Source organism: Oryza glaberrima, chromosome 7, assembly GCF_000147395.1.
Source record: "Oryza glaberrima chromosome 7, OglaRS2, whole genome shotgun sequence".
NCBI lineage: Eukaryota > Viridiplantae > Streptophyta > Magnoliopsida > Poales > Poaceae > Oryza > Oryza glaberrima.
The window spans coordinates 10795452-10867540 of record NC_068332.1 but is presented as its reverse complement, the minus strand read 5'-3'; the positions used below and the strand labels follow the sequence as shown (position 1 = coordinate 10867540).

The window sequence follows — 72089 nt, the reverse complement described above, 5'->3', positions numbered from 1 at the left end:
AAATATACACTTTGGAATACATTTTGTTTGGTTGGTTGTATGGTCCACGGCTATGGATACCTTTTTGTCGACGTTTGATGTCGCAATTCTAGTATTTGCATAGTATGGGGTTCGTCGGTGCTAGGATATACGCGAGACTGAGGTAAAAGAGATGGGGACGAGGATTTTTATACAGGTTCGGGCCCCTGAGCAATCAGGTAATAGCCCTACATCCTGTTGGCCGGAGCCGATGTTGCTTTTTATTCACCATAATCACACCAGTACAATATGTGGGATAGCCTATCTAACTGTTGTCGATATGGCGATCTGAAGGTCTGACTCGTAGTCGACAACAGGGTAGCCTTCCTCCTCGAGCTCGCGCCCGATGAAATCAGAGACAGTGCTAGATCCCTACGGCCGGCCTTTGAAGGTACCGGATTGGGTCGATCCAGGCGTATCTCTGATGTCGATATCCGGCGGCTTGTCTTGGCGTATGTAGGTTTCTATGTCGATTGAGTTGGGTGTTGATCCTTCATGGTGGGTGTGTCCCCCTGTCCTCCTAGGGGGCTTGTATTTATACCCATAGGTGTCCCATTGTCCAAGTAGAACTAGGGAAACCAATATGGATACAATCCGAGTAGTCCTTGTCGTTTCCATGTAGAACTCTGGTTGTCTTTCCTTATCCAGAACTCCCTCGAGGTCAGTTTCCGTATAAGATATGGTATGTGGTGAATCATGCCGAGATTTAGTCAACTACTATTAGGTATGTGGTATCCATAACCCTGACAGTAGCCCCCGACTTCGATGCAAATGAACGAGTTCATATTCTCAACCGCAGACTTCGGAGGAACTGTTATCAAGCTCACGTGACCGTTCTCGGTGAGTTTAGAGATAACGTTAGACTTCCTTTATCAGTCTCGTGCGGGCACCGAAAGGGTTTGTCTAAGTCAATCTCTGATGTCGACCGAGAAAGTATAGAGCGTACGACTAAGTCTCCTGTCTTGCTGTAATCGAGAATTTGGATTGAAGTCAAGAAATTTTATCTCAGCGAGTACACCATCTCTTCATTCTGTATTCCTTGTCGAGATCCAGCAACCATTCTCGAGCGATTGAGAAGGCGTAGAGTCTGCGACGGAGCCTTGTCAACATTTGTCGTACTCTCCTTAGTCGATCTTGGTGTAAAACCATAAAGACGTGAGGTCTTCGACAATGTCGAATAGAATTTTCCTGAAATCAATACTCAGAAAATAATATTAGATAGAAATAGCCCCCGAGCGAACTTTCAAAGGGTAACATGTTATAATATGTATGGAAAACTAAAAATGAATTAATTTTACCGACCAATGTTTTGTGTATGAGCGTCTTCTCTCTTACCGACTTCGATCAGTCAGTTTCTAGAGTCATATACTCTCCCTAGCCCCCAACCTTGTCGTCGGAGAATCGTTCTCGGAGGATAAGGCTCTTGGACCCTTGACCTACCTTGGTTGAATAAGCACTGATCCTAGCCCCCAGCCATGAAGTTGGAAAAGTCAATTTCCGATTACACAGCTTGGTTAATACGCACGGCGAGAACTCTTACACGACCAGATCTTACATGGTCTTTCGTCTCTGAAGGATCCGACAAGGCCTTATCGGCTCTGGGCGTCCCCAGCCGAAGTTCCCTTAGGTTCCTCGGAGACCTTGTCAAGACGGCATAAAGGACAGTAGGATAGGTTTCAACGCTAGGTGTCGTCGTGGTAAGGGATCTCTAGGTAAAACACTTGGCGATCTTGTGTACCTGATATCAACTTTGTTGAAGTAGAGGTAATGGGAGAATCGCTACACCTCTGGTCGGGGACCAGGTAGTAGTCATAACTCGACCATTTGAAGTGGAAATAGTGGGAGAATCGTTACACCGCTGGTCGAGGACCAGGCAGTAGTCGTAACTCGACCACTTAAAGTGGAAGTAGCCGGAGAAACGCTACATCGCTGGTCGAGGACCAGGCAGTAGTCGTAACTCGACCACTTAAAGTGGAAGTAGCCGGAGAAACGCTAGATCGCTGGTCGAGGACCAGGCAGTAGTCGTAACTCGACCACTTAAAGTGGAAGTAGCCGGAGAAACGCTACATCGCTGGTCGAGGACCAGGCATAACTCGACCACTTAAAGTGGAAGTAGCGGGAGAAACGCTACATCGCTGGTCGAGGACCAGGCAGTATTCATAACTCGACCACTTAAAGTAGAAGTAGCGGGAGAAACGCTACATCGCTGGTCGAGGACCAGGCAGTAGTCGTAACTCGACCACTTAAAGTGGAAATAGTGGGAGAAACGCTACATCGCTGGTCGAGGACCAGGCAGTAGTCGTAACTCGACCACTAGAAGCAAATGTACGAGAGATCACTACGATCAACTGGTTGAGAACCAGTGAGTAGGTGTTTCTCAATCATTTGGAGTTGTGGCACGAGGACCGCTACGCTGCCGGTCGAAGACCAGTCATAGCTGTTCCTCAACCATCTGAAGTTAAGGCACGAGAGATTGCTACGTACAGGTTCGAGAACCAGCGAGCGAGTAGAATTATCTCTCGAACACCAATGGAAGTTGCGGTGCAAGAGATTGCTATGTCCTGGTGCGAGAACCAGCGAGCGAGTAGAATTATCTCTCAAGCACCAATGGAAGTTGTGGTGTGAGAGATTGCTACGTCCTGGTGTGAGAACTAGCGAGCGAGTAGAATTATCTCTCGAGCACCAATGGAAGTTGCGGTGCGAGAGATTGCTACGTCCTAGTGCGAGAACCAGCGAGCGAGTAGAATTATCTCTCGAGCACCAATGGAAGTTGTGGTGTGAGAGATTGCTACGTCCTGGTGCGAGAACTAGCGAGCGAGTAGAATTATCTCTCGAGCACCAATGGAAGTTGCGGTGCAAGAGATTGCTACGTCCTAGTGCGAGAACCAGCGAGTGAGTAGAATTATCTCTCGAGCACCAATGGAAGTTGCGGTGCAAGAGATTGCTACGTCCTAGTGCGAGAACCAGCGAGCGAGTAGAATTATCTCTCGAGCACCAATGGAAGTTGTGGTGTGAGAGATTGCTACGTCCTGGTGCGAGAACCAGCGAGCGAGTAGAATTATCTCTCGAGCACCAATAGAAGTGCTAGAATTGGTTTATTACATGTGTGTCTCATGTGGCCAGCATGACTCACACACCCAACTCGTGGCATATCCAGATGTCCGTTCGCAATCATGTCGGGTGATCAAGCCGACGGCGTTCGCGAGGAATTATCCGTTAACAACCTTTTCTCGAGTAGTCCAGCGATGGCCAGTGCTATGAGATAGGTTGTCGGTCTTCGTTGGCAGGTCGGGTGCGATAACTCCGCATTTGTCGAGAATGTTCTCGATAATGGAGTGTACTCGACCACAACCTACTCGAGTGCTCAGTTGTTCCTGAAAATTGTTTTCTAGAAGGCAAGACATATAGCAGATAATATCGAGTATGTACTCAAAAACTGCGTGGATCTTCTAGTATTATCAGGATATAACGAGCAGATTAAATATCATGGATTATGTAAACCGTAAACAAGCATGATTTATACAGAAGAGAGCAGAGCGAGCCCCCAGCGTTAGACCGTAGTTGGCCTGACATCAGAAGCACTCGCACAATAGATATTGTATAAGAAGCATGCCCTAGGTAAACATAATAAATTGTTGATCTGACAATGCTGTATAAATTGGAAAAATAGGTAAGATAAATTGTGTATAAAATATTGCGTACCTTTGTAGATACATGCCGGATGTATCTACGGAATTAGTAGATTAATTTTAAAAATCAATCTACTAAATACCTCTGTTGATTTGTATTTAGAGTAGACTATATATTGCACAGCCGTGTGTACGCAGCACTGGTGTGCACGTATGTGTTGTACTGCTGTGCATGCAGGGCTGGTATTTCCTCCTGAGTCTTGTCCGAGTCCAAACAAGAGATATTGATGATGTCACCCCGCGATCTGCGTTGCTGCACCAGTCGACCAGATGTCAATCGGACTCGATCAAAGACAGGGGCTTTGTAGATTGAATTGTTGATGATGATTCCGATCTCGTTGGAAGACATATTCCAGTCGGGTTAGATCTCCATAGCCGAAGTCGTCGAGTAGCTTGTTGTTGGAGAATCCATCTTTTGAACCCATCTCGTCGAAATCCTAGAGCATCAAAATCCCCCTACCTGGCGCGACACTGTCGACGTTTGATGTCGTAATTCTGGTATTTGCATAGTATGGGGATCATCGGTGCTAGGATATACGCGAGACTGAGGTAAAAGAGATGGGGACGAGGATTTTTATACAGGTTCGGGCCCCTGAGCAATCAGGTAATAGCCCTACATCCTGTTGGCCGGAGCCGATGTTGCTTTTTATTCACCATAATCACACCAGTACAATATGTAGGGTAGCCTATCTAACTGTTGTCGACATGGCGGTCTGAAGGTCTGACTCGTAGTCGACAACAGGGTAGCCTTCCTCCTCGAGCTCGCGCCCGACGAAATCAGAGACAGTGCTAGATCCCTACGGCCGGCCTCTGAAGGTACCGGATAGGGTCGATCCAGGCGTATCTCTGATGTCGATATCCGGCGGCTTGTCTTGGCGTATGTAGGCTTCTATGTCGATTGAGTTGGGTGTTGATCCTTCATGGTGGGTGTGTCCCCCTGTCCTTCTAGGGGGGCTTGTATTTATACCCATAGGTGTCCCCTTATCCAAGTAGAACTAGGGAAACCAATATGGATACAATCCGAGTAGTCCTTGTCGTTTCCATGTAGAACTCTGGTTGTCTTTCCTTATCCAGAACTCCCTCGAGGTCAGTTTCCGTATAAGATCATGCCGAGATTTAGTCAACTACTATTAGGTATGTGGTATCCATAACCCTGACACTTTTCTTTTTATATACCACTTAGAAATATTCCGATGAAAATTCTTGCAATTTGGACAAGATGATTATTTTTCTATATCAATATTTTCAATGTTAAATTCATCATATGAGAAATTTTTAAAATCAATCCATTAATTAGTATATTTGATAACGAAGTTCCCAGCAACAATTAAACAAAAATTGTCAAATGATCTTGCACACGATGTTCTCGGAGGAAAAAACGAAACGAAAAGGAAAAAAACAAAAGAAAAAAAAGAGAGAAAGAGAGGTCGCGGAAGAGCTTGTCACCGCCGGTAGCTTGCTGGTCGTGCTGCACGGCCGTGAGCATGTTCGATGGCGTAGATGCGGTCGGGTCCGGTGGCCAGAAGCTCATGGCCGCTCGGTGTGGCAGCCCTGAGTTCCTAGTCGCCGGATTCGGCCAAAGAAACTCGAGGGAGAGATAGAGCCATAGAGGGATTCAAGGTACGCAGCGCAGCTAGCGGCCGACAACAGTGATGGTGTCGGCGACGCAAGCGACGAGGAAGAGTGAAGGCCCAGGTGGCGATGGCGACGGTCCTCCCTCGACGGCGTTCAGATCTGGCGGATTCGACTGAGCTCGAGCATGTCGCCTCCGCCGCGTCTGGATCTGGCGAATCCGACCGAGCTCGAGCACGCCGCCCTCGCCGGAGAGGATGGTGGTGCCATCTTAGGTCATCGTAGGTTTTGATTTTTGGGGCAAATGAGGAGGGGGCAGATTGACCCCAGCTTGCCCCTTGCACGCACGGTGCAACGCCTTGCACCCGTGGGTGCAACCCGCTGCATCCACCGGGCCTGGCCGAGATGGGAAGCTCGAATCGAGCGTTTCTCCTCAGCCTGGCTGGGGAGCCCTTTTTGCATCAGCGGGGCCAAGCTGAAAAGGCTGCACAGGCAACCAAACAACATGAAGTTGCATCTACTGATGCGGGCCAAGCCTAATGCAGGCAACCAAACACGTCCTATTTAATTTGAAGGCCATGGCCCAAGGAGGCACCGCGCCAGCCCGAGCCAGCACGGTTGCTGTTACAGCACTTGGGGTCAGTGGCCGGCGCATCAGTACACGTGTCCTATAGAAGTTGAAATTTGAGGTGGCAAAAAAAAAAAGCTGGGTATGCCATCCCCAGTGGCAACCACTGCCTAAGTAGCCCCCTTGAATTTTAGTATGCATCCGATTATTGCTATAGATTATTTATTTGATTTTATAGATAAACTAAATATTTTTAATATAAACATAACACATATTCCATTCGTTTTATAGGACGTGATCAAATCTGACATGGTATCCAAAACTAATCTTTTATTTTTAATTTCTCGTATACTACAATATTTGTGACAATAAAATTATAACATCAAATGTTAGTATTTCTATCAAATAAAATTAAATTTAGGTTAGACTTGAAACTTAAAGTAGTTGTGCTGCGAAGGGAGTAGCTTAGAATAATTGGTCTAAACAACACAGTAGATTGTTTTTTAAAAAAACATATTTTTAGTTCACGGTAATAATTCGGTAAAGTTAAAAAGTAAAAAGTAGGGTATACATGTAAACAGCTCGCCCCGTCATGCCAACTCTATCAATTGTTTCGGGCACCGGCTTACCCTTGTCTACCAAGGAGACTCCGGACTATAGCTCTATGATATACCTGAACGTGGAGGATTACGAAGGACGGACAAGGCTGCCACCACCTGCCACCTACCTCTACAACATGTGGAGCACACAACAAACAAATTAAGATAACCTCTAGCCTAGACACTATGTCTATGCTTGTTCATATTTCTTAAATACCGTTGTAACACTTTCCCTTAGTGTATTCCGAGAGTATCAAACACAAGGAACGAGCGTGTATAATCGACGATCAAGATTCGATCCAAGAACAACAACTTAGGCTAAATTGGCAAAAGAGGATTCTTATGTCTTTTAGTTAATTAATTAATTAAGTTATAGGTAAAACTCTATCAAATGCTTCGAGCACTGGCCCTCCCATGGTATGCCAGGCTGAGTCCGGCTTTAAGCTCTATGATGTACTCGAACATGGAGCGATACGAAGGACAGACATGGTTGTTACCATCTGCCGCCTACCTCACTTTTCGTGGAGCACACAACAAACAAAGGTAATTTCTAACCTAGACATCACACCTAAGTTATTACTTACTACTCTAGCCTTGCGCAGAAACTTACTTCTTTATCCAAAGTTCTAGTACTAGAGCGCCCAGTTGCACACTAAGCAACGAATCCACACCGATGAGAATATATCTCACTTCAATGAACCAATTAAAGAACATAAAGAAACTCGAACACTTACTTGAATAAAGGAAGCATCAGCCAATGTACAACCGAGAGAAGAAGGCCGACAATCTCGGCTTTCTCCGGAACTCCGTTGGAAGAATGCCAACACTTCGACACTCCTTCGTGAAATTCTCGGAGGAACTCCGATATTTCGTGGCACTCCTTCCGGAGCTTCCCTTCACTCTCTACCAAACTAACATATTAAATACTCCCCTCATCCCAATTTGATTATCATATAAGATTTTTGAGGTTTTCCCAAAATGATCATCACCTAACAAATTATTTCTTTGTTTACTTGTGTAAAGATTCGATAAGAATTAATTTCATAACGATAAGGTTTGGTATCCTTGGTCTTGGTGCTCTTTACTTAGGGATGATCAAAATGGGATGTAGGGAGTATGAAACTACAAGTGAGTTTACTCTATTTGAGCTCAAAGTTGTATGTGTTGAAGCGTGTGAAGCCTCCTCCTTATAGGAAACATTTTAATATTGCGGGTGTGTTTGGTTGCAAGCCACACTTTGCTAAGCCTAAGGTTAGGCAAATTTGATAGATGTTTGATTGTTGCTATGTACAGTTGTAGCAAGATTTTCTTTCAATAAATTGGGTCCCACATGTCAATGACTAAAAAAAGTGTGGCTAAGAATTTGATCACCTCGCCTTTGGCAAGGTGTGGCAACTTTTATTGACTAGTAACATGCCCGTGCTAAACGCTATGGTGCAATTTTATCTGTCTTTAATAATTTTTATAATTTCATGTTAGAAAAAATATTTTTATATGATCTATGCATTTGAACTTTAATTCAATCCATATCGTATATAAAATATATTTCATGTAAAGTGCAGTACTATAATATTGCGTGAGCACCATAAAACTTTACAAGATAAGGCCCACATGTAAGTGATAGGAGAAAAACTAAAAAGCGTAGGGCCCACTTGTCAGCCCTATTCTCCCTCTCTGTCTTTTCCCCCAAAAAAACAGCAAAGCAAGCGAAGGCGGCGGCGATGGTGATGGTGATGGCAGTGGTGCGGGCTATATGCGGTGGATGGCGATGGTGATGGCGGTGGTGCGGGCTGTCTGCGGTGCATTATCCATTTAAGTTGTATGGATGAACCATGATCAAAAAAATAATCCAGAACAATTTTGTAAGCATATGTATCCCTTAATATAATACGGACCATAATTACAATCTCAAATGACAGCCTGGTGCAAACTGACGCATCTAATGTGAGATAGTATGTAGAAGATAATCACATGGCATTCCATATAAAAGGTGATGGCGTGCTGTACAAAACAAGAGGACGATGGTGAGTAACATTCGATGAGCAATTTACTATATTCATTTTTTTTGAATTAATTTAGATCATGTGAACCTACCTTTGCTCACTAGTCAAGAACGTCTTTATACACGATATTTCTAGTGCTCTTCCCTGTTGAATCAACTTCTTTATTTGGCTTTGCCAAAATCCTTGTTGTTAGCTTTGACACACCCCTTGACAATGTGACATATAGCTGACCATGTGAAAACACATGCTCTGGAAGATAGATCCCAACATTTGGGATGGTTTGTCCTTGTGATTTGTTAATGGTCATTGCGAAACTGAGACGTATTGGGAATTGCTTCCTCTTGAATTTGAAAGGTAGAGATATATCGTCGGAGGGAGAAAGGGATCCGTGGGATGAACACCCTTTTGCTGGCATGTTGTCCACCAATAATCTCAGCATCAATTGCATTGTCTTGAAAAGCTCTAACCATTAGTCTAGTCCCGTTGCACAATCCATTATTTGGATCAAGGTTGCGAAGAAGAATCATGGGACAATTGATTTTTACTATTAGCTCGTGTGGTGGGAGACCATTTGGAGTGATAGAGTTAAGATAGTCCAGAGGATAACTGTTGTGAGGGTTATCATCAACAGAGTCAAAGCTATGATAAACCTTGGCCTGCCCTGGAAATCCGTCAATCATATTCGCATTCAGCTTGTCCACGTAATCATTTTTAGTGGATAGAATGGCACGTGTGCTCATATAAGAGGCAGAGCTTGCATTCTTTTCATCATCAAGCGAGGGAAACACATGATTAATCAATTCGTGTACTGAATCCTCGCTATCCCCACAAGCAATCACAATTTCATCAGGCAAGCGAATGTAATCATCTCTGATAGTGTTTTCAGTGCCATTTCCAATTCTAAGGAGATATTCCGAAAACCATGGATCAAATTGAGCCCTCATGTTATGCGACAATCTGATCTTCCTAATATTTTCCCATAAATACGATCTCTGCAATGTTGCATCAGTTATCTGGGCCCTTATCCCACGTGTAACCACGGGAAGTACCTGTCTGAAATCACCACCAAAAACAATAATCTTTCCTCCAAATGGCAATGAACAACCCATAATGTCTTGAAGAGACCTATCAAGTGTCTCTACGGCTTGACGCTTCGTCATTGCAGCTTCATCCCAAATAATTAAGGACGCCATGCGAAGCAATTCTGTGGTGCCACTTTGCTTCGTGAAGTTGCACATGCTATTGTGAGCAATCTTAATAGGGATTTTGATTCTCGAGTGCATGGTACGGCCTCCGGGCAAAATCGATGCTGCTATACTAGACGTCGTAGTTGCAATGGCTATTAATCCCTCGGACCACACTCTAGCAAGAAGCGCCTTGTACAGAAATGTTTTGCCAGTGCCACCTGGGCCGTCGATAAAAAATACATGGCTCTTTTTATTAGTTACATGATCAATGATCTCATCAAATCCTGCACGCTGCTCATCATTAAGGGATATGTATATGTCTAAATGGTCTTGGTCCACTGGCACGTTAAGTTCCTCTATAATATCTGTCATTACGTCGTTGCAACATTCACCTGATTAGTGAAAACAAATATATACATCATGAAACTATTGGTGGGTGGTGCAAATGTAAATTAATAAGAAAAAGACGTGATAGTATAAGAAAAAAAATACCTATATCAATGACCTCGGGAAGACCATACTCCGTGATATCCTTCCCCATGGAATGAAGCAAATCACGTATGTCTCGTAGCACCATCTGCTCTACTGCTGCAGGGTTAGTGTTCCCTCGGCAGTAATCTTCAGACATTGCAGCCTTGTGATTGTCCCATAGTGCACAGATATCAGTGACTTCACAAAATACCAGTATGGTTGCAAATAACCGACGCAGAGCAGATGGCATTTCGAAAGTGGATGCCTCATTCAAACAATCGTCATGTGACTTATCCGTCTCCACAAGCCCTCTCTTCTCGCATGCCTCTCTAAAGGTAGAGTACGTTGTACCTGACACTGTCCTCAAATCTTCAAACAAGGTTGCACCTCGCACGTGGTTGAGAAGGACTCTCAAGTAGTATCTCTCCCCCTCAGCGTACACAACCCGTCCAACTTGGCCTCTCTTCGTTTTCCTTTTTTGCCACACATTCTGTCCGGTTATCCAATGGTAGTGTTCAGGGAACTCCTTGTATAGTAGTTTCTTTGCTTCCGGGTTTACTTGATTCATTTTGAAATACTCCGTAAGAGTTGTCCTGGTAGAAGATGGACAATTTACAACATCCTCAAGATTACCATCCTCCTTATACGTGACATACTGCATGTTAGGAAGATGAAGTTGGAGCTGCAGAACAGCTGGATAGATACCGAACGGTGGGAAACCAAGCATCCTATATATAGCCTCTGGTGGTGTCACGTATCTAGCATTTCTGTACTGTTGTATCTCATTTATTTCCCTTGATGGATCAACCGAGAAAGATGCACAGTCGTGTCCTTTATACACATACTTATAGAGGTACTTCACAGATTTGATGCTTGCACAAGCCTCAACATTGATGTGACAGTTATACCGCATAAGCAGTCCTGGATTATATGGGACCACCCACCTATTGTTTAACATTGCACCTCTAATCTTGACACGCCATCCGTCATCTCTTCTCCCGTACAAAGGGTACGAGTCCTTCCCTTGTTGTGTTGCTTGGTTGAATTGTCGAGGAAAGTCGAAGCGACACTCTCCATCCACCATACAAGCACAATTCCTATTCAGTGCGCCGCATGGTTCGTGCAGCATATGCTTGATGACAAGACGATATAGCTCAGGGTATTTGGCCTTATCTGGTATCTCTGCGCAAATCACTTTATCGTACTCATCTGGGGTTGTCAATTTACTGCTTGACTTCATGATCAATAGGATGTGTTCATGTGGTAGTCCCCTCTTCTGAAACTCAGTGATGTGCGCGTAAGCTTGAACCTCCCCAAAATATTTTTTCTTCACAATAAGATCCAGCACATCTCGCAGCTTAGCCCTAAAAACTCTTGCGACAAGGTCTGGTCGATCTTGAGGTTGCTGGCCGGGTTTGAGATGTTCTGTTATCTCATCCCAGTATGGGTTGCACGTCATTGTGATGAAGTAATTTGGCCTCCCAAAATGCTGGACAAGAGCCATCGCATTGAGAAACCTTCGTTGCATATCGCGATCACCTCTCGGAAAAGATCGAGGTAGCACAACCCTCTTACCAACTGCCGAACCGCTTGTCTCTCCAGAAGAAAGCACGTCAACCACGCCCTGCAATTATTAAATAATACCATGATCAAATAATTGGTATGTTGAATCACATATGGGAGACAGTATTAATAGTTGTGGAAATATGTTATACCATTTACCTGGTATAGCTCGGCCCGAATCTTTTTTTGGTTCTTAGGTTTTGAGTACCAATCGAGTATCATAGACTCGACTTTGATGTACATGTCAATGGCCCATTGTTGGAAAAGTCGTCCTCCGAACAAAATGATGTTTATAAGTCCCCTTCTAACCTGCAGCCTGAAGCAATAGTACTCCCTCACTGTGACAAACTTGTCCTTTTTCCCTTTGCCAGATTTACTACTATCGTCATTATCATCTTCATTGTCTAGATAATTGTCAACAACCTCATTCTCTGCGTCCAAACTTACATATTAATATACATAAACAATGCATAAGACATAAAGTTTAGAAATTATTCGACAAAAGCCATGAGTGAACGTACCCGAAAGATCATCAAAAGTGCTTTCTTCGTTGGTATGTGCATCACCAAAAGTTGATGCTTCACATGTTTCATCAATTTCCACATCACATGGAATCTGGTTGGGATCGTCGTACGGCATTTTCAGGTTCCACCCAATCTCCCCATTAGGGTTAAATAAAGGATACGCCAAAGGATCATAACAACCATGGTATGCTTTGATATAACAGGGCTTATCACCTTTTGCATGTACCAAGACATGTCTATCAAAAGTTTTCATCGGATCATCCCCCTCTAACCAGATAACATCAACCTGCGAGGCGGTGGGAGCATTATATCTTCGTTGGTTAGGTGTTACATTTGTGTTGAGCTCAATCATGTAGTCATCTAGATTGGACATGGATCCAACTCTGCTGAAGGTCTGCACGTACGGGTTCTACGCCAAAATACGTAAAATGACCCGAACAAGGTTGATATCAAGGTCAGGAGACCTGCGAACCCTATGGGCCAGTGCATTAGCATCTTCTGTATCATAAAAGTAGAGCTGCATATGGCGCGGCCCTTGAGAACCTGGAACCAAATTATCCAAGCGATGGTACAACGCACCGTGCACACGAAATGTATACACACCAGTTCCCGCTGCAATGCTGACTCGTTGGTCAAGGGTCACTCCAAGGCTCGTGAATGACAAATGGGAGTTGAAATACCGTATGTGCTTTCTGAAATACTTTGTATCATTATGCACTTGGCTGGTAAACAACCGTATTAATTCATCAGGCACCGTTGGAATCTTAACATTTATCTTTCCCTCCCTACAACAAAACCCAAGAGACTCAAATTGAAACCTTATTGCCTGACAGTTTTTGCAATCTGGCACTTTTTTTAAAACATGGTGTTTCTTTGTAGCTTATGGTACACACGATCGTGTGGGTCATCAGTACCGATCCCAATCACACCAGTAACATCAACACGATATGACTCGTATCCATCATCCTCCGGAACTTGACTGACACCTTCAAAATCATTGTCCGCACATTCTGCGTCCTCAACCCCCCCCCCCCTATAAAATGATGCATGAGACGATATATTTTTTAATAATGGATAAGATCATTTAACTGTTCAGGTGATTTTTGAGAACTCACCATCAACGACACCATCTACAATTGCAGGCTCGAATAGTGCACTATCGAATTCGACGTAGTCGGTTGGTGGAATGGCATGATGAACAATTGGTTTCTGTATAGTTTGACTTTGTGTAACTCCATCTAGTTACAACATATATGTTTGGATTAATATTGGTTAACACTATAAACAGAGAGCAATGCACATACTTGTATCTAATGTTCTCACCTATGACTAAACCGGCTCCTGTCTATTCAAGGTTTGAAGCTTTTCTTACATTGAATCGAGGTTTGTAGACATCATTTCTGTGTAGCCAATCAACTGGATCATCTGGATCATGATTCTCCTTGTCGGCCACCCGTGCATCATTTAGAATGGTGGAACATACTGTTCCATATAGTGATCCTTCATTAGTGGTAGAGGAAGCACCTTAGATATCAAAACAATATCGAAATATTGGATTAAAGACGAAGAAATTAGCGGAAGGCATCAATCTTACCAATAGCAGGGGTGCTTGATGTAGCAGTCCATCCGTCAACATTGTTCAACTTAGCATTCTTTCGTGCGTGTAACGTCCCGCCTCTCCCAGGCCAGGAACGTCCTCTCTTGGCCACGTCCATGTGTCCAGTGCCAGCACATGTGCCATGCTATGTAACCACTCCCGGTCTACACCAGCCATGCGCACCATGCCTGCGCAACTGCGACACACGCGCCCGTGAAACCGCGAGAGTCGGCTCTGATACCAACTTGTCACGCCCGGAATTTCTATCCAAAATTCCAAACGCTTACATGTGTGTGAACCCTCGTCCAGGAATCAGCCGAGGCACACAATAACAAATTGATAATAGAGTACAATTATTACTTTTAATTAATAAGCGAATAAAATGTCATTACAGAGGTAGATAGTTCCTCTCAATCAATAAAGATCTAAGCAGCAGAAAATAAGATAAACGGCGCAGACGACTCCACTCCACAGGCATCTTGACCAGGGCTACACCTAATCCTCCACACCACCAGCATCACTGTAGAACACCTCCTCTGATGAATGATTGCAAGATGAGTATATGACATACTCAGCAAGCTACGCAGCAATTATGCAAGTGCACAGGGTAACAAAGGATGGCATAATAGGGTTTCATTTGCATAAACAGCATTTAATAAACATTTCAGAATTTAATAAAACAGTTAAGTAATAATTAAACAATATTAATCCAACGCTATACAACATACCCTGTTGCATAGGCCCAACCATTCTGAACAACCATCCTGGCTGCACAGTTCTATCTCCAAACCAGGAATATTCCATTCCAAACCAGGAGCTAATCAAATTATTACCAGTTATAGCATCTTTCATTATGATGAGAGGTGTGAGACTAATCACGAAAGACATTGTTAGACCCGCCCATAACCACGGGCACGGCTATTCGAATAGTTTTACTCTGGCCAGAGGTGTACCACTGTACCCACAAGACATAGCCCCACAACATGTCACCATGTGCCTCAATACCACCACGGTACCTCGGAAAGGAGCTGTGACAGTACCCCTCGCACAACACAATCCACCACAGCGCACCGTTCCTGGATCATAATCACCCCCTTATAAACAAGGCATGGACTCCCCAGCGACCCCCGTGGGCTTATCTCCGCCACTTCCCAGTCTGGTGCCCCGCAATGAACCATGCTATACAAAAGGTAAAGCCGTTGCCCACGCTGGCTTGTGGTTGGCACGGTTAATGTTTCACAACCGAAACTCGTGAACCGGTCCTTAATTGTCATGAGCACGACCATCAAAACCATGTGCTCACAACCCACCATTATCAGGTTTTAGTTGGCAAATTAATTAATTAACCAATCATGAATAACCATCATGAGCTATCATTAAGCCATCATTAAATAATAGTGAGTCATAAGTTATCCCAATAGTGTGCTAAAGTTTCTAAGCATGGCTAAGCAATCACATCTAATATCTAGCTGAACCAATATATAAAGCTCAACTAATCAATTTATAATAACCCAAGGTATCAAGGAATAAAGTAATCAAGAACAAAAGGGCTACAACAAACAATAGGTTAATTCCACCCAATGACATTCGAAAATAAGTGCAATAGTTGAATAGAAACAATAGCTTTAAACGGGATCAACATGCTCAAAGGGTTGTTTGGGATCTGTGTGACTTGCCTTGCTGGCCTTGGAACTCTTCAAATTCTTCTCCTACGAAAACGGACTCTCCGGAAACGTCGGAATCTAAAGAGAAAAGAGCAAAAACACCAAAATAGCACATAAACAAACATGAACAGTACATGTGGATATTTTTAACATGTAGATATCAATTTTAGAAAAATTTAGAGACTTGAACCAACTAAATCCGAGCTAAGATGAATTAGTTATGAATTTTTAAAGATTAAATCGGATTAAACACTTATATGGATTTTAATTGAATTATGACGCAATAATGAATTATTTTTGAAAAGGAAAAAAGGATTTATTGCGTCAGCGGCTAGGGTTTGCGGTGGACCGGGTGCACGACTGCGGTTCACGAGATTGGACGGCTGAGATCTATCCTACCCACAACGGACGGCCGAGATCGATTGAATCCACCGCGGCTCACGGATGGACGACGACGATGACGTCAGCGACGACGTCACCACCGGCGGCGACCGAACCGCGCAAGCTCGCCGGCGAACCACGGCACGACAGCGTGAACGGAAAGCCTCTACGGGTTGCGGGCGGCACGGCGAACTCACCGGCGACCAAAGCGACGGCGGACGATGACTGGACGACGTTGGCGACGAGGAAGAAGCGGCGGCAACCTTCGGCTTGACGACGGCGACGGAGTTCCGGCGGTCGACAGCGACGGCGGAGGGGCGGACGAGGACGGCGACGCGACGGCGACCATGACGGCGGCCTTCCCGAGCGACGGCGACTACCGGAGCGACGGCGGCGCACGGCTGGAGCGACAGCGGCGACGGCGGCGCTAGACTGCACGGGGCTAGGGCGCTACGGGCGGCGAGGGACGAAGGCGAGGGTGGCGGCGGGTAGCGGCGGGCTTGGGGGTGCTTTTATAGCGGCTAGGAAGCGGCGACGGCGCGAGGAAGACGAAGACTGACAGGTGGGCCCCACCTGTCAGCGGGCGGACGCGCGCGCGGGCGGCGGCTGCGGGCCGGCTTGGGCCGAGGGATAGAGAGAGGGTTTTGGGCCGACTTTCGGCCTAAAGCCAAAAGAGACTTTTAAAAACCTTTTTCAATTTAAATTATTCATGAAATGCAATTCCATTTATTAAAAATACTTCCTTAGCTCAAATAAATCCCAGAAAAATCTAGGAATTATAGAATCAAGCAAAGTATTTAATGAAATTTTATCTGGCCCTATTTTACATTGGAATTTATTATTTAAAATTAGATCTTCTTTTCAAGGCTTTTAAAATCAATTCTAATAATTCCAATTAAACAACAATTTATATTTTTAGGATTTTTAGGATGTGACAGTGCGCGCCATTCACGCTGATATTTTGTCTTCTGTTCCCTCTTTTTGTCTATACTCGACATCTCATTTTCACTCTTTTTGTCTGTGCTCGACAGTTCAGAATGATTGACCTTTTGACTTTCAGTCAATTGCGAGTGGCAAGAGGTCGGTGTATGAATTGTTCTGTATGATGCTACTTCATCTTGAACATTGTTTGACTCTGCCTTCCTCTTTGCGCTTCTCTCGCGCCATTCACGTTGCTTTTTGCTCTTCTCCTCTCTCTTTTCTTTAGCTAACAACTGAGCATGCGTCAAATTCGGCATGATAGTGGCTGATGCTCCTCCACCATCAACAGAATTAGACTGAGCCTTCCTCTTTGCTCGCCATTCACGCAGTTTTCTATTCTTTTCATCTTTCTTCTCTTTCGCTAACAATTCAGTCTGTGTCAAATTTTGCGTTATGGCACATTTGTCACACCTTCACCAAATTTTGACTCGGCCTTCTGTGCGCTCCTTCACGCCATTCACGCAGCTTTCTGTTCTTTTCTTCTTTCTTTTGTTTGTCTAACATATTGGTTTGTGACACTTGATTAGGTGTGGTAAACACAGAAGGATTGACACATGTCTCATACTCAGCCTTCTTTTCATGTTGATTTATGTGCTTTCTAGCAATTTCTCCCCTTTTACGTTCAATCGTTGTAGAAGGTGTGTTTGGAGCTGTTGTAGTTTTATTGCAAAATGAAAAAAAACAAAAGATGTATTTCATATATGTATACAAAGATCAGAAAATATTATACATGTTACAACACCTGGAGAAACATTAGTTACATCTCTGAAGGCAATACGCCCTCCATTGGCTGAAGCATTTGGATCCATACCTATCTGATAAAATATAAACAAACCTGAGATTCATCCAATTCATAATTGTGGTTTCATATTGTATATATGGAAATGTTATTCATCAATTGAATGTATCACTACAAATAACAAAGCATAATATAACCTTTATACTTATAGCAATACAAGCCCAACCAGATCCATTTCACTGTCAACTTTAAAGTTGGGACTCGGTTGCAAATAAAAAAAAAGAAGTTATACAGTATACAAATCAGTTATCAAGTCAATGATTTGAGGTAGAGCAATCCCGATACAGTATAAACAAAAGTGGCTCACCTGAACACGATAATCAAAATGTTAACAATCTTATTTACAAAAGGAGTTAATCTGAATAACTTTTATTTTATCATGAAAGGGTAAAAACTGAGATATATTAATGTTGTAAACCTAAGGACTGATGGGCCATGGGGCCATTTGTACTGAATGTTATCAACCTCATTTAACTATTGATCAATTGTCTAACCCAGTAAAGCAATTCATAAGGCCTTTCCCGGTAAAGAAAAAAAATCATAAACCCTTCATCATGCTTTTACAAAAGATTGACGGCAGGGATACTTATGGGGAAAGAGGAGACATATTAGGGATGGGGTAGGGGTGGGGAAAGGGGTCTTGTACCTTTCGGCAGCAGTGGCTCTTGAGGCGGTAGCGGCGTCGCGTTGTCGGTTGTGGATGGCGGCACCCTCGGCCTCCACTGCCTCTACACGGAAGCTCAAATATTAAAGCTTCGGAGCTTTTAGAGTCCTAGATTCAGATCATGGCAGGATTTACAACTTGGTTGCACGAGTTTCATCAGTTGTTGACCTGAGAATTCACACATATTCAGATGGCACGTCTTTGTATATGTGATTAGCCAAATCCCATACTCCATAACCTTAATGGATAAGTTTGGCTTACATTGCTGATCAGATAGAGGGAAAAGAATAACATTTGCAGAACTAAATCCCAACAGTTTACACCCAATCACTAAGTAGAGAAGGAAATTTTAGCTATGGATCGAATCTGTCAATTTATTTCAGTAAAGTTTCTATTTGAGGTTGCTTAACAGAGTAAAAAAATGATATGAGAGACTACACTGAATGGACTGACGTAGACAGCAGGTGTACACAGAATATCGATTTGGCTTGGTGTAATTCGCCCTCAGGAAGCCAAACTACTGTGAAACAAACACACCGTGAAACAAACTGATTTCTTTTGTGAAACAATCTATTTAATTCTCATATGAAGTCCATCGCATACACACACCATGTCACATTAAAAATTATTATATCATAACACAAAATCAGGAAAGAATCTTTTAGAAGTAAAAACTCGACCTTATCGCGGGCGGCGGCAGCGATGAGGTTCATAACACAAAATCAAGAAAGAATATTTCAGAGGTAAAAACTCGACCTTATCGCGGGCGGTGGCAGCGGTGAGGTTCATAACACAAAATCAAGAAATAATCTTTTAGAGGTAAAAAGTCGACCTTATCGCGAGCGGTGGCAGCAGTGAGGTGCGTGAGATCGTGGGCGGCGACGATTGGATGCCAAGTCCGGAGTATATGATATGGAACCCTATAAAAACATGTAAGGGTTCATTAGTAGCTTCATCCAACCAGTTCTATTTGAATTTAAAACAAACAAGTGTACTGTGCACTTTGCAACTCGCCTATAGTGTGCATTGATTTAATATCTGCCAATATTGCTCTAATTTTGGAGGTGTAGAAACTGTTACCTGCAGTAATTTGAATGATTCACAAAGGAGAGCATTTTCTCACATGGCTAAAATGATGTATAGGAACAGGTTGACTTGTATTTAATCCAAAAGGGAAGAATCAGTAAAAATAAACCATTCAGGCAAATAGACAGAACTGTCTTTTTCTTTTTTTGAAAGTGACAGAACCAAGTTGGGAAACACAATTCTACTCTGATTCGAGTCAAGCTTAATGAAAGACCTGATCATGCCGTGGTTTGTCAAGGGTTAAACAACCAAAGCTAAAAATCAGCACACAAATTTCCTTTACCAAAAGTACATATGAACGTCAAGCACCGGGTAGAGCTATCAATCATGTGCATGGCAAAATTTGGATGTCTGACGATAATAATATGCTTGGGAAAGGATCAGCATGCCCAATCATACATATGGTCCAGCAAGTCATATAAGTTATTTTATAAGATTACAAGTTTCTACAGATTATATGATTTATTATCACGAGTAAAGCAGCACAAATTGTTCTTTTGGAATTTATAAGCTGACATGTCATCCTATTTTTTAGCATTTGTCTGACAAATAGTTTCAATACATTAGAATGCATACCATCGAATCTTCACTATCCAGTCCACCAAATTCCAAAATTCTAAATATTGTTCTTTAAAAAAATTCATTTTCTTTAAAACAATGATGTTGATAAAAAAAAATGGGGGAGGGAAGGGAGGGATCTGGCAGCCAGGGACAACAAGATCGGTGGCGGGTATCGATGGCGACGGCGGTGGGGAGGGAGCTGGTGGAGGAGGACAGCATGGGCAACGGGGAGGATCGATGGCGGCGGTAGTGGGGGAGGGATCTGGTGGAAGGGCGGTGAAAGGCGTGCGGGCGCGCGGAAGGGCGAAGAGACGCGGATCATTATAGTGCTGGCTAGTTTAACCACAAATAAGCGTGCAATATCAGGAAATAATGTTCAATCAGTATAGTGTTGGCTAGTTGTAGTTAAATAAAAAAGTTTACATATGGAACGAATCTGCCATTTTTTCAGTAAAGCTTCCATTTTTCTACTTTTCAGTCCATACTTTCACCCAAATTCACTTTTATTTTCCTATTTTGAAGAAATTTACCTCATTGACATCTTTATACCTACAGAACATTTCAAGAAATCTACCTCTCATTTCAGTCTTTATAAAATATATATCTCCCAATAGCAATTATGTACTGAGAACCACAAAACAAGAGGTTACTTGGGTTTATTTTTAGTTTCATTAAAAATGATGGTGAGCATGGGAACCACTACCTATCATGTGTTTGTGTTCAACATAAATGTACCAAGTTTCACCCTCGATGATTCAAAATACAATAGATAATACAATGATCTCAACCTGAAGTCGAAGTGCCTGGCTACTGGTGGATAGCCTCCAGGAATGCGAGTTGCGGTGTGGATGTGGACGATGAACGGAGGTCGAGGCTTGACAGTCAGTGGCAATCCAGAGGAGATCGGGCGGAGAAGTCAAGGATGATGGCGGTGATGTGGTCCTCGAAGTGGAGGCGCGGAGTAGATCGGCGATGCGGGTGGCAGCGCCGGTCGACCACGGATGAGATCGGCGAGGCCTTCGGGGGCGCAGGTTGGTGGTGGCGTGGAGATCGGGAGAAGGGCGGCGGTGTAGATCGGCAGCGACCGCGGAGGAGATCGGTGAGGCAGGTGTCGCTGGATTTGGTGGCGTTGATTTTGGCGGCGGCGGCGGAGAGGTGAGACCGTGAGAGCGAGGGGCGCGAGGCGCGATTGGGGGAGGGAGAGCGATCAGGGGAAGGGAGGCGCGATTGGGGGAGGGAGAGGAGCGACGGGGATAGGGAGGAGATCGCGATAGGGGTGGGGGTGGGCAGTTGCGGCCATCCGGATAGTGGGAGCACGGTGGGTGAGTATTGATCTAATTGGAAAAATATGACCGTTCCATGAAGGATGAAGGATGAAGTATGTAGGATGTAGGACTGATATTGGTGGATTATAGGGTAGATAAGTAGTGATAAATGTGGTCAGGAATCAAACAATCCCTAAATTCAATCGCTTATGATTTTCAATAATTATCACAAACTCAGTTTTGTTCGTAGACCGATAGCAGAGTTTAATGAGGAGCCCGTACCTTGCCGAAATTTCTGAAACTGTGTCCTTTGGCGCTGCACGTTCATACACCGTACCAAACCTTTTCTCCTTAGCCGGCCGGCCATTTCCCCAGTCCAGAAAAGCACGCCACGCGACGACCTAAAACAAAAAACAAATGAAAAGCGAGCCGCCACCAACTCCAAAACCAAACCCCACCCCCCCACCCGACGCCACGCCCAAATCAAACACTACTCCTAGTCCATATCCCCCACACCCATATCCCCCCACGCACAACGGGCGACACGACGATTCCCGGCGCCCGCCGAGGCTGACCCGACGGACCGACCGGCCGATCCATCCACGCCGCCGACGATGGTGGACCCCGCGCCGCGGCGGCGTCGACCCGCGGCGGGCGGCGGAGGAGGAGGCGCCGTGGAGGCCGCGCTCGTGCTGCTCGCCCTGGCGGCGCTCTACGGCGCCATGTCCCTCGTCGCCTACCGCGTCATCCACATGCACCACGTCGCCCCCCTGGGCGCCGACGCACCGCTCGGGGACTTCTCCGAGGGACGCGTGCTCCACCACCTCCGCCGCCTCTCCGTCGACATCCCCGGCCGCCAGGTCCCGCCTCCTCCTCCTCCCGCGTCCTTCGCTGGCTATGGCTTGTGCGTGATGGGTGTAGTTGCTGTGTCGTCGTCGTTGTTGTTGCAGGAGGGGAGCCCGGGGCTGGAGGCCGCGGCGCGGTACATCAAGGGGCAGCTCGAGGAGCTCGCCGCGCGCGCGGGGCCGGAGTACAGGTGAATATGGGAGAAACCCCCTTGTCCCTGGCTTCCTTTTCTTCTCCGCATGTTTGTGCGATGACTAAATCGCCAACGAAGTATTTGTGGAATTGTGGGAATGGCTGCTAGCTTTAGCGATTATTTTTTTTTCTCTTCTTTTGGGTGGGTGGGGGGTTGATATTTGATTGCAAGCGATATGATGATTTCTAGTATTCTAGGATGTGCGTTCATGGGCCACTGCCGCACTGGGGCCGTGCTTGGGCATGCACCTTGACATGGCATCAATTAATGTTGCGATGAGAGCGCTTTGCCTTTTAGCCTTTAAGCATTAGAATGAAATGATACCTGTATCTGGACCTCATTTTGTCTGTCACTCTGTGGGACAGCGGGAGGCTGAGGCGATTTGTCCTGGAACAGAAAAGTACGGAAATATGTGGTCCAAGTATAGCAAAACTAATAGTTGGTCCAAATTCATTCTGGCTTGAGTTAATGGCCTGCTGTAGAAATGCTGGCAGCTTTTGCCATCCTTTTGTCATTGGTTTTGCCACATTGGACCACACCTAGCAATGGCTTGTATCTTGGGTGATGTATCTTAAATAGACTTATCTTGGCCTTCTGGCCAATGGAAGTGGTACTTTACAGTTCTAGGTGGCCTGTTCATTTACTGTCCATGTCCAAAGTAAACCCTCCAGTTCCAGTGTAGTAAGTAGTATTAGACAATGAATTAATGATGAATCCATTATTCTGACCATCTGAGGTCAAATAATATCAGGAAAACTATGGGTTTCTTCTTTGTGAATTTCTGAAAGCATGTTAGATTCATCTACCCTGATATGTCACATGCTAACACCAAAGATTCATATAGCTTCAAAGTTCATTTAGTTAGTCATGCAGTTATTCCTGATTTACATGTTTCAACCACTGGAAAAAAGCAATCTGGTGTAGAATCTATGCAGCTGTAAGAATAGGTTCTATTTGATTTGTTTTTCTATCTCTGTCATCATCTATTGACTTTACCTTTTTCTTTTGCTCACAGAATAGAGGTTGAGGAATCACTTGTTAGTGGCTCGTTCAGCATGAGGTTTTTGCGCCACAGAGTAACTCTAACATACAGGAATCACAAGAATATTGTTATGAGGTACATAAAAAATCACAATTTTATTTTCTCCAAAGTTAAAACATTATTTCCTTTTAGTATCAAGACCTATATGCAAAACTATGGATATGATCATATGAATTCAATCAAACATAAAAGTATTGAATCACAGTCACATCTTCGCTTAGCAGTTCTTACATGATGTTCAATATTTATGTCTGTAATTCTGTATGGTCATCTTCTTCTGGGACAGTCTGGACAAAAACCCAGGGGTTTAACATAAACATTTAACAGGAAGTCAGGAACCACAGCATGGTTCAATATTTATTTATCAAAACATTTGTTCAACCAATAGACTACGCTTGTGCAAGTGAACCAATGAACAGTCCGCAGGTTCATTTACTGGTCTGTTTTTTCAAATAACTACTACTTTTTTAATATATGATGTTGTTGACTTTTGGGCACACGTTTGAGCATTCATCTTATTAAAAAAACTATGTAAGTATCATTTATTTTGTTGTGATTTGTTTTATCATCAAAGATACTTTAAGCATGACTTAATATTTTTGCATATTTGCACTAAATTTTTAAATAAGATGATTGGTCAAACGTATGTCCAAAAGTCAATGGTGTCACATATTTAGAAACATGGGGAGTACAATTTTGTCTTTCAGTAGGTATCCCACATCATAGATATCTAGGTAAACCTAGTTTATGTGGATGGTCCCCTTGGGCCATGGTTTACTTGTCCACACTCCAAACTCTTCTAAATTTCCTTTGAGATATTGAAACAACACCTCTGACATGCATGGGCCACTTGGACTTGGGCCCATGTGTTCAAAACGCCTTCTGTTTAATATGCCAATCTTACTTTATTGGTTTTGGACATCATTTTCATGTGAAGTGTAATTTAAACAAATTATCATCTAAGATACAATAATTAATTACAGGATTTCATCAAATGTTTCAGAAGATCAGGATCTAGCCTTCTTGGTGAATGGACATTTTGACAGTCCACTTGGATCTCCTGGTGCAGCTGACTGTGGTTCTTGTGTTGGTCAGTACAATGTTTATTTTGCTAGAACAAATGTGATTCTTAGTAAGCAGCCTATCATTAGGCATGATGTATATTTGGAATATTTCTTGTTCAGCATCTATGCTTGAGTTATCAAGGCTCATCATTGATTCTGGGTGGGTTCCTTCTCAACCGGTGATTTTTCTATTCAACGGAGCTGAAGAACTTTTCCTTTTGGTACGTGATTTTCAACTATCACCTAAATATTAGATTATATGTGCAAAGTCTATATATGATTCATAAATGGAAAATATTTTTTGTTCCTTTTTTGTTCTGTGAAAAGATGTCCTGTGATTGCTTAGCTGAATGGTATTTGAAACGGTCCATACAAAGATGCTGATTTTTAATTTTCTGCACCTTAGTCTAGAGCTAAGTTTGGTCCAATAGCAGGCTAAATGTCACTTTTGATCCTCGTATAGTTGATCGTTTTTTATCAGTTCATCTATCACAGATAAGGAACACATGAAACATTCTGTAAAAGTTTGTGTTGTGTGGTGCCATGACCTATCTTCAGTTCTTTTTACTCCTGTTATAATCAATATAAAATGGGTAACTTTCCTATCCATATGTTTCCAAAAACAAAACAACCTTTTTCTATCTATGGGTTAGTAATTATAAAAAGTTGATAAAAGAAAACGAAGAATACTTGTGTCATTTTGATATCTGTTAATTGTTCATGGAATTTACCCAATTAAGGAACTTACCAGCTCATACCCGATTGCTTCTTACTCAGGGTTCACATGGTTTCATAAAGACACATAAATGGAACAACACGATTGGTGCCTTTATTAATATCGAAGCTTCTGGAAGCGGCGGTGCTGGTATTTTTTCATACTAATATGTTATTTAGTAGTATGGATTGTGTTTTTGTGCAAGAACTCGGTGAAAAATCTAAAATACAAGGTTTTATCTCATCTGATAGTCTTATTAAATGCTATTCTTCTGATAATTTTATTGCTTAATATTGGTTCTATGTCAATAAACCCTATTACTTTGGATGTATACATCAGTAATTCAGTAGGTGATACTTAGTAAATGTTAGTTTCAGTTGATGCATTCTAAAATAGTAGATTGACTAGATATGAGGCTGCGGTCTATTAATGTCTCTGCTGTAACAACTATTCATCATTATTCTGCAGTCCTTGTTTACTGATGATTAATGACTGTTTAGTAGTTTAACTGCTGATTAATCGACTGGAGTTATTGTTTCATGTTGCATCTATAGTGATATATTCTCTGTACAAATGGTCCATTACATCCTTGAACAAATTAGCCTATTCACTTGGGTGCTCTCAGTAAAGTTTTTGGGTGCTATTTTTTTTTCTTGAATACGCGAGAGAGTTGTGTATTACTCCATTTCATTAAGAGAAGGAAAACATGGGGAGGAAAGCAAAAGCCCTCCACCCCTCCCTCACCCTTCAGACTTACATGACTTATGTTTAAATGAAAAACAAAAAGCGACCTCACCATTGGGTTACGGCATCTTATTTTAAGAATCCTAGTTGCATGAGACCTTTTGTTATGTTCATAGGTAACCTCATATTGTTTTTAAAACCCAAAAAAGTATGAACCAGCCCCATTGCATGTATTCAAACTAGTTGCATGCACTAACGGTTCTCAACATGAAGTACAGGGAACACCAGTGCTTTAAGAACATGAAGTATAGAGTAGATGTTAAAACACCAGTGATTTATGTCTATGATAACTCCAAACTCCAGCAATCATAATTACTTTGAATATCCTTATTGTTAATTGACTTATATATGTTGATTAAACTCTGAAATCTGATCCAGACCATTTTTCTTATGGTGACCAGATTTAGTTTGTCAATCTGGACCTGGATCTTGGCCTTCTCGTATTTATGCTCAGACTGCGAAGTATCCTATGGCAAACAGTGTTGCTCAGGTTCTTTCTCGTGAACTTCAATTCCTTGTGTGAATTCTGGAGAACTGTTTACTTTATTACTTTTTCAAAAAATCATTTACTTGTTTTATATTAGTTGAGTGGTACCATGGGCCTGTTTGATTTGGCTTCAGATAAACAATAAATTCAAGGTAGCTTATTATTGTGTTTATAAGCCCTCTGCTAACTACTACTGTAGCAGGAAGATTTTTATTTTATGGACTTTTAAGCACTGGAGACACACACAAGTTGTATTTTCATAATTTCAACCCCCCCCCCCTTAAACCCTTAAATTTACTTTTAAATTAACCCTTACAATGGCATAGAAATACTGGCAAAATTTGCATTTATAAATGTTGATTTATGCCATGCCAGCGCAAATATATTCCATGTTTTACAGACACATGCCATTAGGATTAGGGAATGTTCCATGCACTGAAGCAAGAAGGAAAAATAAACAATACTCCCTCTGTTTCATATTATAAGTCGTTTGACATTTTTCCTAGTAAAACTTCTTCAAGTTTGACCAAGTTTATAAAAAAAAATCTATTACGGAGTAGTATTTTCAAAATATATTCGATGTTAGATTTAATGAAACTTATTTGATATTTGCTAAATTTTTCTATAATCTTGGTCAAACTTTACAAAGTTTGACTAGTAAAAAAGTCAAACGACTTATAATATGAAACGGAGGGAGTACAAATTTGTTCAAATGCAGATTGTTCATTTGTAATGCGTTCTTTGGTTATTCCAACTTCCTTGTATATGGACTGTTGAGTAATCATTGTGTCAAATATGTTCGCTATGTTAATATTTGAGTAACCAGTTATTTGACAATGGCAAAACATAAGTATCGGTCCAAATGCCCAGTCAGTAGGAGCTAAGCAACATTTATTTAGATTTGTAGAACAGTCCTGTTATGTGATCTAAATGATATTTTACTGCCAATTGATTTCTAAACGTAAAATATAATCAAAGAGGCCTCTCGCGATAGCGCTATCGCGCGACGCTGAGACAGCCGTCCATCCTGCGCGCGTGGCGACATGGCGTCCATCCACCGCCGCTCCACGTTAACTAATCAGCGAGGCCTACTGAGCCATTACTCTACTAAAAATATACTGCTAGTCCATCAAGCAAATAGGAACCACCTATGCTTCAAATAAAATTTTCTCTTAAACTACTCATCCGATCTACGATCCGATTACACCATTGTGTTTGTAACAATTAAATCTTTATAACAAGATCTCACATGATTATATTTTGATGAAAAATTACAAATTATACTTTTATAATATATCTAAATTACTTTTAGATTTCACTAAATTACTTCTTAGACATATAAAAGTAAATTCAATAAAGTCTAAAAGTAGTTTACATATATTATAAAAGTATCTTAAAACAAAAAGAAAGTAACTTCGTCACGACATTAGAAATAAATTTGTTGTAGGGATATAAATATGACTCTATCTAGAAATTAAATTTAATCAGCACAGATCAGCACAAGTACGTTTAACAATTTTTAAAAGTAACTTTAATGTTAATTGGAAGTAACTTTTGCATGGTTCTGAAGTAACTTTCTATAAATATGTTTTAAGCACTGATTGTTTTTTCCCTTTCACTTTTGTTTTTCATGTAGTATGAGAAAAGAAGGTAAAACCTTTGATGGATTGTAAATAACATTGATGAAGTAACTAATGAGAATTAATCATGTATAAGATGTAAAAGTTACTTCCTGATAACATGAAGTTACTTCATAACATGTAATAAATTACTTTTAAATTAATAAAATGTTTAAATATATTCAATATGGATCTCGTTTTGTCACATATTTTGAGTGGAGTACAATAATGCAAATAGATCTTAAAAACAATATGTGATTTAAAAAATATAAGTAATTAAAGAGGTTAAAAAAAGACACACACTATTATATATTTACATATAAAATTTCTCCCAGTTTGCTGTTGGGTGGCTGTGATACCTGATGGGATAGCCCGACACCAAAATGCATGCGTGGTGCCCTTTTTGGAAAGACTCACAGGAGGCTACGTGTGGTGATGTAACACACGGAAGGAGTACGGTTCAATTTATAGAAAGAGGTGGAGTCACGCGTTTGGACTAACGCGCTACCACGCACGATGTAGCCGCGTCCATTTCTAAAATATGTTTAACAAAAATCTAGTTTTCGTAAAACCAAAGATCCAAACAACCCTTCTGCCATCTGGTGTCCCTCCAATGGATGATTGCTCTGCCTATGTATTGTACACTACACTTGCTGATTGGTGCACACTTTTGATGGATCTGGAATTTCTGGATAACTCGTGCTTTTGAGCTTTCATATACAATGCAGAGTTGGCTGTGGATATGTGTTGCGACCAGTCAATTTTACTTTGTGTAAACTTGTACCTTCTAAATTTTGATTGTACTTCCTATATACAGGATATGTTTGGAATAATCCCAGGTGATACAGATTATAGGATATTTGCTGAAGACATTACAAACATTCCAGGACTTGATATTATCTTTGTTCTGGGTGGTTATTTTTACCATACTTCATATGATACTGTGGAAAACTTGCTGTATGTACTAAACTATGCCATGATAAAATTTCCAGTATTTCACATGAAATAGTATAATTATGGAATCCCATGTTCTCTTTCAGTCCTGGAAGTATTCAAGCACGTGGAGAAAATTTATTCAACCTTGTGAAGGCTTTTACAAATTCTCCCATGCTGTTGAAAGAGAATAAGCTATCTAATGAAGCTGCTATGCCTATAAAGGATGATTTGAGAGCTATCTTTTTTGATTACTTGACTTGGTTCATGGTATGCTGACTTTGTATTTTTGAAATTTGCAGGATGACAAGTGTGACTAGCTACTATATGCTGTATTGAAAGATAAATGTGCCATTTTTTCTTTCATTTTTTTGTGACTAAAATAACATCCTTCGTTTTTAAAATCCAGGTTATTTATCCCCGTGGTGTCTCTTTGGTTCTCCACAGTCTTCCAGTAGCCATTTTCCTGCTTGCACCACTATTCCTGACGTCTCCAAACATTACCTTGATGTCATGGTCTCTGACTGTTCTGGATTTAATGAGAGGTATGTTGATGCAAATATATTCTGATTTCTGAAAATGGTATGTATTATGCTTTCCTTAGTACTTACGAGAATACTGCAACTCGGATGGTGTATTTACGTTGGTGATCATTAGCAAAGTTGGGTCATAACCATGCTGGGACTTATTTCAACTTGGACATGCTTGCCTGTGCTTCATTTTTGCTTCCATTATGCTCCGGACTTTCAGAGGGCAAGAATTTGCAGATTGTATTTCTTTAATCTTTGAAATAAGAGTAATAATATACCATACTTTGTCAACAATACCTATGCAGACCATCAACATATTTTTTTAATACAATGTGAAACCATATTTGTAGATTCATCTTGAGAAATACTTATATAGTGTAATTGTATTTGTTTTGACAAATATCTCATTTTGGAAATGAGTGGTCAAAGTTATGTTTGCAGGGTGAGTTTTGGCCCAGTAGGCCAATATTAGAAGACATTAAATACACGATTTTAAAGTTGATGGTGCATTTTGTACTTTCACGATAGTTAGGGAGCATAAAATGGATTTATTCCTTGTAATAAAGTACAAGTGTTTCAAACCTTTTTATGCTATGAAGATGATCTTTTATCGATTGATATGTATAGGATTTTTTTAGTCTTATACTAGTAGTCATTGTAGTTATAAGTTTGGTCAAGATATAGAGGCAGGTTTTTGCACATTATGTAAAGAAACTAATTTTCTGCAAAATATGCATGTATAACCTTGTTTTTGGGGTTAGATGAGGCTGAAACTTGGTCAATTTTTGCATTTCTAATTCTGATTGCTTGGTAAAACAATTTTAGGCAAAAATAATGATACAGTGGAGATATTTACCTTTTCTGTGTTTTGCTCATTCATGCTAACTACTTGTCCCATCAATCACCTCTCGTTCAAATTTCTCCTCATTTACCCCCAACTACCCTCCCACTCCCAAGTCCCAACTACCCCTCATTTAATGAGGGGAACTATAGCCTTTTTTCTCAAACCTTAATATCTGCTAAACAACATAGAAATGCTTATATTTGGGAACAAAGGGGGTAGATATGAGTAAAATAGTATTTTTCTGCTAGGCAATTTTATGCCCCCTCCATCCCAAAATATAAGAACCTAGGACCGGATGGGACACATCCTACCACGAATCTAGAAGGGAGTACTATACTTTGCGTACTGTATCAGCTGGCTAACCGTAATATTGTCTCGCATGTGCTCGCAGGAATGCTGCTTCATGCATTTGGTGCCATCCTTGCAATAGTCATTCCTGCTGTGGCTGCAGCTGTAAGATTGCTATTCATGAAAAATGCAATGAATTGGTAATGAAAATCTCTCTATATTGTATGTAATGTTTGTTCGTTTTAGCGGTTATTTGAATTCCCTCTGCGAACAATTTATTAACTGCTAAAGGTGAGCTATGCATTCCCATCATAGAAAGTAAGATTTCGATAGCTATACTGCTATTTATTGAAGTATCTCATCCTTCTCCATAGCTCCATATTTAAATTTGTTACTAACATGAATACATGATAAGCTACTGTTAGTCGCATCACTACTAGACGGTGGTGAAGCCAGGATTTCACCAAGGGGTTGCAGAGTTAAGTGTCATAACCTACCTAAATACTGAAATTGTTCTGAACTTCTAATGACTACTACCATGGTCAATGGGATGGCCTAGCTAGCGTCACATTTAAAAGGTATTAAAAAAATCTAAAGCTCGACACTTGCAAATAAAGTTGGGTTACACACTTATACTAGACAAGATAATTGTAAAATGCGAATGAGAAAGTCTGAAGTCTTAAGTCCAGAGAAGCATTACATCATGGATTTTAGGATTTTTGGTTGTCAATTGATCGGCTGAGTCCAGTGACTGAGTGCCTGGCTGTGGTTTGAAGTCCTCGAGATGAGTGGCTGAGCACCATTGGCTGACCAGTGGGCCTGTGCTTACACTGATGTTTACATTGATGCCAACGGTGCCCCTTGCTATGATGCACAAACCACTACCAGTGCAGGGGAGCAATGTTGAGAAGAACGTTATTTGGCTGTTGTGTGACACTGCAGGCCTGTGCTTTGCGGGCTTGGGTTAGCTGGTAGGAAATTGATCTGTCCAATGATGCACTCCCAGTAGGTTGGTGGGTTGGTTTAGCAGTAGACTGCAGTAGGCCACAGAGAGACGTGCCTTTTTTTGTTTTTCTTAGTTGGGCTATATATATACATGTATGCTATTGTCTGTATACATGTAATTTTCTCAGTTTGTCTTTTTGTAAAAGTTTTTGGGATGCAAGTGTCTGCCGTCCATCTACTCTAGACCCGCCACTACTATATAGACAGAGATGTCAGGAAAAGCCAGGAGGGGGCTAGCTGCAAGCAGAACAGATGTGACAGCAGAACAAAGTAGTGGATTAAAGAGATGAGTAGAAAGTAGAGTAGTGATCTGGCAATGGTGGAGACAGGCTGCTGGCTAACCAGCTGTTTTCTCTGGTTTGTCAAAAGTAAGGTGGTGAGGACCCAAGAAGATGAACACAATCTGTACTTGGAGGAGGCAGACTGACAGAGAACAAGTTTTCTTGGCAGCAGCATGTTGTGCTGCCATCATGCTGTTGCGCTGTTACTACTGACTAGGACATGTTGCGCTGTTGCTGTTGCTTGGCAACAAGTTTGCTTCACACCTGCTGCTCTGGGAGGGTGTTCGCAACAGGATGGGGACCTCTTGATCTGCTACTGCTTGGGTTTTTCATTTACTCCCTCTATCCCAAATATACCTTCAGCATGGGTATTAAGGAGAGAGTAAGAAGACCTGGTTGCCTCCTCGAGTGGGTGAGGTGTAGACCTGGACTAGGTAGGGCTATAATAAAGCCAAGGGGTAGTATGGGTAGCTTAGTGGTAAAAGTCACCTTTTACAAGTACTAGGTTGCTATATTTGGGGCAAAATTTGAACTCTAGACATTGTTATATTGTGGGACAGGAGGGGGTAGCAGTTATTACCTCTCTGATATGATTCTGACCGCAGGCCATCTAGTCAGGCATCTATCCATCTTCGTTTAGCCACACTGACATGATTGGCTAGGCTTCAAAATTGCAGGCTCACAAGACGTGTGCTAATAGGATACCTATTTATGGTTACTGGATTACTTATAGCATTTATCGAATCCCTACCATAATACAAAAGACCCTCTTACCGGAATTTTTTTAATTTTTTGAACCTTTTTAATTTTTAATTTTAAAACTAAACCCTTTCAAAACTTATTTCCAAAATCTAAACCTTTTGGCCACGCCAGCCCGCCTGGCATGAAAAAACAACACTGGCACGCCACCTGCAGCGGGTGTGACAGTTTTGTCCTACCACGCCAGTGAGAGCGGCGTGGCCAAATAATGTTGTCAGGCCAGCGGAAGCGGCGTGACAGTATTGTTTTGCCACGCCAGTTTGGCTGGCGTGGCCAAAAGGATCAGATCTTGAAAATAAATTTTGGATGTGTTTATTTTTAAAAGTAGAAATTAAAAAGGTTCAAAAAGTAAAAAAAAAATCCCTTACCGCTGGTTCAACCAATTGAAAGTACAAAATAAAATGCGTATGCTATATATTTTGTTCAAGTCGCACACAAAAAAATGGTGTGATGGCCAACCGAGGCGCTATTGATTGTTAGACTTGGGTTCAAACTTCAAACCCCTTCCACATGTTTTTGCGAGTATTTTCTCTAGTGTTCTCTGTGGGCCTCCAAAGGAGTGTGTTGGGCCCCCAAATTGCAGGCTCACATGCCATTTACTGACTGGGTACCAATTATTGTTACTAGATTACTTAATAGAATTGACTGAATCCATACCATAGTACAAAAGGCTGTCTTACCGCTGCTTCAACCAATTGAACTGTGGTACCAAAAGAAAAACTATGTAGACCATATATTCCCTTCAAGTCGCACAAAAAAGAAATGGTGGGATGGCCAACCAAGGTGCTATTTATCCTGTGGACTTGGGGTTCAAACTTCAAACCCCTTGCGCGCATGTTTTTGGGAGTACTTTTCTGGTGATGTATTTGCTAAATCACACAGTTCATGACCAATTTTTGGCCTTCCAATCCTTTTTTGCCAACAGTTGTCAGTTTTCTGTGGTCAAACCAGTGGCCTGGAGTCATGCATAATCGTATTGCATTGGCAAATGAGTTGAGTTACACAATCTTTCTACCTAAATAATTTTAGTTGAACACGTGTCTGAACACATGTTATCTGGAATTCCTCTTTTCTTTGTGCTACTTCCTGAAAATCTTTGAAATGAATTGCTCATGTTTATTCTATTTAGGTAAAAGTACATCCAATCAAATATGTGCTTATATTGTTCTTTGTTATGTGCATGCAGGTTTGCTCACCCTTATTTGGCATTCCTTATGTTTGTTCCAACTTCATTAGCTGGTCTATTTCTCCCGAGGATTGTATGGGTAATTTTTTTTCTTATTCATTGCAAGTAGTCAAGTGCCCATTGTTATTAGTTTCCCCTTCTTTTCTGCATGATTGAAAATGTAGTAGTTTTGGAAGTTAAGTTTCTTTTGAGAATATAAAGAAAGGGTTCAGCTATATGGATTTATATGTAATATTTGTTCCAATAGAAAATTCGCGGTGTATTCCCTTTGTTTATATCTGTTTGTTTTGCATCCAGTGAAACTGAAATGTAAGAGACTAATATTTTTATAATTGTTTGTTCAATTCTAGGGATTATCAGAGCAAGCACATTTTTGGGGTGCTTTCGGGCTCTATTCCTTAATAACTTTGGTAAGTTCTGAACATCTTTTGCCTCCTTATATGCTTACATAGCACTGTTACACAACATTTTCTTGTATGGTAAATCAGTCTCACGTTTGAAGTGATATAAAAAGTCATAATATTCTTCATGTATATAGCCACATCAGTTCAGCCATGAATATACATGAAAAGGCCACAATTTTACATATTCAAATTTAATCGCTTTTGTCATATATATTTTAACTTCTGCTCTTTTTTTTTCTGCACATTATTTTGTATCAATTAGTTTCCTGGGAATGCTTGCTTTGTGCTTAGGCTATTTTGGTTTTGTGCAGGTTTACATGCTAGCTGGCCTGAGTGGAGGTTTTCTAACATTCTTCATTTCCATGTCGATGCTTCTTGGGCGTTTTATCTGTAGCATTAGTCGGAAACATTGGAACAAACAATCACCAAAGTAACCATGCTATCTTACACTGATTGACTCTTAATTGACTTGTTATGTTTATCACAATAGAAATGTAAATAATCCTAAAGGTTTCTGTATCTTTACTTCATCATAACACGGCAGCATCAATCATACGTGCTACCTCTGTCCCAAAAAGAGTTCATTATTCTACAGAATCTCGACAAGTGGGTGCCCAGATTCGTGTAGAAATGTGAACTCTTTTTGGGACAGATGTTAATCTTATTTGAATTTGTGTTAATGCATCATTGCATCGTAACTGAATACTTGAAAATAAGAATAGCACTAGCCTAGCTGGCATGCAGTTTTCTTGAAACGAAATGCCATAAAAAGGATTTAGCCACTCATCATGATTTGTTTTATGAAGAGTCATGGGCTTTGGTACAGTAGGGTTACCTATAATAGGACTGTAGGTGGTTCCGAAGTCAATGATGTCTAGGACTTCTTTTCTCCGTCCTGAAACTTTCTAGGAACATGTCAATCCTGAAGATTGATGGTGAGCGGAGTTGCTTGATTGGTTCTGAAGAACTTGTCAAATAGACTTGAAATAGCTTTTTTTTTTAAAAAAAAATCGATTAGCACATGACCCACTTTGTAATTATTGATAGTTGTAGACCAAATATAATACCTCAGCCCATTAGGGGGGGCGCCAATGTAGCCCATGTTGCTTAGTGTGGTCAGATTAGTCTCATAAAACGGCATATGAACCCATGTGTGCACCTCTGGTTAATCTTTTTACATGAATCAAGCACAGAAAGCATAGGTTAGATGTTGTGTATATCTTCAACTTACACTGTAATTTATTTCTCAACTTATCCAATTATTAATGCTTGAACTAATGATGTACAGGTTGTTGGTTGGTTATGTGGTACCTATGATCCCATGTCTCCTTTATTGTCTTTACTATGGTGGTTTCCTTATCCAGTTCTTGATTGAGAAGATGGGAATGATGGGATCTCTCCCAAAACCATACGGTTTGTACCCTTCCTTGTTTGTGATTTCAGTTTGAATTTCTTGACCTACTTATGGCATTCAGACAATGTGGCTAGGCTAGGCAATATGATATTTGCATGAATTGGTTAGATGGCTGCCTACTGGTTTACTTTAATGGTATTGGAACTTTAGCTGATGTTAAAAACTTGAATTAAGTGTTGCCCATTTGCCATGCTATATAGATGGATATCATGGACAACTGAAATCAATTATTATTAACTAACGACAGCATGATTATAATATTCTTCTTGCAGGATATTTTGTAGCTGATGTCATTGTTGGGTCAGTAGTTGGATTGGTCGTGGGATGGTGTTTTGGTCCAGTAACACCTATTGCTAGTCGATGGCTGGCCAAAACCTCCATCCTCCATGGCTTGTTACAAGTTACAGTGGTTGGTTTGGCGATCTCATCACAGCTGTTTCCTTACAGCACTGGAGCACCTAAAAGAGTTGTTCTTCAACACACCTTTGTTACAGGTTTGTTGCTTTTGGGCTGCTGGAGTGGTGAAATCTATCCCTGTTGGGATAATTCAAATTGAAGTATTGAACCATTAGAAATGGAACGGACCCTTCATTTTCAAAGGCGTATTGCTTATGAAGATGCAGTTACTTAAATATTTGTTTGATCACTGGACTAACTTTTTGAATCAACTCTAAATAAATTCCCCTTGTTTATCAAGCCCTGGAACCAACTTTCATTTCTCTCCCATTCTATTAGTCTTTGAAAACCATTTTTTATTACCACATTATCTAAAACAGTTCATTTTCCATCATTGATAAATCATTTCCTTCGTTCTTTTTTAGATTTTGTTGAAACCTCCTATTGCTCTCAAACAGACGTCATTTAGGAATTTTAGGTAGTATTTCCGAAATAGCACATATTGAAAGTCATTAGAAATTTGATCTTTAATTGACTGAGTGGAATGGCCAGGGGCTATTAATTGGAGCAAATAGCATCCGAGAGGGTAGACATGTTAAAACTAGATTGTTAGCCCCTTGATCTTTTTCTTGGAAGTTAAAACAACATAAAAGAATAATGGAGAGAGTAACTCCATCCATTTCCATTTTATGGTTTACATATAAAAATTCTGTTATCTTCTGGACTCAGTATTCTTGCAACTTATTTGGCTGTAGAATGCTCTTAGTATTTTTCATCAATATTTATATTCTTAACATAAATGGCTATGTTGTGAGCAAAGAATTATCTCTGCTTAGGTCTATCCACCACATTGTTTATTTTTGGATTTGTCATAGCATTCCTCTTGAAAAATGTTCATTTTATGGATTTCAGATGCTAATAGTATTGTGGAGTCACACTATGGTTTCTCTGTGGTTGATGCTAATTCATTGGAGTTTCTTTTCAATAATGCGCCTGAGGCAGCAAAATGGCTGAAGGATAACTCACTATTATCTTTTGAAGAAAAGTATCACTCCGACAGAAGTTCATGGTTGGTAAGTGCCAACTAAGATAATTTAACATCCTGGCTAATTCTTGCTTGACCTCAACATGATGTGTCCTTGATGTCCTTCCTCCTATTGTGTTGATGCTTGCCCAAAAAAGAACTGCAGCAAACAATATTTCTTAGGTATTTACTTTTGGGAAGGTTCTAGATCATGCACCAAAGTAAGCATATTGTGCCTGTCATTTTTCTTTTTTGGGCACAATTATCATCACAAACATTGAAACAAGCTCATACCTGTGATGACATTTTTTGAGATTGGATTTTTTTTTTTTTTTGCCAGCTATATCACTTTTTGATTGGGGGTGTAATGGTCATTCTCTTCCAATGACAAACAAGATTGACACCAAGCATGAGTAGAATCACCACTCACTCGGAAAAGTCTAGTCTTACTGCTGCATGCCAGGCCCTTTGTTACATTTCATGAGGATGTGGGCATGACCACATGAGGGAACATTTTTGGAGTGTGACCAGGCCATGGCAACATGGAGATTGGAGATGGGGTGGAGTGGGAGAAAAGATAGGAAGGGTGCACTAGCACTCTACTAGATAGATTGGGAGGAGAGTGGCAAGCAGGATGAGGAAGGTCGACTGTGCGAGGTCTGAATATCTGATTAGTATGAGATAGATTTAGAAAGATCTTTTTGTTTTTTTGTACTGGGCAGATCATACATCAATCAAAATTAGAGGTCACTACTTAATACTCCCTCCGTCCCAAAATATAGTTACTTCTGGAGTTATTTACGGAGATTAAGGACAGAGGTTGTGACATCCCGGCCCAGGGCTTAATAGGATTAATAGAATACTCATACCAACAAGTTGCAACTTCTTTTCCGGAAGCCGATCTCTAAAGAACTCTGAGGTTAAGAGCAATTTAGGGATGGGTGACCGATCGGGAAATTCTTCCCGAGTGCGCACGAGTGAGGGGTCTGTGAGGGCAGTCTACTGCCAGATGTAAGTGGGCCCGGCCTGGGAGAGGCGGGACGTTGGAAGCCGATCTCTAAAGAACTTTGAGGTTAAGCGTGCTTGGTCTGGAGCAATTTAGGGATGGGTGACCGATCGGGAAATTCTTCCCGAGTGTGCATGAGTGAGGACAAAGTGTGCAGAAAAGACTTGTGTTGGTCTGTGAGGGCAGTCTATGACCTATAAAAAGCTGCCAGATGTAAGTGGGCCCGGCCTGGGAGAGGCGGGACATTACAGAGGTAGACTAGATTGCCCATTCATTTATTGTCCCAGTTGGTGGGAGGTGGATGGGGGTGGTGTAGATGAGGGGTGTTCCGGACATTTCATCATTACAAACATCTCTTGGTATTCTAGAAGTAGCTATATTTTGGGACAAATTTGAACACTCGAAGTAGCTATATTTTGGGATGGAGTACATAGAAGTAGCTATGGTTTGCATGGCTATACAGGTGATCACTCATTTATTCTGTTGTGCATAAATCGGAGTTTTTAGCTTCCTTAGTTCTCAGTATTTAGTTGACTTTCTTTATTTTTAGGCACTATATCCTGTCAATTTCTTGTTCTCTGGGAGCTTAAAGTTTCCTTCAGAAAATGAAGAGATTAGAAAACATTACCAGCATTTCCCCCAGATGGTTATTCAGAAGACCTCGAGTAATAATGGGCACCGGAGGATGCATCTTGAGCTTTCACTTGGGTAAGAATTTTATTACTATAGAACAAAATTTGCAATTTAATAAAGCTTCTAAGCTGTTTTTCATGTGTTGCATTTTGCTTTTGTTGTACGTGTCTCAGTTCATTATCGGAGATTTGGACCTCTGTGCTTAATATTACTGGACCACTATCAAATTGGTCCTTTTCTGATATGACACTTCCAGGTACTTAAACTAATTATTTCCTTCCATTTGTTTTTGGTTGTTCAGTTATAACATTCTAACACTTAATTTTGCTTGTCCTTATCAGATCCTCAAAGTTTTAGTGGCGGGCCACCATCATATATATGCAGACTTAGTGGAGAAAGCCACGAGAATTGGTCTTTCTGGTTGGAGGTAATGATCTCTGTCCCATGAGAACTATAGGAAGAACTAAATGGTATTTCCGTATTTGTTGGTTTGGTATTTAATCCCTTTTTTTTTCTTTTGTACGAGTACGGAACCCATAGCTACCTACATATGCCATTCAACTGCAATTTGTTTAACTTGCCAACCACCTTACTCTCCCATACCGAGGAGAAAAGAGTGGTTGATAGTGCTGTTGATTTCAGTGAGGCATAAATTACTATACAACTAGTCCTAATGAAGTTCAAACATAAATTACCTGCAAGTTACAATAGTCCCAATCAAGTTCATACTGGAAAACTGAGGAATTCATTCATTATTTTGGTTGACCTTCCGAATCACTCTGTTTCGCCGTACTACCAATTGATGAGCCATTCTATGCAACAGACTAAGATATTCATCGGTATACTCCATAGAAATTCAGTCCACTATATATAGAGGGGATAGTGAGAGTTCTCATATTAAGTTGTGCCATGGGTTATGGTAGAACGTTTCTTGTGGTTTTCTTAACTTCTTTTAAGAGGTGGGGATGTGCTTAGGTTTAGATGGTACACCAACAAACTCCCTCGTCATAGTAGTAAAAATAAATTAATTTCCATGAGAAATATCATGTGCTGATGTGACTCCATTGCAGAAGTCAACAATGTACTTGTTGCAATATTTTCACTGTACGCTTCTGTAATAATATAAAATTTTTAATATGATAGGGGTAGTCTGTGCCGTGCTGTCTGAATTCTATGATTAATGATACTATTGGTTGTGCCGTGCTTTTGTCAAAATCTGTCGTGTTTCCCATTGTTACCTATATATTTTCTTGAAATTTGGGATATTACACTCACTAATAATGTGTATCTTTACAGGCGAACTCTTCTGAACCTTTGAGAATCGATGTAGCTGTACTTGACCAGTATCTCCTTGATCGTACAAGGAAACTGAAGAGTCTCTTCCCAAGTTGGGCAGACATTACAGCCTTCACAACATTTTTCTCAACTTATCACTTATAAACTTTTGTACTGCGATGTGGAAAGATTGTAAATATGTTTATTTAGGAAAAACAAAAATTAAAACAGCCATTTTATATTGAGTTATGTGGTTCTTTTCTACCCCAATTGGCGTGTTTGTAATATATTTGTAACAATATATGCTTTAAGCCTGTAGATGTGGCTTCTGTTCATTTAGATTTTGCTACACGGTCGTCCGACATCAAATTGTAAATTTCTTCCAGATATATGCATTACCAAAACAGTAAATTTACTATCGCAGCACTTTCTAGTCTTTGACCCATTATTCTCTTGTTTTGGAATACGGAAAATATTCGTTATTTCATTCTAGAAGATATATAAAACGTAAATTTCTGTCTACACAGGAGTGACAACTTATGTGAATGAAAGAGGTCCTAATCTATTGGCTTGCAGACCAGTGCCGTGGCCGTTCCAGCATCCTCTTTGATCCCTCTCATGCCGTCTCTATCACATATTCATATGATTCAATGAAATAAAGTAATTTCAGTTGGAAGGGAAAAAAAACTTGGATCAGCAATCTCATTTGTCGAGTGATCCTCTCTAGCGAGAGGTCGTGAGACACTCCATTGTGAGTTCGGCCGGGGGATAAAGCGTGATAATCAGGAGCGTATCTCCGCTTAGGCTTTAGCTACTAGATCGCTTTTGAATCTGTGTGAGAGGCCGAGAATTATACAGGTTCGGGCCGCTATGAAGCGTAATACACTACTCCTGTGTGTGGAACTATGATGGAGTTCTTACAAGAGATCTTGAGCTCCTGGGAAACCCTAGCTGTGCTTCCTCTAGAGCTCAAGCTATCAAGAGTCATCCCTTTTTTCGGTGGGTAAGGTCCTCCTTTTATAATTACCACATGCACCGTTCATACCTACCCCTCCATGGAGACGGGGCCCACATCGCCTGAGTCAGATAACTATCCGTGCCTTCAACAGGAAGCAAAGTGGTTGTCCGCCCCCAGGTTGGGCCCAACACCGTCCTCCGCCAGACACAGGGGATATCCCTGTCATTCCTTCTTAAATGTATGAAGACTTTGGTGGATTCACCATGTACAGGGGACGCACTTGGCAGTGTGCCGATGGGACGGGGCATACATGCCTCCACTCCGCCTGACACAGGGCGGGACGTGGGGGCACTGCCGCCTGTCCTATCCGCCTGCGACCGGTCGCAGACCGGTCAAGGTTGATTTGACATGCGTTAATCGGGCGGCACCGCACGTCCGCCCACGCCGCATTAAATGCAGCGAGGGACGGTTGGGGTGCCGCTCATTTATGACGCTGGGCAGCGCCTCCTGCTTCGCCCACTCACCCCGCCACGTGGTGGCCGGGTGAGGGCCTCGGGGCAGCATGCCTCACAGGCCCGAGGGGTGTGATATGGCACCCCGAGGCCCCCCGGCCACCCCATAACTACCTAACCTCCCCCCGAGGGGGCGGGGAAAAGGTAGGCCGCACGGCCACATGGCTAGATGGGAAGGTTATTTCCATCTACCGTGCGTACCCCCAGACCCGTATCACCGACATCATTGTTTCGCATCCTTGGATGAATATTTGACGTACATCCATACTGAATAACTTGGTCAACGACAATAGTCATGGAAAAAATAGCGCCACTGTACACGTAAATTTGAATTAGTTTACCAGGGTCTCGCTCGTAACGCGTGGTTATAGTTCTATTCTGTTCTGGTTCTTGCATATCAACAGGATTAGAGCAATTCACTTGCAAAGTAGTTGCCTTCAAATTCAGAAAGGATAGGAGGTGGAACCAACTGTTCTATAATAAAAATCTAGTGTATTTTTCCTTTTCATGGTTGAACGCTTGAAATCTAAATAAATTGGTGAATGACAAACAATGTAAGTACTACTAACTACTAAGATTTAACTAGTATTTCAGAAATTCAAAATTAAAGTAGAGACTAGAGAGGGAAAATAAGCCTTTCAGTCTTTGGGCTTTGACAACACCAGTGCAGTACTTGAGAAACTAGGGGGCTGTTTGGATGCCTTCCATTGTCTATCACAAAAAATTTGGCAAAGTGTGGCAATGCCACACATTGTATGGCTAAGAATTTGTTGGCCACAATTGTGATAAGTTATAGCAAAATAATCACTCAATGAAAAGTAGATCAGCTTGCTAAAACACTATGCTTAATTGGTCAAACTTGATTGCCACAACTTTGGCAAAGGTTAGTACTCAACCAAACAGCACCGTACCGTCGATATGGCTAGATGGAGGCATGGAGCTGTTGAACTGCACAGCAGCGCAACAGTACAACACAACAAGCTTGGAGCTAGGAAGGACCGAAGAGCTGAGACTCAGAGAAAAAGAGAAGAGGAAACGACACAAGCAGTAGCTCGGCACAAGAATTTGAGAGCAGCGATCTATCACCACCAGCCTGTCGCTGATTGGTTTAGAGCAGTTGGAGCATCACATGCTTGTTGGGCTACTAAGAGAAATACAATAGCAGACTATTAGCCAGTTATAAACATATTTTAATGAGATAAAAAATAAGAGAGAATAGCGGCGGGCTACAGATCTAAAGCCAGCTACAGCACGAACTCTAAGAAGTAACATGTGTATAACAGGTGTGATCATATATTAGTAGTATAGTAAGCAACTATTGTATAAATTGGCTATTAGATCGGCTATAGATGAATTGGAGCTAGTAGTGGCCTAATGATTAAAGGCCTAAGGTTGGAGGGGTCCCAAAAGCCTTTACCTAGGGATTAAGTGACCCTGGCTGTTGCCTCTGCCACTACATTGGATCTATTTGGCGGGACTCCAACTACATCTCCAACTCTCTTAAAACTGATACCCAATCAAATAGTTCTATCCAAAAGAGTGGAGCAGGCTATACTAATATGGGGTGGAGCAAGATTCGGGCTGAGCCACAACTCTACTCCACTCCTCTTCTAAGGTTAGATTTAGGGTTCATCCATGACAAATAGGCTCTAATTCTTCATTTCGAAATTTTCATCATGGAAAAAACATCCAGAGATATGAGCTTAGGGATTGTTTGGTTCAATGGTTTTGTCAGCCTACTAATTTTGTTAGGCTAAAAACTACTGAAAGTTGAGACTCAGATTTTACACATACCCTAGCTAAAAGTCTCTGCGTCACAACGGATAATATAAGAGATAAAAGCAAAAGCAAAAAGAAAAAGAAATATAATGCAACCTTATGATCCACATGTCAGCTTGTGACATTTGAGGTAGACTTGAATTGAACACCACCATTAGTATAAATTTTGTTGGAGGTATGTCACGAGGGCCTTCGACCGACCTGCCGAAACCACACAGTCCATCAAGCCCAGGCTAAATCCAAGCGTTGCGCCTGAGGCAAAGCCATAGGGCGAAGGATTTGAGCAAAGCCGAATGATGAAGATCAAAGGGTTCGCCATCAAGCCCGGGCTAAGTCAGGCGGCGAAGACCGAAGTGAGCTCACCATCTGGCCGAAGATCCACTAAGGGCGAAGGCCAAAGAGCGAAGCATGTGGCCATCGTCCGAAGTAGAAGATGCCTTCGGCTAAGGGCTTGGAGGCCTCGAGGCCTATAGAGGCCCTTCGCCACTAATGGGACGGCCCAAGAAAACCTCCTTAGGGCCCAAGAATACAAAAGACACTGTATACACACGCTAATGTTCCTATCGTAAGAATTCCTCTGTACTAACTAAACCCTAGAGGGTATGAGTTTGTACTAAAACTATAAATAGCTCCCTAGGGCCATGTAATGGGGGATCAAAAAAATTTTACTAATTAATACATTGCTTTACTATTCCAACAACCCATTGAGTTAACCACGTCCTTCGACGTGACGCAGTTGTCTTTCGACAACAAATTTAAAGTTGAGATTTATATATGCTAGCAATTTGCCCGTGTTGCAATGGGAGAAAGAAACTTTGAATTATAGCTAGGTTGAGATGCCCAAATGGCTCACAGAGGAAAAGCTCTTGCTTTAATGAAAGAGCACTTTGTAGCTGCCAACTATATATAATGTTAAGAATGATAGTAAAAATAAGAAAAAAAAAAGTACGAATTACCCCCCGAACTATCGTGGTCGACCGAATTACCCCCTAAACCCGAAAACCAGAGACCATTCTCTCTAAACTTTCAATACCGGACAAATTACCCCCCTTAACCCAATTCAGAGCGGTTTTGTCCTACGTGGCGTACGTGTGGCAATCCAGTCAGCACTTTATTTATTAAAAAAATGTGGGACCCACCTATCATACTCCTCTTCCCCTCTTCCTCTCTATCTTCTCTCTCTTTCTTCCTCTCTCTCACGCGGGTCGAGCGGTGGCTGGCGTACGGCGCGCACGACGGGAGGTGGGCGGCGCAGGACGGTCGGCGCGTGGACGGCCAGAGGCAGCGGCAAGGCGGGGCCGTGGCAGGACTCCTCTTTCTCCTTCCCCGCCGTCTCGGCGGGGCGGAGCTTGAACACGCCAGCGCCGGTGCGGATGTGGCCCGGTAGTAGTCGCATGAGCGCGGCGACGAGGAGTTCCGCTGGGGCAGGTATGGGTCCCGCACACGAGCTCCTCCTCTGCCAGGAGCACACCGCCGCGTCCTTCTCCGTCCGCGAGGGCGCCGGCCGCAAGCTCAAGGGGCGCGACTTCCACCGTGTCTGCAACGCCGTATGGGATAAGACCGGCTTCCAGGAGCTTCGCCTTAGTAGCCCGCCGCCCAGGCGACCTTTGCCTTCGCTGCTGACCGCCCAGTCCGCCTCCGCCTCGGTCGCTCGCTGCCTGGGCGAGCCGCACCTCCGCCTCCGCAACCGGCTGCCCTGTCCGCCTCCGCCGCTGTCACCCGCCGCACGTCCGCCTCCGCTTCCATCGCCACAGCCGGCCGCCCGAACATGTGCGAGAGAGAGAGAGAGAGATTGGGGAGGAATTGAAGTTAGGGAGGGAGTGCCTGGAGCTTCGGCGCTTGCCGTAGCGCCCACCACCCCAGCGGAACTCCTCGTCGCCGCACTCATGCAACGGCCACCGTGCCGCGTCCGCCGCCGCCGCCCACCACCTGCCATGCGCGCCATACACCAGTCGCCGCTCGACCCGCGTGAGAGAGAGAGGAAGAGATAGAGAGAGAAGAGAGAGAGAGGAAGAGGGGAGAGGAGTATCACATGTAGGTCCCACATTTTTTTAATAAATAAAATGCTGAGTTGGTTGCCACGCATACGCCACGTAGAACAAAACTGCTCTGAATTGGATTGAGAGGGATAATTTGTCCAGTATTAAAAGTTCAGAGTGAACGATGTCTGGTTTTCGGGTTTAGGGGGGTAATTCGGTCGACCGCGATAGTTCGGGGGGTAAATCGTACTTTTTCCTAAAAATAAAATATACTGAATACAACTCGTCTAATTATCTGGATGATGAATTCTTGTGAAACTTGGTCGGTGCCTTAACAATCAGGTAAAAGAACATACTGCTTAAGTGCAGATGATAAATTCCGTGCAATTTTCCATATATATTATGCATAACCCATCTTAACAGTAAGTAATGTATCAGAATACTGAATATACACACATCAAGAATTGCACCCCAACCATTCCAAGAAAAAATAAAGAAAGAATTCCACCCCCAAGACAGGGTACACTACTAACTGCAAAGAATCTCCCAAAAAAAGAACTGCAAAGAATAATTCTACATGCAGTTTTCAGCTTCTACAAGTACACCTTGTACTCCTGAATCTCCTGATTGATCAATCCAGTCCCCCAGTTGGTCGACAACACTAATTATCATAGTTCGTATACACTATCTAATATCTACTGAGAAGTACACAACCCCATCATCGACAACTGCCTATTGAATTTCAACAAAAGAAAATTCGCATCTATTTCCTTTCCAACATGCATAAGGAGTGCCACACTTGACAATAACGACTCAAGGATTCATTGAACATCTGAAGCATGTATGTTATACTCTCCCATGGACGCAGCATGCTAAAATGCAAATGACTATTGACTAATGAGGTGTAAGATCTGGTACACATACTCCTCTGATGGACTCGCGGCAAGTTTTAGAAAGTTTAAGTCAAGTGGCTGGATTAAAAACACATAGCAGTTAGTCCTTTCTGTGGCCAATCAGGATTCCTATCAGTTAGTCATGCGCACATTGCCTGCCTGACAATATCCATCACATGGAGCTATGGACGTGCATCTCATCGCCATCTCTGAAGCATGCAAGAATTCCATACTTAGTGTCAGGAGGGGAGAACTTGTGCATAGAAACCAACGTGAATCTTTGTTTTCTTTTCTCTTTTTGACATCATAGGAAAGTTGATCTTCTGCTGCACAGTCCATGTTTGATCTTCAACTGCTTCAGTGATACCAGAGATACGGCCGATCGTCGTTGTCGCGTGCTGGGCGGGCGCATTCCCTCGTCGTACTCGTACCCGTCCTCATCGCCTGCCTAATGGCGGGCGCCGCATCGCCGGAAGCGGAGCGTCGTCCGCCTACCAGCCATCTCCACCTCTGTGTCAGCACTCAGCCGAACTGCCGAAGGCTTCTCGACAGGGGCTATTAAAAAAACGTAAATATTATGGAAGTTAGCTGGAAAACCCCTGGACGTTTATCAGGCAGAGGCTATTCCGATATTCCAACTGCTTAGGATGGGAATGGTTACTATCGATCCATTTATCCGTTGAACCTATTAAAAATTTGCTCCAACAGATATCACTTAAAAATGTAAACAGATCAATCCATTAACAATCTAGGTCTTAAGGGCTCAATCCAAAATGGCTTTACATGTATAAATGTTCCGGCATTGATACAAAGTTGCTTCTCTATATAATAAATCATTCCAAAAAGAGGTTAACTGAATTTAACAAAATTTTTGGTCCAAATTTTAAACGCATGTAACTAAAATTTCTGGGTCTATTAGTAATGCATTATGGGTCCCGCATGTCTAAATGGCTCAAATTTTGTATAAAGTTGTTTTTCTGTATAATAAATCATTCCTACGTATTCAACTGAATTTAATAAGTTTTTAAAATATAAACGCGTGCACATTATAGGAATTTCTTATAGTCTATTAATAGTGCATTATGGGTCCCACATATATAAATGGCTTAAAATTCACGTAAAGTTACTTCTCTGTGCAAGAAACCATTCATACAAAACTCAACTGAATTTTACAAGTTTTTTTAGTGTGAACGCAAGTTTAAATATTTTGAGCCAAATTTTACACACATCTAATAGAAATTTCTTGGTCCCTGATCAATTTGGATATCCACGTATAATTTATCGATATAACAGACTCAAAATGGATAGACCCTATTGAATCATGGATCAACAAACTCACTGAAAATGGTTTAGGTTATATCCATATCCTAACCATTCACATCCTGGCCAGCTGAGCGTCTGCTAGCGCCTGGAAATCCGAATTGATCAACAGGTGAGGCGCCTGGAAATCGGAATTACAACTTCACTACACATGGGGCTTTGATCAGACTGGACCCAACGGCCGTGCACATGTCAACTCGAACGGCATACATCATCAGCAGAAAAATCTTCAATTTTTATATTTGTAAAGATAAATATTATTAAAATTTGAAAAGTACCAAGATTTACATAATTTTACTTTTTTTTCTTAATCACTTTTTGACGTTACACACTATGGAGGTCATCATTTTGCTTATTGACGGAATAAGCAAAACGGCATATTTGCAAACCAAAAATAATTTATAAATAAAACTTTTATATATGTGTTCTTAGCGATCTAAAAACAAATGCTGAAAAATAAATTACAATGAAAAAGCCTCAAAATTAACTTCAAATTTAAAGTTGAAAATTCAAATTTTGGCTTATAAGCATAAGCAAAGCCAAAAGATGAGGCCGTATTGATAGTTCATAGGAATCTTCCGAACTTTTCCGAATCTCACAATTCAAATTTACCTTTTTATTCTACTAAATTCGTAACCAACTTACCGATTCGAGTCAGCTCAAATCAGTTAAAGCCATGAATTTCGATTAGCTCTTCGCATTTTGAAACCTGCATGCAGCCTCCCGGGCACATCACCAAACTAAGCTCCGTTTAAACCTACAACAATCTGCGACAATATATTGGATCTAGTCCGCAAAGACGCTCATCTAAATCATCTTAAAATGTCATTATACAAGTGTTACATGCAGGCAATCGATCTCTCACTAACTCACGAATTTAAGAGGGCTTAGCAGGTGGCTGTGGTTTACACAGCTGCCAAGTGCCAACATCAGATTTGGTCACACTGGTGACTTGTTTTTGCCGTCACCAAAACACAAGCCGCCAATTCCACTATGGCCCTTCCAAACAGAACAAATTCTCGTTTAGTCGTTTGCAACGGTAGACGTTTAAGGTCAAACGTTCGTTTGGCTGCCATCTTTCCGACACTCAAACCCTTGACCAAAGAAGGATCTGCTGATGTCAATGCATTGAATGAAGAATTTGGTTTAGTTCTACATCTTCAATGCCCTTCTCCCAACACTGTCTTCTGCCATGTCCGTATCTTCCGAAAGTATTATTTCCAAGTCTCTTGTATCTCTTTTCATCACATTGCCCAACTTGGCAACAGCTTCCGTCTGTTGTTGTAAGGCCTGTAATAATGCAGAACGTTACATCTTCTGAGATGAAACAAGGCCTGCCATCTAAAAACAAAGGAATCAAATCAGTCCCACACATAAGATACCTCAAGAAGCTCAGCAACACTCTGTTCGTCAACTTTCGTTGAGCTAGGAATATAGATAGGACCAGCAGTGCCACCAGCACTAGCAAGAAGGCGAGAAGTTGAAAGAAGATTATAAACTCTCTTGTGCAGATCACCAGTGGGTCCTTTTAGCTGTACACGAAGGATTCAATATAAAGAACTAATATGAGGGCAAAAGAAAACTAACCAGCCAAAATTAGAAATAATATGAGGGCAAAAGAAAACTAACCTGCTTTGCTATAACAGCCAGTCGTTCATACAGATCAGCTTCCTCCTTCGTTAGTGGAATACGATAACCCCGATTCTCTAATGCCTCCACTATTCTCATTATCTTTTTTACCAGTTCAAAAATGACAATAGTTAGAAACGTTGCCATGAACAATGAATTCCCACCGCCATTTTCAAATGAACATAGAGAAGAATTATCACCCTTAAGAGGCGTCTCTCAATAACCAACTCTTGCTGCTTCAGCCGTTGGATCCATGGGTATGTGTCAGCTTGGAAATGTCTTTGCAACTATAATTGAATCTTTGTTACACGAGATAAATGATTCTTGGGAGGTGCACATGAAAATTACTTGTATGAAGTCATACCTTTTTAACATTGTCGCGTGTCATGCTCAATCTATCAGAATCTGAGACAAGAACTCCATCTTGAAGCTGTGCACAGAAAAACAAGGGCTGTAGAGTCAACAGGTCTGGTCAATGAGAATTATGTATTTCATGGACTGACAAATGCACAATTACTGTAGAGTGGTGATTGTTACTAAATCTTTTTCCTTTTTTCTTTGCAAACAATAAAAGCAAATGGACTAGTGTAGAACGATGACTATTACTGACATCTTTTCATATATTTTTTTCAAACAAGAAATGCAAATGGAGGTGGCTAAAAGTACCCAAATAAAACAGGAACGGACAACAATCTATGGCTTGACATACAACAAATGCATACGAAGTACAATCTTATGTCTCCAGGGAGTGCAACCACCAAAAAGAGTCGGCCAATAGATTATCTCCTTTATGAGATAATCTACTGCTGGTAGCGGAAATAAATTGTTGGTCATTTGAATTATAAAATATAGGTTTATCTCCAACCACACGTCATATCTGCATGTGGTATAAAGAAGTCATCCAGTACAGCACCATATTTTCATCTTGGTAAAGGTTTTTACAAGCATCCTATAAAATAAAATATAGCACAGAAACACAGATATTGATTCAAATTTAAAAACCATGCAAAGCCCAACTTCAATGTAAAGATATTGCACAGACACTTTAAAGCAGTCCAGTTTTACCACCATCAAACGATTTATGAGAACTATAATGCTGCACACACAAATGAGCAAAAATGAATTGATGTCAGGACTACCCTGAATCACTTGAGTTCAGGCCAAACATTTGAAATTAATCACAAAGAAAATGTGCTAAAACAATTATTGCAGAGCATTATGCTTGCTACATTTTTGTTATTTCCAAGGGATACACCAGCATTTCAACAATTTGATGAATGCAACACGTCATGTGCCAGTAAGGAGTTACATATCAGTTTGTCAAAAGGACATGTAGACTTGAAGAGAAGTTACAAATTCAATAATAAGAGGGATAAAATTATCGAAAAGACTAATTGGTGCGGACGCGCTAGATGCGTTCATGGCACACAATTCCAGCACGGGCTGATGCATACGAGGATGGGCCTACTAGGCCATGTGTGCTGTTGTATGTGTCGCGAACAGCGAACTTGCAAGGACTCAAGTTATATTGAGGTAATTAGTTGCTAATTGCAGTTTAAGAATTGACACGGTACGTGCATGCATGCATGTAGTGCAGTGTTATTAAGGCGGTATGGCGAAGTATGGCGACCCACCACCGCCTTACTGCCATAGCGATAAGGCGTATGGCGTGGCGACGCCTTAAGTGCATTGAAAAAATAGAAAGTATTAAGTAATATGGGCCCTAAAAATACTAATGGGGTACTCTATTCATCACAGCCCAGCCCAATAGTAGCACTTACCTAGCCTAGTCCAAATACTTTACTCTCTTAACCTAGCAAACAACATTTTAACCCTTCCCAACAGCTTCCCTCCCAACAGCCGTCACCTCACCTTCATCTAGATCTCTCTCCCCCATTGTGCAGCACTACCGCAGGCTCCTCTCCTCCACCTTTCTTCTCTCTCCTTGTGCACGATGCAGCAAGCATACACCATCATCCTATCCTTTCTCTCCTCTATTGCAGCCAGCAGCCTCCTCTCCTCCACCTTTTCTCTCTCATGTGGCACAGCAGCCGCAGGTGGTGCCTCTCTTGATCTCCCTGTACTCCCCATCAGCACAAGAAAGGGAGAGGGCGATGCTAGGGAGTAGGGAGGACCAGCAGCAAGACAACAGACTTTTCCCCTCTGCTCTTACCCTCTTTCCTTCAGTTTATGCCTGTAAGGCGGAGGTAGCCTATGGCGGAAGAACGCCTTGCCCTTCTGGGAACGCCACGACGCTATAGCGACGCCTTAATAACCATGATGTAGTGTATGTGTGTATTTTTTTACCGTCAACAAGTTTGACCAAGCTTTTTTAACATAACATTGAATTTTAAATTTGAAAATTTTGACTAAATTTTTAGCCATGCCAACCATGCATTTACATATGTTGTCACTTGGGCCGTGGCCGAATTGGTCGCTTAGTTGATCGTGTCCGTACCTGCCATGTTGCTTAGCGGGGCTAACTAATGTGTATAGCGACAGGGCCGAGCGGGACATGCGCGCTAGTTCTCTAGCCAGTGCAGATGCCCGAAGTATAAGTCCCCTAACATTATGACTCGGATACATAAAGCTTTAAGCTATTTAAAATGCTATAATTTTTTATACTTCACTTTTTTTTCACTCCCTACCCCTACCACTTGTAGGATGATAACTGGATAGCAGCAGAAGTGTATGTAAACACATCTATCTATATATACTATACAGTTGAAACCCGCTTAGTGGTAGTTATTGCTATAAAGCTACCACTTGAAATTGCACCATCACTAATCTTTCTCACCCTTAGATTGTGCTTTTCAAGCTTCAGATTATCACCTAATCTTCCTAGCCCATATTAATCAATGTTTGGATGTACGATTTTAGGTACTTCTCAACAAATTTACAAGTTTCAATCCATATATTGTTGTTTTGCAACTGCAGTGTATACATCAATATCCCACAAGAACATGCAGGGTGTCATCTGGTAACCTAGATACAGAGCCAACCACTTGCATGAAAAAGTTGACATAAAAAAATATCTTGTGCACTTGTGATCCACAAGTCCCTTGCCATACTTCAAAATTAAATCTGGAGAATTGAACATCTAAATTTTAGCTAGTGGAAACCATCCCCTATTAGAAAAGTATGTATATGCTCAGAAAAGATATCAGTAAACAAAATACTACAGATACGCATGTATGCAATACATCAACATGCATGACCTTTATTAGTTGATTTAATTCAGGTCACCAGTTCACCATACATTTCAAGGAGGGTATAACGCAGCCAGTATGATAAAACAAAATGTTTTGTTTCTGAAATAGTTCAGCAGCCTAGCAGGCATTACCATTTTGTTCAAAGTCACCTCCCACAGAAAGAAATCAAGGTTTGATCCAGAAGTTGGGTAGGAAATGAATTTAAATGGAAAAAAAACTGAAAAACACAAACATTTTATAGGCGAAATAGTCAAATGTGGTCAGCTTGTCAACGCAACTTGACATCTCCGAGAAAAAATCTTACCCTACTGCGGTATTAAAAAAAAACATGCAACGCAATTATAAATCACATGTTAGCATTTTCAATCAACTTCACTGGTTAAAACTTGCATACATTCTGTAGCCATATACTGAGGATAAAGAAAATAAGCGATTTATCTTAAAATATAATTTCTTCACTGAGTTCAGATAGAAGGTATCCAATCTAAATGCCGAACCTTAAGCCGGTAGGAAAGATCCTTAAATCCCTGCACGAGTTGAGGCCACAGCCTCTCCCTATCCGAACTATCCATGCCCTCAAGCTTCCCCATAGCTTCTGCCCACATGATCTACATCAACAAAGTAGCAAATACATATTAGTATATCCAACCAAAACACCACAAAAGAAAATTAAAAAGTTAATTAAAACATTTATCGAATTCCTTACATCAGATGCCGCAACTGGCTTCACCCTTTGTGAAGGCTCTGTAACACTAAACAACAGATGCTGCCGGAATAAAGAGACCAACAAGTCAACCAAATCACATCAAATCCGAGGCTCATTCCCAGAGCATAAATGGGAGCACAGCTAGAAGGAAAATCTCACCCTGAAAGCATAACGAGGGTTTCCAGGATCCTCCTTGTACGCATCCACGATAGCCTTCAGGCATCAGAGAGCACCGAAATTGTGAGCCGTTTCGGTGTTCAAACAACAAAAGAAGGCCAAGATTTCTGCTAGGGTTGCGGACCTGGATGTCACGGTCGGAGGGCGAGAGCGGGAGCGGCGCGACGGGGGCCATCTGGGTGGTGATCTGGCCGCCGCCCCCACCGGCGAACCCGAACGGCGACGGGGACGGCGTCATCTGCTGCTGGAACCCAAACGGCGATGGCGACGGCGACGGCGCCACGCCGAACGCCGGGGTCGACGAGGGCGTCCCGAACGCCGGGGTCGACGAGGGCGCCCCGAAGGCAGGGGTCGAGGAGGGCGCGCCGAAAGCCGGGGTCGAGGACGGGGTCCCGAACGCGGGCGCGGTGGAGGGGGTGCCGAAGGACGGGGTGGACGACGGCGCGCCGAACGCCGGCGTGGAGGAAGGGGTGCCGAAGGCGGGGGTGGTGGAGGGCGTGCCGAATGCAGGGGTGGAGGAAGGGGCGCCGAATGCCGGGGTGGTGGAGGGGGTCCCAAATAGGGGCGACGAAGACGGGGTGCCGAACATGGCGGCGGCGGTTGCCGGCGGCGAGGGTTGGGGGGTTTAGGGTTTTCTCGGGGCGTGGGGGATTGTGGAGATGGCCGAACTGAGCGGGTGAAGGGAAGAATGCGGGGGAGCGGATGCGAATTTCGGAGATTTGGAGGTGTAACTTGTGATATGCTCAACTCCGGAAGAATCCGATTTGTAAAAAAAATAATAATAATAAACGGAACGGTCAAATATTTCAACGGTTTTGCTAAATTTTTGGCGACACGTTTTTTGGTTGACTACAGTCGGTTTTTAGCCATTGAATCGGTTTTTATATGATTCGTACTAGCATACTTAATTACGCATAACTAGTTGTGTTTGATAGGTTACATTTCGAAAACGCTTCTTATCGGCCGTCCGATGTGAGGCGTATCGTCGGACGGGCGCGCGAGCCGTTCAATCCGTTAGGACAGAACGCACGGCTGAGATTCGTTCCGTACGTTTAGCCCGTTGCAACATCAAAGGGAAACAACTGCGTTTCCCTTTTTTCCTCCGTAACCGCTCCGACACAATCGGAGAGAGCACTCGGAGAGGCGGCGTGGAGTTAGGTCTAGCAGGGAGGCGACGGCGGCGGCTGAGGCGGTTTCGACCGGCAGCGGCGGCGTTTCAGGCGGCGCTGGAGAAGCTAGAAGCTGTCGCAGCGGCTTCTCCAATCGTTGCATTCCCCTTTACGGCTCTACCCCCACCACACTCTCACCCCCCGGCTGCGTGTTGCTGCGGTTCCGACCAGCGGCGGCGGTGGCTGTCTCTATCCTCGGCGGCGGCTTCTAGCTCCATTCCCGGCGTCGAGGTGAGCCCTTTGTTTATCCCCTTTCCCCACTCCACACCCAACCTCTTGCTACCCCCATGCTTTTCTCCCCCAAATCCGAAATGTTTTTTTTTGTGTTTTGCATGTGGTCTACTAGTGTGAATGTGTTCTAGTAATGACATTAATTTTTTTCAGAATGTTTTTAGGTATAATTTATGAGGATGCATTTATGAGATTCCCCCTTAGATGTGAATGGATTATTTTTATTGTCTGTGTTGCATGTGGCCTCCTAGATGTGATTGTACTCTAGTAGTTACATTAATTTGTCACAGAAGGATAATCTATGATGATCTATTATGAGATATATTTGATAATATAATATATAGTTTGCACTGTGATTGTTTTCATATGGTGGTTTTTTTGTTTTACCATTTTTTACTGTGATAATCTATTATGCATTTTTTTATTTTTTCCCTTTTTTGTGTTCCCATCCATGCATATGCAATGTTGCAGTACACATTAATATTATGTTTCATAGTATTCCCTGGTTTGTCTTACATAGTAGTATACACATTTCTTTTGTTGCAGAGCACATGTTGTATTTTTGTCTCGGACTTTTGTGTTCTGTGTGTTCTTTTTCAAGGATGCCTGATTGGTGTAGTGGTTCCAACTTCAAGCATAGATGGGGCGGTGTGAGGTTTAAGCGCACTATGCTTGAGTTCAAACCCAATCAAAAGCAATTCATCATAGATAATGGCTTTGAGTCTTTTCTGTCACTAAGCAATTTCAAGGTCCATAGTCAACTTGCAGAATGGATTATGCAAAAGATGAACCCAGAGATTTGTGAGTTTAGGTTCCGTGGCAAGGTTATCGTGTTTGATAAGTTGTTAGTACAGAAGATTACTGGGCTAAATGATGGCGATCTACCTGTTAAGCTTAGTGATGCCAACAGTGAAATTGTGAAAGAGATCAGGACCCTGTACCATCCATATTTTGTCAGCAATAGACTTGGTTACAGGCATGTGCGAGAAATTGTTGCTTTCTCTGCATGATGAAGAGAAGTTCTTGAGGACTTTCATTTTGTACTTGCTTGCCACCATCTTGTGTCCTGCCACCGGCAATTATGTGAATCTCGACAATTTGCATTCTTTGGTTGATGTCAAGATGTGGAGTCAGTATGATTGGTGCACACATGTGGCGAGCTGTTTGATGCGGGAAATCAGGAAATATCAGGGATTCTCTACTGAGCAACGAGATTCCATTTTTCAGATTGGAGAGTGCCTCCCCTTGCTTGTTGTAAGTTTTTTATTGTTTCACCCTGCTATATATATTTTTTATTGTTTCACTGTTGTGCTTGATCCAATATTTCAGCAAAATACATCCATTTGTCTCATTTAACATATATGTTTTGTTTCACACAACTGATGTCATATGTTTCAGTAAATAATCAGTCTAGCATGCTAATTACCTATGTATATGTTTCAGCAAAATATATCAATTGTTTCATATTACACATATGATCTGTTTCATGCAATGCTGCCATATGTTCCAGTTTATATTTTTTGGCCAATGTGCTCCTGCTAACTACCTATATCAAATGCCTTTTTTTAGATTGCTTACATGGATCATTTGCAAATGCCAACAACTGGACTGCATCTCCGCATCATTGACTACAGCACACCAAGATTTTGTCATGTCACTAATGAGGACTTTGAGTATGTTGCTGTTGTAGACCGTTGTAGGATGAACCTTGGCTATGTCACATATGGGTCTCGCCCGGTATGTTTCACAACTTTGAATGTTTCAGTATATATACATTCTGTGTTTCACCACTTACTAAGACTATGTTTCATCTTTTTATTTCTTCAGTTCCGTCCACGGAATGAGATCCCATATCTAGCCCAAGTCCATGCTGTTGTTGGTGGGTCTGAGGCTGAGAATGCTGGGGCTGTGTAACATCTTGAAAATTCCTGACAATAAAAATCACTAAAATTTCGAACTTTTTAAAACCTTCTGCATCATGCTGGATATTATGGTTGCTATTGCTTGCCAAACTATAAATTGTCACGATTGAAGATTAAGCTAAAGCTGTACAACTAAGAAGTAATTAGAATAAGATAATTATTATTAATCCTATAAATATTTGTGCACATGATAGCAAGCCAAATAAAACACAAGTCAATTATTAATTTCTATAATGTAAATTACAAATTGTATGTTAAATACTTGAACCATGTCGACAAGTGTCATGACATCTAAGTAACCACGAAATAGTCGCCATTACAATGATTCTATATATATATATATAGGAGTGTTCCACTGGAATAATTAAATTAAGAGTAAATTACACTAGCGGTCCTTAAACTTGTAACGAAGTTTCACTTAGGTCCACGAACTTGTAAAATGTATATCGAGATCCCTAAACTTGGTTTAATGTATCATCCTGGTCTAAAGACTCGTTTGACCGTGGTCTTGCCTATGTGGCAGGATACGTGGACGATGACATGGAATTTTTTTTTATTTTTTTCTCCCTTATTCCTTTTTTTTCTCCTCCCATCTTATCCTTTTTTTTTATCCACTTTGCCTCCTTCCTCTCCCTTCTGCCGCATTTTTCTCCACGCGAGGTGAGGAAGGAGAGAAAAGATGAGGAGAAAAAAAGGAAAAAGAAAATTTAGCCATGTCATAGTCCACGTGGCATGTCACATAGGTAAGACTACGATCAAACCAGGCTTTGGACCGGGATGATACATTAAACCAAGTTTAAAGATCTCGATGTGCATTTTGCAAGTTCGTGGACCTAAGTGAAACTTCGTTACAAGTTTAAGAACCGCTTGTGTAATTTACTCTTAAATTAATATTTATAACTTTCATCGAGTCTCTCATGGGATGGATTCACTCATGTGAAATAATTTGTCATGCAAATAAATTGAGCTTTATATATATAATACGTTTATGTGAGTGTTTAACTAAACATTTAGGTCAATATTATACCAAGTCTCAATTTACTTTTATGGAATAATAGATTAAACGTGTCCCTGTAAAATACATTGTTATACAAATAAACTCGACCAATGTGCTATTGTATTATTAAGGTCACATTAGAATATTTAATTAGTTTTTAAGAAATATCAAAGCCTAAAGTTTTATTGGATAATTTCTAGATAATCTAGTGGAAAGCAAATTCATTTGGGAACTAATGACTAACCACATAAACTTTCAAATCAAACATTTGAATTCCCCGAACCAAAATGTATGGATCACATCTCAAATCAAAATCCAATTCTAACTATTTTGTAGATTAGTCCTCCCTCTTTCTCTTTTCCTTTTCTTCCTTTTTCTTTCCTTCTTTTTTCTGTCGGTCACTGTTCATGGGCCATCATCTATTCGATCCGGTCCGCCGCTTCCTACCCGTGCGCCGCATCGCGTCCTGCCCGTGTGCCGCAACCGCTCCTCCGCACCATGCGCCGTGTTCCGTTTTCTCCGTGTGCGGCGCCTCTCTTCCGTGTGCTGCATCGCGCTGGACCCATGCCGCGCCCGCGCCCGCATCGTCCCTCCGTGTGCGCCACAATCACGACCCCATCGCACCGCTCCCTACGCCGTGCACCGCATCGTGTCCGTGCCGGTGCGTCATCCCCTTCGTGCCACACCAAACCTAGCCGCCTCTCCGCCAGCGCGTCCGGATTCCCTCCAGGAAACACGGCGCCTCGCGTCTTGTCGCGCCGTTGCCATCGCCATCACCCATCACCTCGCCACCAACGGATAACGGCCAGAACGCCAATTCGCGTGACCCCTAGCCCTAGCCAACTACCTTAGGACGGGAAAACCGCCCCCAGCAAGCCGCCGCTCCGCCACAGCTCCCATGTGCGCGCGTCCCATGGCCACGTCCGCCGCCTTATCCACAGCCAATTATGTCTCGGCGCCCCCCCTTTGTGTCCGGTGGGTAAAACGGATCCCTCTTCCCTAGCTAGCACTAGAACACCCAGTCCATAGGCTATAGAAGCAGTGATTAGGCCTTAGAACCTTAATGGAGAAGGAGGAGGGAAGACTTAGCCGCGTCAACCTCCCTAATTTAGGCCGTATAGGCAGCCATCGAATGTACCAGCTGCCGATCTTATCCTCCACGCCATCCTGGCTTATCCCCAAGCTAAGCCCTCATAAAAATCCCATCCTTCTCTGCCTCTTCCTCGGATACACATTTCGTCGAACACCTAGCATGCGTGCCGGCATCGTCTTCTCTACTCCACCACCGCGACATCGAGCATCGCCATTCTGCATTCCCTCAGTAATTCCTCGCTCCTGTGACTCCTTCTAGTCCCCTAGGAATTAAATCCCCCATCAACTTCGTCGATTAGGTCCATAGCAGTGCCAAGCCGAGCTCCAAAGCTCCACCCATGGAGGTCACCGTGGACATGCTATCCCGGGGGCTCTCCCTTCTATTTTACTGGAAAAACGGAACCCTCATGCGCCATAGATGCTCACGCTCTCACCAATTTGGTCGCAAACCATCCCGTTCGCCGTAGCTGCTTGCAGCCGAGCTCGGCCATGGCGTTGCCGTGCCGCAACGCTCGCCCCTGCCCCGCCTTGCGCCGCCGCCGCCGGTGGAGGGACGCTAGAGCTCCTCCGCACATCCCCTGGCCGCCGCCGTGCCGCCCCGGCCCCGTGCCCGTCGCGCCCAGCCGTGCCCTGGTGCTGCCTCCCGATGGCTGGAGGTTGAAGACGATAGAGAAGAAAGAGAGAGAGAGAGTTCCAACCGGGCCCACCTGTCATTTAACCGATGCAGTTTTGCATTGAAAAATAATTCGGTAGGATAAGGAGTAAACCCAGGGTCCCACTTGTCAGTTGGTACAAGGCTGTGAATATGTTTTGGATTAAAAATAAATCGTTTATGAACAGTAGCTTTTTACAATTTCTCGGATTAATTCAAATTTGAATATTTAAACTAGCATAACTTATTCATTTTAGCTCCGATTTGAGTGAAACTTGAACCTAAATTCATCTAAATTCATAAGCTTCCCAATGGTATATAACTCACTATTTAATAAAATATATTTATAATTATTAAATAATTAATATCACATGATTAGATAATGATTAAACTAAAAATGTGCTAGCAAATAAAAATTATCATTGTACAGTGAACTAGGTAGAGGAATATTTGTTGTTAACATGTTCTGTCACTATGGGAACCATGTGTAGCTATATGTATTAGTTCAATTTAAAGCGAAGATAGGAGATATTAGTATCATTTATTATTCCATGATTATATATAGTCAAGTTCATGATTTAGTCATTGTCTAAATAGAGGATTAACTTAATGAGTTTATAACTGAAAATCTAAGTACACACATATCAGTCCTTAGTTTGTCCATGAGGTATAATAACAGAGCTGGGTGTGATGGAATCAATCGAATGATAGATTTAACCAGTGCAATATCCTATATAGTAGTATATATATAATTTGGTTGACACCTATTATTTAATAGAACAATAAATAACTCATGTTTGGTAAATAATCCAATTAACATATTATTGAACTCGCATGTGCAGTACATCCATTTAACACATACACAGTAAGTCAATCACCTACTGTTGCACCTATTAAACTATGAATTGTTTGATAAACATCAAAGTAGGTAAAACACTAATTATAAATGTTGACCTCGTTACGAGACCACACAGACAAATAATCTGTACCTATAACCTCACAGATCTAACATATAGATCATGGATGATTATTAACCCTTTTATAATTTATAATGACAAGCAAAATATGATCGTAATTAAAATAATGCCCCATTGGTAAAATAATAATATAAATGATTCCCTGTGATTGCTTGTTGATCCTAATTAAATTAATCCATCCAACAACAGAAACTTTAGTATAAGACCATTTATCTGAATAGATGCACGAGTAGTCATATAACCCTCCCATAACCCTGTAGGTAGACTAAACCACATATTAGCAAAATGTGCATTTCATATACTGTGCTAGTTAGTACCAGTAGAGCCATAATGATAATATAAAATACTAAGAAGGCTTAGCCCATAAGCTTTCTTGTCTCATCAGCTGCTTGCATGCTATGTAATTTAGAGCCTAAGCTACCTCCATTTTCCTTACCTATATAAACAGTGCAGCCATAGTAGAGACTTTGTAGCACCTTACAATCCATTAGCAAACACAGTAATGTGAGCAACCCTAGGTACGACCCAACAATTATATTTTGTTTGTGCATATTGATTGTTGCTTGAATATTGGTTCCTCTCGCGTATTGTAGTTTTGGTGTATCGATTAGTCGTGAGGCAATGTATGCAGCTTCCAGGAGGTGAAGGTTGATCAAGATTATATCAAGAATAAGAAATATCCTGAGCAGGCAAGTCATCACCCCATCCCTTGAGCATGGTTGATCCCAATTGCGAAATTGCTTTGTTTACAAATAAAATTGCATGCAATGATGAATATCCTATTTGTTATTATGCCATGCCTTTGATTATTGCTTATCTCATTATTCCCTTGTACCCATAATTACGTATGAGTCCCTAGTCACTTATGACAAATGCTTAGTAATGCTAATTTAGATTCATGCATTCTCATATTTATCAAATGCTTTATGCTTGGGCAACTACCTTGGGGAAGGTAGTTGAGATACGGTATGTGGAGACATGAGCGCCACATTGCCATGACATTGATGAGATGATTTGTGAAAGAAAGTTAAAACTAAACAAATGTTTTCGACTGGGGTGGCTGGAGGACTTGGGTGGTGTCCGGTAAAGGCTAGTGCCGTCCCTGGTCAATTAAGGACCGAGCCATGAAGCTAAGCATGAAACGACTTCAGTACAACCGTACTTCTCGTATGGATATAGACCTAGCGGAGTAAATAGCCGAGCGGAGGCAGTATCCCTGCATAGTGGTTTTCTTGATGTGTGTGAGGCAGGGCCTACGGTGGGGCAGCCATTGGTAGGACCGCGAGGGGCGGGTGCCTACAGTGGTGTCGCCATTGATAGGACTGCCATGTGTAAACCTAAACTTAACTATAACTTAATGCATGTGTGAGTCTTCCCTTCCCGGGAGCGCCAGAACTCCTCTCACTGCTAGAAACCGTGTACGCCTAGAGTGCATGAGGACTCAAGTTCATGGAACGGGTACTGCCAAAGTGAGGTTGTTGAAAGGCTTTGCCGTGGCAAGTCTCATTCGTTGGGACGTAGGCTCATGTGTTGGGCAAGTCACGGAGTACGGGTAAAGTGCACATCCACTGCAGTGTGAGTAAACCAAATCTATTCGAATAGCCGTGCTCGCGGCTATTGAGCACCGGGACATGTATTACACTTGGCTAGACTCTAAATTCTTAAAATGATGGGTGGGATGATGCATGATGATTTTGTACTGGTGGATCAACTTCTTGGGAGGCGAGAAGGGGTAAACCCTAGAAAACCATGACGACCAGAAGCTATCCTTGGGAACACAATGGATGGTGGACAGAACCGTCGCTGTTTAATGAACAATGGAACTAAAACTTGAACAGTTTATGCTAGGTCTTAGGTTTGTGAAATGATATTTGAAAACTCAGCTTTACGCAAAGTAACCATAGCCACTCTTTGTAATACCCTTACATTACTGCATTTTGTGTGGTGGCTTGCTGAGTACTTTTGTACTCATTGTTGCTCTATATATATCTTTTAGCAGAGTGTTGAAGAGAAGCCCTTGTTAGTACGCTTGCGTACCTAACAAGATGACCGGAGTGCGGTTCCATTCTAGGTCTCGTTCCCTAGTCGACTGCTTGTGGCATGTCAACCAAGCCCTTGTATTATTTTTGTTTTCCGCTATTGTTCTCTGATAGTTGTCGGCCTGCCTGGCCCTAATGTAAGCATTTAACTCTTTTAGCCTGAATTCATTCGTGATATGTTGTGATTCGGCTATGTATGTGTGTACCAACTACTGATCTAGGGATTGGTACTGATAAACACAGAAGATTTCCGATTTCCAAAATTAGGGGTCAACAGGCTGCAAGGGCTGAGGATGTTCCAATTGGTGCTGGTCAAGATGGTGTAGGCATTGGAGCTGGTGTCGCCCAAGATGGTGTTGCTCAAGATTCTGCTTTATTGAATGAATGGATCAGGCTATCTGCCTCAAGCAGCTAAGGGACTACGGTAAAAATTTTCTTCACTTTTTCACTGACCCTCTTCTCTTATCTACATTTTTGCCTTTTTTTTCTTTTTTTTCTAACTTGCATCTAACTTGTTCCTCTCTTTGTTTCATTTTGTCTCAGTTTCCAACAAGCTTAAAATCTATTATTGAGAAGCACAGTGCCATGTGGCAGGATGAGTTTGTTTCAGCACTTGACAACTTCAAGAGGGACATGATTGATTTGCATGCAAAAAGAACATGTGATATGATTTCTGACATAAGCAAGGTGCTAGCTGATAGCAACACTGCAGTGGGCATTTCCGAGGCTGTTTCAAACCCACCAAGCACTGAGGGAGCAGCTGAGGCCGTTTCAAAACCATCAAGCATTGAGGGGGTAGCTGAGGCTACAGATTTTGACGGACCAAGCAAGGAAGCTTCAGGCGGTTCTGTGCCAAGCAGCCCAGCTGTTGATGATTATTTTTTTGCTTCCCGCTCTGATATCTCAAATCTAGATGATGCATGTGATGCACCGTCATTCAGACTCTTCAATGAATCTGATCCTGATTTCATTAGCACTCAGGACTTGGCTGCTGAGATGCTCTCCTTGCATGTTTCAAATGTTCCTCAGTCGGCAATGGATGGAAGGATACCTTCTCCATCACCTCAGTCACCTGTTTCCGCAAGGACATCTTCTGCAACTCCTTCACCCCCTGCAAAGACACCTTCTCCAGCCCCCCCTTCACCCACTGCAATAAAAACATCAACTTCAGTAGTACTCTCTCTAGCAACAGTAAGGGCAACATCCCTAGCTACAACTTCACCGCCACGTGCTACAAGCTCGCTACCTCTAGGTAAAATCACCACTTTTTTGTTCCTTCTCTCTCTCTATCTCTCTCTCTCATTTTTCTCGGTGTGGGTAAAGTAACTATGAACAACACCCCTACCCCCTCTTTAATGTTTTTTCCTCTATAGTAGGTGTTGGTAGTAGTGGTCCAAGCACCCATGAGAAGAAAAATAGGAAGAAAAGGGCGCGGAAAGGTGATTGTGATGTAGAGGCGAAGAAGTTGAAGACCACTTCTGAAATAAATGATGTGTACAAAAGATGTGTTGTTGATTCTGTGCCAAATAGGTCAAGGAAGGCAGATGCCAAAGAGTTGTAAGTGTTTTCACACTTTTCTTTTTGCAACACATTTGTTTCAACCTTTTTATTATTAATATGTTTCAGTGTAGGTTCCCCTGTTGTTTCATCAGTCACTATGACATGTCTCACTAAATGCAACACATTTGTTTCAGAACAGCTTTATCTGAATTTTTTCCCAACTTTTTTTTTTGGAAAAACAGGGCAACTCCATTCTTAAGGATTGGAGGATTCCATGTCTCACTTGAGTATTTCCGTGAAGCAATGAAACCTAGAGGAGAGTTGAACAACGAAGTTATGTCGTGTTGGATTGAGATGTTCAATGCAAACTGCGGGGAAGATTCTAAGATGAAATCAAGCATAAAAAATTTGTTTTCCCCCCTGGCTTGACGGTAACATGTTTTAACCACCCCCTTTTTATTACATCTGTTTTTGTTTTTGTTTTTTTGCTTTTAATTCAGTTGTTCCCTTTTTTTCCTTGGGATAAATTGATTTGCAATCCTGAGAAGTTTGTGTTTGAAAGCTGTGTAAAATGGGTGAAATCAATCAACAAGGAGCAAAAACTTCCTAAACTAGATCTGGTACCAGTTCTCCCATCCCTCTGATTTTTTACATGTTTCAGTTAGTCTGCTGATATGTTTCACAACATACTAATACAATGTTTCAGCTATTTTTAACACTATGTTTCAATGATCATTTATTTGTTTCGATTGTTAGTTTCACCATATGCTAACATATTGTTTCATTCATAGCTGTTCCTTGTTCCAGTTATCATTTAACATATGCTACTTTTTTTTTTTGCCTCCCACCCCATTAAGTTGTTCTTCCCAATTGTACGTGACAAGCATTGGGTGCTGACTTGCATCAACCTTTTGCGAGAACAAATAAATTACTTTGATTCAATCAAGAGGGATGATATTTCTCAGTGGTTCATAGAACCTGGTAAGATGTTCACTGGAACACCATGTGTTCCATTATAATTTTTTAACTGTTTCATTGAGTTTTAAGTTCTTTTTTTTTGTCCCAATTCCGATGTGCCGTGCAGGTCACAAATTTCACCAAGGTTGCAGTGGATGCTAAAATTCCAATCAAAGATATATCAAAGTTTCAAACTTGCTCTCCTCCACAGTATCCAGTACAAAGCAATTTGTATGTTTTGTTTCCAAATTGTTGTTTCATTTTTCTTTTTTTTTTGTGCACAAGTGTGTCATTTTAACTTATCACTTGCTTTTCCATGCACTAGGTTTGATCGCGGTTTCTTCAGCTTGAGATGCATTGAGAATTGGGATGGGAAAAACCTACAAGCATTCAATGAAGGGGACATGCCTAACTACCGGAAATTCGTGACACACATGATGGTTTCTTCGCATCTGGCTAAAGTTGACCATGATCAACTTCAAGCAAATTAGTGTAGGGGGCAGTCGTGTCACTGAAGTTGTAAAAATGGTAGAAAAATTAGTGCAAAATTGATGCTCTGGGTAGCTATGTATGGTCTGAATTTGTGCACTGAAGTGTGCTGTGTTTTCTATTTTTTGTTTGTGCACTGAAGTTGTGCTATCAAGTTGAACTGCTACTCTTTATATAATGTTGCATCTACTGTGAGATATTTGTTTCAGCCTGTTCTGAATGATTGTTTTCATAGTTCAAGATGTTCTTTTCAGAGTAAAACAATGTTTCACCTTCTAGTACTTATATGTTTCAGCTTGTTATCAATGATTGTTCCATAGTTCCAGATGTTCTGTTTCATAAGAAGCAATGTTTCACTTACTGTTTCATAATTGTTACAGTCTGTTCTTAATGATTGTTTCACAGCTCCACATGTTCTGTTCCATAAGAAGCAAATGTTTCACCTACTGTTATACAGTTATCTCACCCTACACTTAATGAATGTTTCACCAGCTCTACATATTCTTTTTCCACTGTAATCATTAGTGCTGAGATGTAATTTTTTTTTGGCATTCCCTTCTTTCCACTTAACAATCATTCACATAAATCATAAGAAAGACTCATTTCACATAATCATCCAACATTTTGCCCATATGTGAATTAAAAAAAATATGTCTGCTGCATCTCACAACATAATGTGGTTCACCTAACACAAGAAGATAGTTTCATATTGTAATATGGCAATTACCACTATATTTTCTAACAGTATAGGGCATCACATCTAAATCTACAGCTCTTGGAACTCTTTTTCTCAGAGTGTCAACTCCATCTCTTGCACCATTTTTTGGTTTAGTAGAGCGTCTCGCATGTTCGCTATCTTGAGATACGGGCATGTTGAAACATTGTGTGTCTTGTCGAAGCAATATGAGCATGAGCTCTTCTTTTTAGTCCTCCTCTTCTTGCTGCTTTTAGTTATTTGTTCCCCTATTGGCTTCATCCCGTGAGTTTTTTCTGCCGGCCTCCCTGTCCTTTTCTTGGTTGGTGGATTCTTAGCTGAACTTGATGAGTCTTGTTGACTAGGCAAAATACCTTGCTGATGTTGTGTCTCAACAGTGTGTGGTGTTGCAACCATTGCTTGTAGGTTCTAAATCCCAGCTGAAACAATCAAGTACTTTTCCTGATTAACACATGCATCTGAAGCAAGGCTTGTCATTGCCCTGCATAATGCGTTGAACCTCAGCTTGCTTGTTGTCGGGACTCCAATTGATGGTGCTGGACCATTGTACTCATCACATATTTGCAATGTCGCTTGCTCTGACCACCGTTTCAGCAAGTACTTACTTGGAATCTCATGGATGTTAAGGACAGCCATCACCCTCAAGATGTGTGAGCAAAGAAGTCCATCTCTTTCAAATTTGTGGCACGAGCAGGAGTAGGTTGAGTGTGCTGCATCAACTGTGACCCTATATTTTTTACCTGTTCTTTCTATGTCACTTGGCATAACATTATACATTATGTTGGGGACTTCTTGTGTTTTTTCTGCATCCAACCCTGTTGCTTTATATATTTCATACTGGAATTTGTCTGCAAACACACTTGTAGTGTAAAACTGCGATGCTTGTTTCTCAATCAGTGACATGCATAATTCAATGTTTCAACCCATTAATGTCAATTGTTCCACACTTGCATAGTTTATGTTACACAGTACATATATTATTTGTTTCATCAATTTTTCTAACTAAAGACAGAAAGAACATCTTTTTCAAATTGTTTCAAGACAGGCAGATCACATTACCTTGAATACATTCTAGGTTCTGTTGTCTCTGCTCTGTAGCCCTCCCTATCCTCTCTGTCAAGCCTTGTCTCAATTATGTGCTCATATTCTTTGACAAAGATCCACACCGAATCTTGCGGGTGTACAAATAATTTGAATAGCCCATTTAGACCTTTTGATCTCCCTGTCGTCTCAGTAAAAGGGAAAAAAACTTGTGTTAAAGTATACCGGAGCCCACATTTCTTTTGTTTCCCACAAGTTAATCAAAGTTTGGTTTCCGTGGAGGTCATATTCATCTAGCATTTTTTGCCATATATGATAGAAACTGATCTATTGTTTCAGAGTCATATATGCATCTATACAGAGCTTCACGGAAGCCTTTCTTTGAAGTATACACGGGCAGGAGTTGCTGATCTGCTTTTGTTGTCACGTGCCATAAGCAACATCTATGAATTATACCGGGGAACACATTTTTAATCGCTGCTCTCATTGCTTTATCTCGGTCTGTCATCACTGAACCTGGCTTCTGTCCATTCATTGCTCGCATCTATATTTCAAAGACCCATATGAATGTTTCAGTTGTTTCATCACAAATCAAAGCACATCCAAGCAATATTGTTTGCAGGTGGTTATTAATTCCAACAATGGGTGCAAATGACATGTTGTAATGGTTAGTCATAAAGGTAGTGTCAAAGAAGACACAGTCTTTATAGCTTTGATACAGTTTCCGTGTTCTACCATCCACCCAAAACAGCGCCTTCAACACGTTGTCTTCATCATATCTTGCAGCATAGAAGAAGGAGGGGTTATCTGCTTGAGTTTTCTGGAAATAATCAATAGTCATTGCAACATCTTTGAGTGAAACTTGTTGTCGCAGTTTTGGCCTCAAATTTGAGACATCTTTAGCAGTGAAAGTTAGATTCCTCACACCACCGAGCAAATCTCCTAACAACGCCAAAATATGCGATGTTGCAATGTTTCGATCATGCAAAGTCTTTAGAAATTCATAGTCTTCATTTGAGATGTGCCTATGAGATATGTAATATCTCCTTCTTCCAAGGCGCTTCACCATCGGATGAATGTGTTCTGGTTGGAAAGCAATGACTCTCCACTTGTTGTCCCTAAGCCCTACAGCCATATGAGCTTTGCAATCATACTTTGCAACCTTTGGTCGTTTCCTCTTCCCTTCCACCAGCAAGGGAGCCTTCTTTTTCTTACCTTTAAGCAGGGGCGGATTTTCCTTGTTCCCTTCAGAAATGAAGCTACTGCTACCAGCACGATCTTTTGTGGTATTTTCTGGCTTACGTGCATGAACACACTCAAATTCTCTCCTTATCAACTTCGGTTCATCATCATGATTGTTTCCATTTTCAGATACTTTACATTTCTTCGATGCTTTTTCCCCCCTATGATGCCTGGCTGTTTCTAGATGATGCAATTCTTGTTCCAAATCCTAGCTTATAAGCATAAGCGTTGTAAACATTTCTTGCCTCTTCCACTGTATCGAACTCCATTCCAATGTATGGAACAATTGGTGGGGAACAAACAACATCCTTTTCTTCTTCATCATTTTCAGATGCATCTTCATCCAATTGTTCATCAATTTCAACAGTCACAACAGCCACATCTGTGTTGTCAACGCTTTCGACATCCACAACCTAGTACACAAAAAAGTTTCACTAAGTTACATACTGTGTTTTCAAAGCAAAATATTCCCCCCTACATTTGCAATGTTTCAAATCCAAGGACAACTCACCAAGTCAGTTTCATGCCCAGTGGATTTGGATAATAGCACATCAAGGAAGCCACCAGATGAGCTTGGTGCTTGGACATCAATCTGTAACATTTTGTCTTGTTTCATTAACTTGTACAGTTATGTTTCAGCAAGTTAAGGATTATTGTTCAAGTCAAATTCCAGTCCAAATTTATACATAAGTTACAATTAAAAATAAGACATGAATATAAATGTTGCATGAGGGAAGACATTGTTTCACAGATCTATGCTTCAATTTTTTATTGAACTTTGTCAAAAAAAAAGTGAAACAAGCAAAACCCTAGAAATTTTTTACTCACCAAATTCGTTGCATTATGCATTGGGGTTGTTCCTCCGTTTGCACTAGATGAGCTCGGCGGAAAATCCCTCTCAACTTGGTGTATCAGATGAGCCATGGCGGCAGTGGCGAAGTTGCAGGGCGGTGGCGGCGTGTGGTGTGGCGGCACGTCGGCGTTGTTGTAGGCTTCGCCAGCGCGAGGAGGATAGGGTCGCCGGCGCCGGAGAGAATCGCCGGTGGCAGCGCAGCGCCGCGCCGCGCAGCGCTAGTCGCGCCGCCGAAATCTCCCCTTGAGCTAGCGGTCAACGGCCGGACACATTGAATGAAACAGAATAATGTGTCCGGGTGTTGCAACTGCGGGGGCGTCAGGCGACAGTTGTTTCTCCAATCAGACGACTGGTGCGCGTGTGCTGCATCGGACGGTCGCGCGAGGCGTCCAATTTTTCGGCTCACGCCGTACGTCCGACGCGTAGCGCTCTCGGTTACATTCATATTGATATATTGATGTCTGATTCATTAACATCCATATAAATTTAGGAAATACTAAAATAATTTACATTCTGAAACAGATGGTGTACTATTTTTTTTCTCACTGCATGCACTCGATCAAGTATGAGTGGTCTTGATATTTGTACCGACCAGCAGAACATATATTTATACGTTAAATGTAATTAAAGCATAAATATGTAATTAGTGTATATTAATGGCATCATATTTTTCACCAAAAAATAGTCGGTATATATTTGCATTGTAAGTTCCTAAATTACATATGTAATTTTATTATATTTACAATGTAACTCCGAAAATTACATATGTAAGTTCTAAAATTACATATGTAAATGATCTTTTGATAATGGGCTCTGCCCAATACTGGGACTGACTGACTTTATACAGAGATAGAAAAGGCAGCAATCCAATCTCTTTTTGAATCGGATATTGGACAGGCTAAGCTAGGTGTAGCCCACTTTCCCAAAATTACATATGTAAGTGATGTGTAAGTGGGGTTTACATAAGTGTGGTGTAACTATTGTGTAAATTTGTATAAATATATAAATAACTACCTACCTAGCTAGCTTTAATTAGCTAGCCGGCTTAACGCTGCGCCTCACGAATTGCAGAGATGATCAAGTTGCTAAAAAAATCTAATGGTAGCACGTGTCGCCATAATTTTAGCTAAACCATAAATCATTAGGTTGTATACTCCTTCCGTCCCAAAAAAAGTCAATCTAAAAGGGGATGTGACCCATCTTAGTATAACGAATATGGACAAAGGGGTCACATCCCCTCCTAGGTTGGCTTTTTTTCTTTGGACTGAGGGAGTATGTTGAAACAGAAAAATCAATAATTGAAACATTTAAAAAAATTGTGAAACACAATAAGAACATACGTTGCAACATATTGCTGTCGCATATGAAACAATGAGTTTTAATGTTCTGAAACATCTGTTTTTCTTTCGTCAGAATATATTCATGCGATGTCTTATTATAAAGATTTAATTACAACAAATACAATGGTGAGTAGTTTATGAGAAAAATCATTTTAAAACTCGCTAAAATTATGAATGGATGGATAGAATAAAGGGAGAGGCAAGGGGAGAGAGTAAAGGGATGTAGTTGTGTGAAATTTATGAAACATAATGGAACACACATTGAAACATATCGCTATTGCGTATGAAACATTGAATTTTAACATGTTGGAACATAGATCTATTTTTCATTAGAATATAACCATGCGATATAAAACATTGAATTTTAACATGTTGGAACATAGATCTATTTTTCATTAGAATATAACCATGCGATATATCTTGTTGCAAAGATTTAATTACGAATAATATAATTGTGTGATCATATTGTAGATCGGATAAGTAGTTTAGAAGAAAAATTATTTAAGGTGAGAAGGAGGAAGGGAGAATAAGCTAACTAGTATATATAACCAACTATGCATTGTCAGGGTTACGGGTTAGGTATACCCTTTACCCTTTGATGTACGTCACATATCGGTATGGCATACCCACGCGCATACGGATACTTCCCATATACACTAAGGAAATCCTTCACGAAATCTACGGACGAGAAGAGTTTTACTCGGACAAGACTGGGTCATCAATGTATCGTATAGGGTCTGTTATCTCCGAGTTCTACTTGGAAACCGCCTGACTTGCGATATAAAAGGGACCCCCCGGGGAGGACCTGGGGTATCGAATCTCAGAGCCAACACAACCCTCACAGCCTACGAAGTCGGAGCCTACAAGGAGCCAAATCGCCGGGATCTAGTCGAACCAACTCGACCACGATCTCGCCGGATCCATCAAGTTCCATTGTTTCCTTTGTAACCTGTGTTTTCCACCATATAATCCCATATCAACTGGATTAGGGCTATTACCTATCAAGGGGCCTGAACCAGTATAATCCTCGTCTTTTGTTTGCTTGATGTCGTATTACATAGATCCTTATACCAACGTACCCCAATACCCTCTATATCTGGTCTACGGGTACCACCCGTCGACAGAGGCGCGCCAGGTAGGGGGACTTGGTACTCAAGGTTCTACTACTATGTCATCCAGCCTCGTCGACAACAGCGTCAACACCAACCTCAGCCAAGTATTCCCTACTTCAACGATGCTGGTATGGACTCAAGTCGGCGAAATCGTCTTCCCGGTTTACACCACAATGCCGATCTCAACCGGTCCGCCAATGACCGGAAACGAGAACGCAGTGGCTACAAACCAAGACGACTCCATGTCGAAAGATCCTCCCGCCGAGGCGGAAAACGGAGCATCGACGAAATCCGAGCTCGAGAAGGATTCTAATGCGGCCAAATCTTGTCGTTCTGACATGAACTGCGAGCCGATGAAGATGACTTCCGAAGCGACAAGGTCCTGGTGTCCTATCCACAAAACCAGGAAACACACTTTGCAAGCTTGCTGGGTTTTCCTCAACGTCCGCACTGAAATTCACGCCTGCAAAGAGCATGGAATTCAGCGTATTTCTCCAACCCGTAATGTCTATTGTCCTATTCACAAGACAAAGAATCACGACCTCTCAAGCTGCAAGGTCTTCCTCAGCGCTATGAAAGCGCCATCTCCTAAGGTCCAACAGTCACACATCCCCATCAGGGATAAAGACAAGGAACGAGGAGCAACGCCAACTTCAGATCGATTTGTTGGGGTAATCGATATCGATCCTCACGAACCATTAGTCTTACACCTTCTC

At 41.8% G+C, this 72089-nt stretch overlaps 2 protein-coding genes, 1 long non-coding RNA gene and 1 pseudogene across 4 annotated transcripts; 2 read left to right on the top strand and 2 right to left on the bottom strand.

The window, feature by feature from the left end:
* Positions 1-18179: 18179 nt before the first annotated feature.
* Positions 18180-21628, bottom strand: LOC127780948 (uncharacterized). The gene is made up of 3 exons (XR_008018848.1): positions 21475-21628; positions 19113-19200; positions 18180-18448 (listed from the first exon to the last, which is right to left on the bottom strand). It is a non-coding gene; the product is annotated as an uncharacterized LOC127780948 (long non-coding RNA).
* A 37-nt stretch (positions 21629-21665) lies between these two features.
* On the top strand, positions 21666-40291 carry LOC127779032 (uncharacterized). 2 transcript variants are annotated; one of them, XM_052305707.1, is made up of 21 exons: positions 21669-22052; positions 22143-22228; positions 23247-23348; positions 24257-24363; positions 24458-24558; positions 25115-25202; positions 26198-26286; positions 28720-28859; positions 28943-29105; positions 29245-29380; positions 30601-30697; positions 33729-33807; positions 34079-34138; positions 34444-34562; positions 35421-35545; positions 35819-36040; positions 36855-37015; positions 38523-38680; positions 38779-38861; positions 38947-39032; positions 39902-40291. In XM_052305707.1, the coding sequence occupies exons 1-21, from the start codon at positions 21807-21809 to the stop codon at positions 40043-40045; spliced, it is 2592 nt and encodes an 863-aa protein (XP_052161667.1). In that variant the 5' UTR covers positions 21669-21806; the 3' UTR covers positions 40046-40291. The 2 variants fall into 2 exon arrangements, with proteins under 2 accessions (XP_052161668.1, XP_052161667.1); XM_052305708.1 differs by lacking the exons at positions 38523-38680; positions 38779-38861; positions 38947-39032; positions 39902-40291 and adding an exon at positions 37307-37622 and having other exon boundaries at positions 21666-22052.
* Positions 40292-47801: 7510 nt separating this feature from the next.
* LOC127780809 (nuclear pore complex protein NUP54) lies at positions 47802-53668 on the bottom strand. Its single transcript, XM_052307782.1, has 9 exons — positions 53170-53668; positions 53028-53081; positions 52869-52928; positions 52660-52770; positions 49315-49380; positions 49151-49237; positions 48951-49052; positions 48704-48853; positions 47802-48611 (listed from the first exon to the last, which is right to left on the bottom strand). Exons 1-9 carry the CDS (start codon positions 53632-53634, stop codon positions 48474-48476), a joined length of 1233 nt encoding a protein of 410 aa, XP_052163742.1. The 5' UTR covers positions 53635-53668; the 3' UTR covers positions 47802-48473.
* Positions 53669-55047: 1379 nt separating this feature from the next.
* On the top strand, positions 55048-65278 carry LOC127778951 (uncharacterized; annotated as a pseudogene).
* Positions 65279-72089: the final 6811 nt, after the last annotated feature.

What these genes read in the sequence shown, in the direction of transcription:
- LOC127779032 (XM_052305707.1), top strand. Translation starts at nt 21,807, where the DNA reads ATGGTGGACCCCGCGCCGCGGCGGCGTCGACCCGCGGCGGGCGGCGGA. An exon ending in TTCTGGAAGCGGCGGTGCTG is followed by an intron (nt 25,203 to 26,197) that starts GTATTTTTTCAT and finishes TATGGTGACCAG; the next exon opens with ATTTAGTTTGTCAATCTGGA. An exon ending in TCTATTCCTTAATAACTTTG is followed by an intron (nt 34,139 to 34,443) that starts GTAAGTTCTGAA and finishes GGTTTTGTGCAG; the next exon opens with GTTTACATGCTAGCTGGCCT.
- LOC127780809 (XM_052307782.1), bottom strand. Translation starts at nt 53,634, where the DNA reads ATGTTCGGCACCCCGTCTTCGTCGCCCCTATTTGGGACCCCCTCCACC. An exon ending in ACCCTCGTTATGCTTTCAGG is followed by an intron (nt 52,929 to 53,027) that starts GTGAGATTTTCC and finishes TTATTCCGGCAG; the next exon opens with CATCTGTTGTTTAGTGTTAC. An exon ending in TTGAGAGACGCCTCTTAAGG is followed by an intron (nt 49,053 to 49,150) that starts GTGATAATTCTT and finishes CTGGTAAAAAAG; the next exon opens with ATAATGAGAATAGTGGAGGC.